This window comes from Ovis canadensis, chromosome 12 (genome assembly GCF_042477335.2).
Source record: "Ovis canadensis isolate MfBH-ARS-UI-01 breed Bighorn chromosome 12, ARS-UI_OviCan_v2, whole genome shotgun sequence".
NCBI classification, from domain to species: domain Eukaryota; kingdom Metazoa; phylum Chordata; class Mammalia; order Artiodactyla; family Bovidae; genus Ovis; species Ovis canadensis.
In genome coordinates this window covers 74,712,022-74,775,909 of record NC_091256.1, presented here as the reverse complement: position 1 = coordinate 74,775,909, position 63,888 = coordinate 74,712,022, and the positions used below count along the sequence as shown (strand labels likewise).

Below are 63,888 nucleotides of genomic sequence, written 5' to 3'. Positions count from 1 at the left end.
CGGGGAAGACCTCAGAGGCTTGTTAGGGTAGTTAAACTAGACACCATGTGAAGTGGGCTTATTGTGTGTTCCTGACACACAGTAGGTGTTCAACAGATACTGTTGTAGTGATTAAAATACTCTTAACAGGAATGTCTCCTGAGAGAAATAATCTCAATGAAGGCAGGAACTCTGCCTGGCTCACTCAGGCCACTCTCTGTGTTAACGGAGTCCAAGCGTACTCTGCCTGCTACATGGACAGGCCAATGAATCAGAGGGGCGAGCTTGAAGCAAGGAATATGACTTTATGTTCAGAGAGCTGACTGGCCAAGAAGATGGCAGACAAATGACTCCAGATTGGGGGAGGTGAAGAAAGAAAATAGAAAGGCCATTAATCTTGCAACTATCTCCTAGAAAGAGAAGCCTCAAACAGAGATGTGTTCATTTCTTCCTTCCTGCCATCTACAGATGGACCGGGGTCTGAACAAAGACACTTTAACAGGCAGAGGGGCAAGATTCTCTCAGGCAGGCCATTATGTATGATTATAATAACAAAAAACTAAAAGTCAGTCAGATAGTTCCAAAGTGGAGTCAGAACTGGTTTTTCCCTGCTACAACTGGGGTACATATCACATGCTTACTAAAATGAATAGATTAAAAACTGTAAGGTTGTTTTTGCTCAAATTGGATATCCTTTTGTCTTCAGTCTTTGAAATAATTTGTATTGTTAACTATTGTAGTAGTCACTTAAATTTTTGAACTCTAGTGCTTCCCACAGAGTCAATAGTACAGAATATTTCAAGTTGGGATTGTTCCAGAGAATCCAGACTAATCAATTATCTGACCCCATCATACCTACCATCCTTATTTTTCACCTCTTTCGCTAAGTTTTTTTCCCTAACTCTTCTAGCTCATTGTGGTTAGTCCCTTGTTTTAGTATTTCTCCTATGATTAGAATAACACAGCATTTACTCAATCTTATTTTCCTCATGGGTTTGCTGTCTTCAACTGAAAACAAAACCATTCAGGAAAACACCTTAATCTTTTTCTTTGTCCCTTTCAGGGTGTAACCGAGCAGGATGCCATGGGAGCTTCCTGGGACAGGCCTTCCCCCAAATGTTCCCCCAAAGCTCCTCTCTGAAGTACCTAGACAATACTGTTTGATGCACATTTCCTGAGTTATTTTGCAGATGTAAAGAACCTCCCCTCTCCAGCAAATGGAAGATAATATGACCATGAGTCAGTTTGAGCCTAAGGACCAATTTTTTTAAACCCTGTGACACCGCCTCACCGTCAGCCAATCAGAGAATTGTGACAAGCTGATCGCAGATCGCCCCCTCCCATCTGGTTTTTAAAAGTGCTTTGCAGAGCTCAGGGCTTTTAAGGCATAAGCTTCCTGTCTCCTTGAATGACCTTGCAATAAACCTTTCTCTGCTGCAAACTCTTTTTCAGTTTGGCCTCACTGTCAGGCACACGAACTTGCATTACAAGGGTACTTAAACCAGAGTTTTGTTTTGTTTTGTTCATTTTATGATAAGGGAAACCCAAATAGCATAAATGGATTACAGGTGTTTTCTTGTAGATAAAGAACACAGCATTTTTATTACCAATGTTTTGAACTCATAGTCTGGTAGATGGATTACATATATCTGTTTCATCATTTTCTTGGAGACTGTCTCTTGTTCTTTCAATTGAGAGTAGTTCTTGTCTTTTCATTTTACTTACATTTCTCTGTGTCTATAAATTTAGGTGAAACAGTTATCTTGTGGTGTTGAATAGGTGTTTGTGGGAGCATCCCTATATAGACTGTGTGCCCAGTGTCTTTGATGTGAGCGCTGGATTTGATATGACAGCAGCCACATCTTTTCTCAGGGCGGGCTTGCCACCATCACCTTGATAAAGGGGGTCATGGCTGGTGTTGAAGTAGCTAGAGCCTGTGCAGGGTGTGAGGTGGGACTTTCGCTCTGCACAGTGCCTGTCACCACACTGGCAGTGGTCTCCTGAGTTGCTTGAGCCAAAGCCCTGGAGGTTGGACTCAGGCTGGCTTTGTTCCCTGTAAGTTTATATCTTTGAAGTTTTTTATTGAAGTGAAGTGGAAGTCGCTCAGTCACATCCGACTCTTTGCAACCCCATGGCCTCTACAGTCCATGGAATTCTCCAGGCCAGAATACTGGAGTGGGTAGCCTTTCCCTTCTTCAGGGGATCTTCCCAACCCAGGGATCGAACCCAAGTCTCCCGTGTTGCAGGAGGATTCTTTACCAGTTGAGAAGCCCAAGAATACTAGAGTGGGTAGCCTAGCCCTTCTCCAGCAGATCTTCCCGACTCAGGAATCGAACTGGGGTCTCCTGCATTGCAGGTGGATTCTTTATCGCCCCTAAGTGTGTATATCTTTACTTCTCCCCATACTGGAGCCTTTGCCTCAAAGGAGGGGAGTGGTAAAGTAAGAAAGGCTTGTGTGCGCTGCCTGTGTAGCCATCTGTGGCTTTGCTCAGGAGCAGCCCAGAGTCATGTCTTATCCCATGTTGCAGCCACCCCATATCAATGCAAAGCTGTGGCATGGAGTGAGTGGGGCCAGAGCATTCACCAGGTCGTGACCAGGGGTCATGGTGGTTTAAGTGACCATGCTGCTGTCAGAAATCTGGTCCGGCTTCAGTGGCACCATTTGAGTGAGTGCCAACAACAGCCACTCTTGCCCCACCCAGACCACACCCCAGGCCCCCAGCTTGCCTCTGCATCTTTAGATGAAGTCTTTCCAAGGTCCCGGGGCACTAGGTTCATTGCCAAGCTGTGCTGTGGAGTATGTGGGGCTGGGGTATTCTCTTAGCTCAGACTAGTGTTAATTGCTCAGTCATGTCCAACTCTTTGCAACCCCATGAACTGTAGCCTGCCAGGTTCCTCTGTCCATGGAATTCTCTAGGCAAGAATACTGGAGTGAATTGCATCTCCTCCTCCAGGGGATCTTCCCGACCCATGGCTCAAACCCTGGTCTCTTGCATTGGCAGGTGGATTCTTTACCACCTGAAACATCAGGGAAGCCAGCTCAGATTAGGGATAGCAGCAAAGAAGCAACCACTAGGGCAGACCTCTCTCCACCCTGTCCGATGGCAGACCAGTACCTACCTGCACACTCCTCATGAATGGAATCTAGGCTTCCCCGGCTTCTTTGTCCCAGTGGTCCTCCAAGCAGCCAAAGGGGCTTGTCTCTTCCGGGCAGGACCCCAGGACTGGGGGGTCTAGTCTGCGGCTTCACCTGCTCATTCCCCAGGGCCACCTCTGTGATTCCCCTTTTCCCCTTGTCCTCTCCCAAGGTCACAGGTCTCCACTCCATGCTTTTCTTCCCAATTATATGGGAATCTTTCTTGCAGCCTTAGTTGTTTAGTTTTTCTGCCATTTTTCAGTTAGTTTTCCATAACAGTTGTTCCATGTGTAGATGTATTTTTGACTCATTTGAGTAACAGGGAAGAATAAAATCTGATTCCCTGTTCGATTTGTTTCTTTTACTCTAACCTTTGTTTTCCATCGCTTTTGTTTCTATAATCACTAAGAAGATGCTGCCTGAAGCTATAAGCGTACATCATGGCCTCGGGGAACACCTGCCCCTCTACCAGAATGTTAAAGAGCCTTTCTTTATTCAGCTCATAGGGAAACATCTTGACCCTGTCCACCTGTGGATGGCTGCAGAAAAAGAGGAATTAACACTTTCCCTAATGGAGGCTGGCCAAACCAGGAGATACTTTGCAAGACTTAGCGCCTTTTTACTTTACTTCTTACCTTCTCTCCTCTGTTCTGTAAAAGAAGCTAGCATCCAGACCCCATAAGATGTCTTGGACTCTAGTCTGCCACCTTCTTGGATGCCTGGTTTTCTGAGTAAAATCGCTACGCCTTGCTTCAGCACCTTGTCTCCTGATTATTGGCCTGTCGTGCAGGAAGCAGACTGAGCTTGGACTCGGTAACATTTGCAGAGGGAAGTAAGCTCTGTTATCTTCTTAGTTTGTCATCTTGATCCTCATCCCATGGTGAGAATATTTAGACTATTGAATTAGGCAAATGCTACAAGTCTGGGCCTCCCCGGAGCCACGAACCACCCCCCCTTACCCTCCCCGCCCCTCCCAATCTTCTGCCAGAGTCAATTGTTAACCATTTATCAGCTCACCACTGGCCTTGGCCCTGGCAAGTCCTTCAGCTGCCCTGGTTTAATCTTCCCTTCCCTTGAACCAGGGGTGAATTAGATGCTGGTCTTTCAGCTCCAGCCTCCTGCCCTGCAGCTTAGGCAGTCAATGGTGAGTTGTGCTACTTCTGAGCTGCCCTAGAGAGCCTGTGTCCTGAGCCTGGGGCTCAGTGACAAGGTGATTGGGAATGGAACCTCACGTGGTACACAGCTTCTGAGGTTCCAGGGCTTTCCACACTTGCAAGATGACTCCAGGGGTAATTGAGAGACCCTGGTCCTTTGGGGACTGGTGACATCTGCCAACTGCCAACATTCTCCTCTGAGAAAGAGACTTCTGAAGCAGATCTCTGAACATCACCACCCCTCACACTTGAGGCTTTTGGAGTTTCTCTGAGCACAGCTCTGCTCCCATGTCTCAATCCCTCCATCTCAGACTCCTATGGAGCTCCCTCTGTAAGCACACCGAATGCCAGTCATGCCCAGATTCTGTTCTCAGCACTCTGTATACACTCTGCCTGGACTATCTTACATGCTTTCAACTGCCACCTATGTGTGAATACCCTCTAAACCTCAATCTCCAATCCAAACTTTTTTTTGAACTTCAGATCATATGTAAATGTTTAGTGAAGCTCTCTCCTTAATGTCCCCCAGGCTTCTTTCTGAGTCTCTGGTCTCAATCCTGATTCTTTTATTATTGGAGTAGGCAGCCTTCAATATGGCCAACAACGATCCTTTCCTCCTGGCATATGAGCCCTGTGTAGTCCCATCCTACACTGTTACTAGGACTGGTCTTTTTGACTTTTTGCTTTAGCACATGGAATGGGATAGTAAGCCACTTCTGAGATTGCTTTAAAAGACTGTGGCTTCTGTTTTGAGTTTTGGTTCACTTGTGTGCCATCTCTATCTTTCGGATCACTCTCTCAGATCTTTCTGGAGTAAGAAAGCTGCCATAGTTTCATGAGAAACTGAAGTCTCTGGCCAATAGCCAGCAAAGAACAGAGGCCTGCCTAGCTACGTAAGTGAACCCAGAAGTGGGTTCTTCGGCTCCAGTTCAATCTTGAGAGGAATAATGCTCTAGCCAATGGTTTGACTGCAATTTTTTCAAAGACTTTGTACCAGAATCACCCAGTTAAGCTGCTCCTAGATTCCTAACCCTCAGAAACTACATGAGTTAATATTTCCAATGTTAAACTGTTACATCTAGGGGTGATTTGTTACATGAAATAAATAACAAATAAAAGTGCAATTGTCCCTTAGTATCCATAGGGGATTGGTCCCAGGACCCTCCCAGATACCAATCTATGGAGATTCACCAGTCTCTAAATAAATGGCACAGAATTTGCATAAAACCTATAGGATATACTTCTATATATTTTAATCATCTCTCGATTTCTAATAACTACAATGTATGTGCTATGTTAATAGTTGTAAATACAATGTAAATATTATGTAAATAGTTACCAGTATGTGACATATTCAAGTTTTGGTTTTTGGAACCTTCTGGAATTTTTTTTCCCAATATTTTTCTTCTGTATTTGGTTGAATCCTTGGATACAGAGATATCCCGCAGATACAGAGTGCCAGTTATATCTTCCGTATCTAGTTTCTGTTGATTCTTTTTCTAAATATCTTTTATTCCACTCCCTCCCCTCCATCACTGCTGCCACTTCCTTAGTTTGAGTCTCCACCACTGGTTACCTATTGCAATAGGCCACCCAATGGTTTCCCTGTTCCCAGTTTGTCTTTTAATCTACGCATCACACTGCTTCAAGAGTGACATTTTTAAAGCAAAAAGTCATGTCACATACCTTCCCAGCCCACAAACACATTCAATTCAGTTCAGTTCAGTTGCTCAGTCGTGTCCAACTCTTTACGACCTCAAGGACACCAGCATGCCAGGCCTCCCTGTCCACACCAACTGCCGGACTTTATTCAAACTCATGTCCATTGAGTCAGTGATACCATCCAACCATCTCATCCTCTGTCATCCCCTTCTCCTCCCGCCTTTGATTTTTCCCAGCATTAGGGTCTTTTCCAATGAATCAGTTCTTCACCTCAGGTGGCCAAAGTATTGGAGTTTCAGCTTCAACATCAGTCCTTCCAATGAATTTTCAGGACTGATTTCTTTTAGGATGGACTGGCTGGATCTCCTTGCAGTCCAAGGGACTCTCAAGAGGCTTCTCCAACACCACAGTTCAAAAGCATCAATTCTTTGGTGATCAGCTTTCTTTATAGTCCAACTCTCACATCCATACATGACCACAGGAAAAACCATAGCCTTGACTAGACGGACCTTTGTTGGCAAAGTAATGTCTCTGCTTTTTAGTATGCTGTCTAGGTTGGTCATAACTTTCCTTCCAAGCAGTAAGAGTCTTTTAATTTCATGGCTACAGTCACCATCTGCAGTGATTTTGGAGCCTCCCCGCCCCAAATAGTCTGTCACTGTTTCCCCATCTATTTGCCATGAAGTGATGGGACCAGATGCCATGATCTTCATTTTCTGAATGTTGAAAAAGCCAACTTTTTCATTCTCCTCTTTCATCGAGAGACTCTTTAATTCTTCTTTGCTTTCTGCCATAAGGGTGGTGTCATCTGCATATCTGAGGTTATTGATATTATTCCTGGCAATCTTGATTCCAGCTTGTGCTTCATCCAGCCCAGTGTTTCTCATGATGTACTCCACATATAAGGAGGCCCCATAAACACATAAATACTTCAAATCTTTCAGTGATGTTAACTTTTTAAAATCTGTGTCTCTTTGACCTGCTTGTTCCTCTAAAGTCACTTAGCAAAAGGCATTCTCTTATTGTATTTGCCACTGTTCCAAACAGTGATACATGGATCATTCAAGAGTCTGTAGATATTTTCCATTCCCCATCTGCTACTGTTAGAAGCACAGTCAAAAGTTTGCAACCTAGGAAAAAATCTGAGAGTGGAACTGTGATCTGATCTCTGATGATAATAAATGCAAATTTCTATATCACTTCTTGGGTTTTGTATCATTTTCAACTTTATTTTGCCAGCTATTGAGTTAGCGGTTTAGCAGTTGCCGGGGGCCAGCGTGAGGAATTCCGCCCATGGCAAAGGTCATGAGGAACGAGGCTTGGCATACGCAAAGGCGTGATCAAGCCTCAGGAAACCCCCTGTTCCCGAGCATCAGCCCCCAAACCAGAGTCTGTTTTACGCTCTCACCTACACCTCTGACTTTACGGGGGGCTCTCCCCCATAATCGTTTCTCTCTGAGAAGGAGTAAACGTGCAGCTCCAAGGTGATAAAAATTCTTGGGCGTGACAATAGTGTTTCAGCTTACGGACTCCTCTGAAGGTTATCTAGCCCACCTGTATAGGTTTGTCCGGCCGCATGTGATTGCTTACAGCCTCCCAACCTGAGAGGCACGAGATGTTTTAGACTTACTAAAGGCAAATTATTTTGGGGAGTTAAAATTATTAGTATAGTGTGTTGGTTAGGAATTATTTGGTGAAGGGTTCTTCATTTGTTGTGTCAATAATTGTTGCTCATTCCCTGCGCTGGGTGGGACAAGGATGTCTCAGGTCAAACCTCTCTGCTGACAGACTAGCTTGTGTGACAGGATTATCCTTACTGCCGCCACTAGGCACATGATTGTTTACTACCTCTCAACCATAAACAGCACAGAGAGTTTTGGAGTATTTTGAGAGTCTTAATTAGCATAGGACTTTTTCTTCTTGTTGAGTCAATGATCGCCGCCAGGCCTCTATATCCTTAGGTACCTGGGAATATATTAATCAATGTATTTGGAATATAGCAAAGGAAATATGGTAGTTTTTGATGTTAGCAATACTAGACTTTTTGAGTTAATGGATTTTCTCTTTTGTAATAGATCACTGTACTTTGTTATATATCACTGTGTCCTTGCTGTGTAAGAATGTAACTTTATCATATCTTAAGACTAAATAGATCTTAAGGGGAGCATTGGTGAAAGGATTTTCATTTGTTGGGCTGATGTTTGCTGCTAAATCTCCATGTTCCCTACTCTTATAATGAATATAACTAACATATAGGAGAAATAAGTATTAACCTTTAAGCATATAGGAGAAATAAGTGTTAACCTTTAAGACTAATCATGTTAACCTTGGGTGAAATAAATTCCTTTCTTGCTTGTAACTCACTACACCCTCACCCTATAGGAATGTAACTTTATTTGGAGGGTGGTGCCTGGTTTGAGAAAAAACACCCTTGGAAGAAATAAGTTTTTTTGGTTATCAGAAAGAAAGGATCATAAAATGTAAGCAGGTCTCACTCATGGCCAGAAGATGATGTAATATCCCTAAGACCTTTTTTTTATACATTTATGTGAAGCACCTGATTTTGACAAAGGTCAGGACTGCTGACCCCCACGTGACTCTGTATTCATCCCTATGTGTAACAAAAGGTATATAAGCAAACCCAAAAATAAAGGATCGGATCAGTTTCCGGAAAGACTGATTCCCCCATGTTGCTTCTTTCTTGCTCCCGTTTTTCTGGCTGAATTCCCATCTGGAGCATGGATGGTATTTCACGTAATCCAAGTTATTCAGCCTCCTTTTCTCCACTGATCTTCCTACTACACTATCCATTTCTAATCTCTCTCTATATCTGTGATTAAATATGTATTTTTCCAAAGACGCCGACTCCGTCCCCACCTTCAAATCACCCTGGATCCACCGGGGCTGGACCCCGGCAAGCAGCAATGTAATGTTTCTTTCTGATGTATAAAGAACATACACTGGGGGCTTCCCTGGTGGCTCAGTGGTAAAGAATCTGTCTGCCAATGCAGGAGACACAGGTTCAATCCCTGGTCCAGGAAGATTTCGCATGGCCTTGGAGCAACTAAGCCTGTGTGCCACAACTACTGAGCCTGGATGCCTAGAACCTGTGTCTGCAACAAGAGATACCATTGAAATGAGAAGCCCGTGCAGCACAACAAAGAGTAGCCCCTGCTCACTGCAACTAGAGAAAGCATGTGCAAAGCAGCAAAGACCCAGCACAGCCAAAAATAAGAGATAAAATAAAATAAAAATTATCTAAAAAAAAAAAACCAACAACATAACAAAGTTTAAATTCAGCCTTGGTCATTTGTTTAACCATATTTCTCTTTGTGTTCACAAGATCTCATTAATCATGTTAAAAGCTCTCCAAGTGCTAATTTCAGATGAGCAAAACAAGAAAAACAGAGCTCTTTGCTTAGTGGATATCCAGTATTTATTTTCACTGAAAAATTAATTTGGCCTTAGTTCGTTAAATAGGGTTATGACACGCTCAGAAACAAACACTAACAAAAAACCTCACTTTTCTTCTTTTAGGAAGTTAACAGCTACACAAAGAAGTTTCAGTGAGGTAGAATATAAGCTCACATAAGCAACTGTGGTTCAATTTCTAATTCAGATATCTATTCCTAAAGAAGACAGAAATATGAGGAAACAGTATGTGTTATTCCCGGGCAAGAAAGGAGTGTTGCTGTTGTTCAGTCACTATCAGTCATATCTGACTCTTTGTGACCCCATGGACTGTAGCATGCCAGGTTCCTCTGTCCTCCACTATATTCTGGAGTTTGCTCAAAGTCATATCCATTGAGTCGGTAGAAGGAACGAGGAGATATAAATATAACAACTGTTACCTACCCAACCAATTTTTAAAAGGGTTAGCAAAGATAACTAAATCCATTGTTCATTTTGAATTCTCATTTTGAACAAGTTTTCTTCTTAATTAAAAAACAGCGTAAACTGATATGAATTTCAAACACTTCTCCTCTGCAGACTAATCAGACAGGAAACAAAATAAAACCCTAGGTAGTTACTAGATTGGATAATCAAGTTTAAAATCATTAAGGATTAACCATCAATAGACTTTGTTGCTAGAAAGTACACACCTGGGTTTGTTACAGAGGAGGCTGAGCCGCCAGTTAAACATTCCAGAGAAAGAAAAAAGTAAAGAGGTTGTGTAGAGAAAGTTAAAGTGAGATCTTTGGGTCCTCCCTAAAACTTTTATCACTGAAAAGTGACTGCTTAAAAATGCAACTGGAAAATGAAAGTAAGTAGCTGCTGGGCTCACTGCAGAAGGGACTCTGGTTTTCACTTCCAATAATTCAGTGCACTGTTGGGGCACACTTTCTCCCCAGTGAGGAAAGGAGGAAGTTGCAGTGCCCAGAGCAGAGAGATCTTTGGTTCTGCAAAACTCTGAGCTTTGAGAAGTTCTCTACGGACAGAGGAGCCTGGTAGGCTACAGTCTATGGGGTTGCAAAGAGTCGGACACAACTGAGCGACTTCACTTTCACTTTCTACAGCAGCAAGTAGAGACATGAATTCATCTTTGCGTAAGGCCTCTCCTTTGTTATGTGAAAAACACCCAAAGAGCCCTTTAGTTATAGTAACTGAAGCAAGTCTTCACCTAACCCAAAGTTTTTGGGCAAAATCGTGACACTGTAATTAATTCTGAAAGCAGATATACTGAATTAGACTGAGCAGCCAAGTGAAGTGATATGTTAATAGTTGTGCATAGTTGAGTTACATTGTATTAATCTGGCATTACAATTAGAATATCTGCCTAAATGCAATCACTCAGAGTTGTCCTAGATTACAAGTGAATATTTATTAAAATGAAAGTATACTGTAGTGGTTTAAAATTAGAAAACTTTAAAATAGAATTAAGAACCAGGAATTAAGATAATGGGAGCTCCTGAAGGCAAATGGAATTAATCAAGTACATTTTTCCTCTTGATTTAATCTCATTGATATATGCAAAAATTTCTCTACAAAAATTTTGTGAAATATTGAATGATTTAGGGCTATGACTCCTTTTGAAGTTTTTGCACTTTCACAAATTAAAACTTTTAAAAGATCATAGTAGGTATTTAAATACTTGTTGACTGCTGTAGGATTTCATTTGCTAGGAAGGTTGAGTTTAAGCTCATCTAAAAAGTCTTTGAGAAATAAATGCTGTATTCAAGGTGCATTATATTTCAATGTACACACCCTCATTTGATAGACACTAACTGCAAGCGTCCGTATTTCCATCCTTTAAATCAGTACAAGAAAGGAAATCTAGGCTTTTCAGTTTAGCTTCTGCATTATCAGTGAACTCCCTGGAGGCTTTCTGTAGTGGAAGACGGGGTGGGCCCATTGGAATCCCGGAGACAAGAGTCATGATGGCTTTGGTCTGCGACACTCCAAAACCTAGGAAAAATAAACAGGAAACATGGCTGGGATGGTCCACTTTGCCACAAACATTCCAGAGAAGAAATCATATTCTTACAGTGATTCCTAGGACAGGATAAAATGGAACTAAAAGATGGGGCATTTTTGTCAATATGGCAGATTGAGCAGATGCAGGAAATCCCTGTGTGCATGCTCAGTGGCCTCAGTTGTGTCCATGTCTGTGCGACCCTGTGGACTACAGCCCACTAGGCTCCTCTGTCCATGGGATTGATTCTCCAGGCAAGAATACTGGAGTGGGGTGCCCCAGCGCCACCTGGGAAGCCCCTTAGGAAGTCCCTAGGCCTGCTCTGAACCCATACAAATGCTGAAAGCTTTTTTAACAAATTGATAAATTATAAAATAAAACAAAGTGAGACTCAAAGTCAACCTCAAAAGCAAGGAGGGACAAGAGGTATCAGGAATAAAGAGGCCAAAGTGGTAGGGAGATGCTGAAGCCAATGGTCCATGAGGATAATCTGATTCAGGGATGTACCGCTGTGGATTGAAAGATAGAGGAATTCATCACTGAGACAGAATTTAGTTCCAGCACATCTAAGAAGTCCCTGAGAAACGCACTAATTAAGGTAATAGTTTATGACTCAGTACTAGTGTTTTAGATTAGGGTTGCAATGCCAGATAAAGCCTTCAGTCTGTATACAGCAAGGAGGTGGAACTAAAACTCCCAGTGTAAAGTTGGTAGTCAGTCTTACATGAAAAGCAATAGAAAAAACAAAACCAAACTAAACAAACAAACAAAGAAAAACTCTCCTAAGAGGCAAGGGAGCCTGACTTCTGCCAGGGCTGTGGCTGGAAAGGAAAGTGAAAGTAAAGTCACTCAGTAGTGTCTGACTCTTTGCAACCCCATGGACTGTAGCCCTACCAGGCTCCTCCGTTCATGGGATTTTGCGTTCATGGGATTTTCCAGGCAAGAATACTGGAGTGGGTTGCCATTTCCTTCTCCAGGAGATCATCCCGACCCAGGGATTGAACCTGGGTCTCCCGCATTGTAGGCAGATGCTTTACCATCTGAGCCACCAGGAAGTCCATGGCTGGAAAAGGAAGTAAAAGAAATCCCAAGCCTGTGCCACATATAAATGCTGGATCTATATTATGTGCTTAGTACAGGAATCATACTAAAAAATAGACCTAAAGACTTGGTCAGAACTGATGAAACTAAAGTGTTTGAAGAGGCAGACATAAAATCACTTGATGAGACACCTCACAACCTGGAGTACAACGAATTCCCCAGGAAACAACTGTCTTTGAAGATGAATTCAGAGGTAAAAGTTACAAAGCACACAAGGAAAAAGAAGCTGCATGGGAACCAGCAAATACACAACTCACAAATTTCACATCCCGAGAAAAGACAACACAAAATTCTGAAAGAGATTTCAGAAAATATTTAAGAATAGAAGCCATAGGCCAAGAGAAGGACATATAAAGAATGGGATCATCTGGAAGAAATAACCAAAAAGAAATAATGGAAATGAAAAATATATAACCAGTGAAATGAAATTGTAGAAAATAGCTAAAGATAATATTAGTGATTTTGAAGGTAGGTCTAAGGAAATAATCCAGAATATAGCACAGGAAGATATTTGTTTTCTTAACTGGCTATTGTTCTTAGATTAAAGGTATGAGTAGTAACTTTCTTTTCCTAAAGTAACTTAGTTACAGTCAGTAACAACTGAGCATTGGGAAGGAAAATATTAGCTTGGCTAAATATATAGAATATACTTTGCTAAATGCAAATGGCCCTCCTATTCTTATCATGAATGGTGGGAGAGGGAGAACTACCTTCACGATAAGGCTATCACACTTATTAAGTCTCTCTTATATACAATGGAATGAGAGTCCCTTGGACTGCAAGGATATCCAACCAGTCCATCCTAAAGGAAATCAGTCCTGAATATTCCTTGGAAGGACTGACACTGAAGCTGAAACTCCAATACTTTGGCCACCTGATGCAAAGAGCTGACTCATTTTAAAAAACCCTGATGCTGGGAAAGATTGAGGGCAGGAGGAGAAAGGGACGACAGAGGATGAGATGGTTGGATGGCATCACCGACTCGATGGACATGGGTTTGGGTGGACTCTGGGAATTGGTGATGGACAGGGAGGCCTGGCGTGCTGCAGTTTATGGGGTCGCAAAGAGTCGGACACGACTGAGCGACTGAACTGAAACTGAAACTGAAAAAAGAACAAAAGCTTGAAGCTTATAACAGATGGACCCAGAGGGTGTTGAACTAAATGATATTGAAATAAGTCAGACAGAAAAAGGCACTATATTATTTCACTTATCTGTGGAATCTAAAATACAAAAAATAAACAAAGACAGAAACAGAGTTATACATGCTGCATGTCAAATTTATCTCAATAAAACTGGAAGAAAAATCCTTCTTTGCAGTATCACTGCTGGTATGCAAAGTGATCTTAGACATACAGCTAAATGTTTAGTTCTTTAAAAACTGGAAAAACTAGTAGTAGTTCAATATCTACTTTTATGCACCTTAGGAACATATATCAACCCATGATTTTGTGAAAAGTATTGTTTAGGACAAGGGAATAATAATAGCTAACAATATTGGGTGGGCCAAACAGTTCCTTCTAGTTATGGAAAACCCAGAACGAACTTTGTGGCCAATCCATTAGTACTGGTGGCATACAAATATGACCAAAAATCATCGAAGTGGCAAATGGGAAGCATTGTCTTTGAAGGATAAAGAGAGCTGGCTGAAAACCCGTGAGAATGAGGGACATAATACATAATAGGTGCTTAGGGCTTGGGAGGACTTGCCAGGAAGAGGCAGAAAGGCTCTGAAAGGAAGGGTCTGCCAAGAAAAAACCTAAAACTTTTCCTGGACTTGACCCAGGTTCTCAGGAAGGGCCAAGCTCTTGCAGAAGTGGAGTGAATGGTGGCATTTGTCATTTGTTATGGGATAAGACTTCGGAGACTGTGGAGAGGTTTCTCTACTCAGATTCACTGTATTTCCCTCAAACTTTACATTGTCATGTTATTCAAACCTCTATCCATTCAAGCTTACTTGTGTTAATAAACTTTTAAATTGCAGATACTCTTGGGAGAGCTGTCAGTCATTCACAGTTTAGTATGATCTATATTCAAGCTGATTTCTTCCAAATACTTAGGCTGAAATCAGCTATAGTGTGGTAGTAGAATTTCAAGGAGCAGAGGCAAGGGAAGGGAGGGAGTGTTGATGGTTTAGAAGAAAAGGGGTAAAAAATGGTGTGTGCGCAGGGTAGGAAGGTGAGTAAAGTGCTAATATGGAGAAGAGAGGTTTGCAGAAGGGTGCCAAGACCTTCCAACTGGGTTTACTTCACCATTTTATAGGACTGGCTCTGAAAGTTAGCATTAGGGATAAAACCTTGCTTACAACTGATTAAAGGTGTTCTTGTTGAACCCTTGGAGAAAGTGATGAAAGTCTCTCATCACTTTCTCTGAAACGCTCCCAGTGTTGCGTGTTCAGTTGCCCAGTCGTGTTCAACTCTTTGCGACCCCATGGAATGTAGCCTGCCAGGCTCCTCTGTCCAGGGGATTTTTTTCCAGGCAAGAATACTGGAGCGGGATTGCCATTTCCTACTCCAGGGGATCTTCCCAACCCAGGATCGAACCCAAGTCTCTTGCATCTCCTGCATTGGCAGGTGGATTCTTTATCACTGTGTCACCTGGGAAGCCCCCAAACCCTCCCGAGTAGCAGACAAAGAGGGAAACTTACCTAGTTTGACCACAAAGTTGATAAATCTCTGAATACAAAACTAGAAAGAAACAAATAAATCTACAGTCAGTATTACTGAACCGCGGTAACAATTTAAAGAATTTGGAGGTCAAATTACAGAAACCTCAAACCAAAGGTCCACACATCTTAGTTTTGTGTAGGTCTGACAGAATGGAGAAAAACAGCCAAGTGAGGATGGTTGAGATCCATCTAGGATAAGGTAGAATCTTTCCATATATATAAGCTTTATGAATCGAGCCCATGAAGAAAAGAAGCTCCAATGAAGGAACGGTTCAATACAGAGTTACGGTGGGGAAGATAACCTCTACCCATCCAGGCTACATAGACAAGCTTACCAGCTAGTGTAGTTGTTTCCAAATTGGGGTGCTCTAACTTCTGGATTACTTTCCAAGACACCTTGGGGACACTTGGCCAAGGTTGATTTATGGAAATCAATTTCTAGATACTCAAATTCCATAAGTGCTATTTCTAAAATTGATCAGAGAGAGGATTCACACATAATGGAGGTGTAGATCATCCTTTTCTATTTCCCCTTCCACAATCCTTCTCCTACTTTTGAAAAAATAAAGACATACCTCCTATATCACTGCCTTGGGACACTTCTTGGAATCAAATAAAGCAGATCAAATGTTGGTATTGGCATCCACAAAGAGAGCTGACAGAGTGATTCCTCTAATTAATGAATAACAAGTCCTCTTAAAAATCATAGGGTTTTCAATTTTTTCCTTTCAACATTGCTTTTAATGTTGTGATTCACACTGTCAGCTGAAAATCATTAAATGATCAAGCATTCTGTGATTTGTGGCATATGACTCAAAAACTGCTCAAAGGACTGAGGGACACTGCTTATACTAAAGTTTCTTCCATTCTTATCTACTAATATATATGATCATGCCTTCACAGAACTTATTTCTAAAAAAACAAAAACCAGAAGTAGTATTGATGCCGAACTGTAACTCATTCTAGCATTAAAGGATATTCACCCACAAATTCATGAAACAATCCTTAAAAAGAAGAGATCCCCATCCATCTCACTATTTTCAATAGAGATGCATTTTCAATAACATTTGCTTTTTATGTTGTTTTACTCAATTGTATGTGTGTGCATGCATGCTTAGTCATTCAGTCCTGTCTGACTCTGTGATCCCATGGACTGTAGGTTGGCAGGTGCCTCTGTCCATGGGAATTTTTCCAGGCAAGAATACTAAAGTGGGTTTCCATTTCCTACTAAATGGGATTTTCCCCACCCAGGGATTGAACCAGTGTCTCTTGCATCTCCTGCATTGCAAGGTGGATTCTTTACCACTGTGGCACCTGGGAAGCCCTTAATCAACTGTATATAAGCAATAAAAAATTCAATGCAGAATAAAATTTGAATACCAAGAACATATATGCATATGTTCTTTTTTTCCTGGCACACAAACTACGGCACATTACATTCAAAAGTCTCTACTTTGCTTCTCTTCTAAGCTTTTATTTCCTATTCAGTATCACACTATCCAACCTTGTCTTAGCTTGGTGCTCAGTGGAAATAATTTAATCAAACCATTCATTAATAATGTTGCTGCTGCTAAGTCGCTTCAGTCGTGTCCGACTCTGTGCGACCCCATAGATGGCAGCCCACTGGGCTCCGCCATCCCTGGGATTCCCCAGGCAAGAACACTGGAGTGGGTTGCCATTTCCTTCTCCAATGCATGAAAGTGAAAAGTGAAAGTGAAGTCACTCAGTCATGTCCGACTCTTAGCGACCCCATGGACTATAGCCTACCAGGCTCCTTGTCCATGAGATTTTCCAGGCAAGAGTGCTGGAGTGGGATGCCACTGCCTTAGCTACTCATAATAAAATTAAATATATATAAAAATAAAAAACCCCAAAAGTCTCTACTTTGTTGCTTTTTTTTACACTTAATATATCATAGAGATCTCTTAATGGATCTATTTACAGCCCTTTAAAAGTTATAAAGGGCTGTAAATAGATCCATTAAATAATTCAAACATAGCGGTGGGACCTTTCCCTTTAGGCTGTGCCCAGCTGTCTTTTGGGCTTCCCAGGTGGCTCAGTGGTAAAGAAGCCACCTGCCCATGCAGGAGACATGGGTTCGATCCCTGGGTCGGAAAGATCCCCTGGAGAAAGAAACGGCAACCTACTCCAGTATTCTTACCTGGAAAACCCTATGGACAGAGAAGTCCATGGGGTCATAAAAGAGCTGGACACAACCTAGTGACTAAACAACAACAATGTCTTTAACCACCTCCTTGGGTGGATATTTGAGCTGTTTTCATCTTTTGCTATTATAAACAATGTTATAAGGAATATCTTTGTATATGCATCATTTCACTTTGTAAATATAATGGATGGCATTTAAATCTACGAGAACGAGTAAGTTTAGCCCTAACTTTTTACTTGTTTGTTTCTTCACTTGACTACAAACTCCTTTAGGGCAGAGACCAGCTTTACTGAAATCATCAGTTCAGCCCTTGGTATATTAACAAATAAGTAAACGAGACCCACTCACACTGGCTTTCTGTAAGAAAAAATAGAATGTGATGAACTAAACTCCTTCCCAATAATGTTTTACGAGAGGTGATTTATTTGAGTAGGGCTAAAAGAAAAAATGGGATGGAGATGGAAGCTGAGTCAACCCATAAAAGAAACCGCTAAAAGGAAGGGTCCATCTCGCATCCATTTCACGGTTTACACAATTCTATGATCTTCCCACCATTCAGCTCAGAACAGGTTGAAATTTTCAGAAACACTTTTTTTCTGGGAAACTTAGGAAGAAGAAAATTATAAATAAAAAGAGAGGGCATGAGTCTGCACAATTCAGACTTCATGTCTTAGTTTAAAACCAACATCCTTCCAATGCTTAATCTAGGTGACATAGCCTCCTAAGTCCTTACGGTGTTCCTGCTTTCAGCCTCACCTGGTCTGAGGCTGAACAAAGATGAATATTAAATAAGCTGTTTTAAACTTTAAGTAGGAAGTAGATTTAGGCTGGCTCAATGTTCAGGGCTAAAGGCTAAGGATGTATTAAAAAATTTTTTTTAAATTTAAATTTGGCAGCGTTGGGTCTGAGTTGCAGCATGCAGGTTTTCTTTCCATCTTTGGACCTTCCCCCGTGGCATGGGCTCAGCAGTTGCAGCACAAAAGGTTTAGCTGCTCCGTGGCATGTGGGATCTTAGTTCCCCAACTAGGGATCTAACCCATGCCCCCTGTGTTGTGAGGTAGATTCCTAAGGAATGGACCACCAGGGAAGTCCCAGGAGGGCTGTATTTAATCACTCTTGGCAACTGCTTCCTCCTGTTCTCTTCTTGGTTAGAGCTGAGGTCACCCCCTCTAACCTTCAGGATGCTTTGTGGCTTCTGCTTTGTAATTCCTGATTTGCCCTGATGGTGGCCAGTTCAATTCAGTCACTCAGTCATGTCCAACTCTTTGCAACCCCATGGACTGCAGCAGGCCAGGCTTCCCTGTCCATCACCAACTCTCGGAGCTCGCTTACACTCATGTCCATCAGGTCAGTGATGCCATCCAACCATCTCATCTTCTGGCCTTCCCTTCTCCTCCTGCCTTTAATTTTGCCCAGCATCAGGGTCTTTCCCAATGAGTCCATTATTAGGACAGGATGGTGGCCTGTCCTATTCAAAAGATCCCTTATCTGAGCTTACTGGAACCAACCACCTGCTCTGATCTTGCTTATGCCTTTCACTCCCACTCTTTTTTTTTGGCTACTCCTCTTGGTCACTTTTATGATCCTGAAAGTTCCTGGACCTCTTAGGGCTTCCAGAAGTCACTCTATTGTGCTGACTCTTTCTTTCCACTTTATTCTGTTTACCTAAAGTATACACACTACCAGCTGTTGCGACTGGTTCTAGCTTTTGGCGAAGCTCTTCCTTCTCTAGACCATGAGGCTGTCCTCCCTGCAACATTGACAGCCCCCACCATTTCCCCCAGGGGTCTTCCCTGAGACACACCAGTTCCTGATGCTTTCCTCTTCCTGTTTCAAAGTTGGTGTCTTCCTTTTGGATCACCTACTCAGCTCTTGTTTCCTTCCTGGTGGATAAAGTTCTCAGCAACATTTCCAGGGCAAAGGAGACTGACCTGCTCTGATTTTGGATAAAGTCTCCTGTTTTTGGGTCACCAGCTTCATAGCTTCTTTATATACTCTGGTGACTCAAGTGTGAAATTCTCAAGAGGATGGCATGTGGTCACTTACCCAGAAACCCATCACTATTATTTCACAGTCATAAAAACACTTTGAATGTAGATTAAAAATAAGATCACTTCTAGGAGGAACAGAAAGGAGTCATTCCTGTATGGGGCCTGTCCTGATTAGACATGTAGGGAGCGTGGACAATGGGGGCAGATTTGGTTTTAAACAAAAATAAAGACAGAAAATACAGAAAGAAGCAGCTGGGCAATTTTAAAGAGGGCAGGCATGGTAGGAATGCTGATGAGAGAAAATAAGAATTCTCAAGTGGGAAAGAAAAAAGGCTGTGACTTCTAAGGAGGGAAAAAGAAAGCTAACCTGATGGTTCAGAGCTGAAGAGAAGTCTTTTCGTTCAAAAGCCTCCAACATCTGCTTTGTCTTTTTTCCCAGGTAGTTATAGGTACTAGAAAGAGAAAACAGCACACACTGTAGGATCAGTAACTCAGCAGGAAGACCCAGCTCTACAAACCCCTCTGAAGCTTAAAAGGGAAAAATATACCAAGCCTTCCAGAAATCTATTTTTGGGCCCTAATCTATTAAAGGATCAGGTGTCTTTAGTTCTGAATTTTCCAGCAATACTAAGCAGTGCAGAGAAGGCAGTGAACACTAAAGGGAACGAAGAAAAGGGAGGAAAAATACAAAAAAGGTAGAGTTGGAAAAAAGTGAAAGACAGAGGTATATTTGGCAAAGAGTGAATGAGGGCAACACCTGACCCAGGGCACACACAGAGGTGCAATGCTAGATACGAACTGTGGATAAAATGCAATGTCTAAAGTACATTCTAGAAACCTTAAGCTGAGGAACAGGGTGAATGGAGCACCACAGTAAAAGCGGAAAATCCTAGCAGATTACCTCAATTCTTTGTCAAGTTACATGCTACCTAGAGACTTGTTTCTAATTATAATATTAATACTGATTATAATAATAATATGAGAGACCTCTCATTGACTAGTATATTTCACTGCCTGACATAAACCATGTCTGATCCTCTCAAAACCCTGTGAGGGAGATGTGGTCTCCATTTTGCCGTGAAGATGCTATGCCTCAAAGAAAGGCTACAGAGTTGTCAAGAAGGTTTTCCATCCCTTTGTACCGCCTTCTATTGCATTTCAACTAAAACAGAGGTGAGAGTTATCTGATCTGATAAGATGTTCTTGCCATCTTAAAAAAGAAACTCTAACTCTACCAATAGTATCTTAGACTAATCACTAGATTCTTAGAGAAACCAGCAAGGCAGGAGTTTCTTGAAATTCAGAACAAGGATGTTTTCCCAGTTTCTTGTACAGTAACTCAGGATCAGAGAAGGGTTTTATCTTGTACCGGGAACAGCATATTGTTGGTACTTCAAATATGTAGTCCCTGGAGTCCATACAAGGGATTCCAAGAATGTGAAATTCATATTTTCTCCAAGTAATAAAATAGGGAAGAATAAAATATAATTGCTGAGCTAAGTTACTTGCAGATGTGAAACACCAGAGTTCACAATATGTTACATGAATGTCTCAGGGGTCTTGGAATGTTGATCATGATTAAGAAGAAATGAAGTGTAACCAAATGTACTTTGCCTTCAGATTATGTTGACAGAATAAAAATGCCTAGTATGAAGGTCAGAAAAAAAAAAAAAAGTCTAAAAAGAACTTCCATGGTCAGCAGATCCAGGCATTCAGGTTTCCTAAATAGAAATGGCCTGTGTGACAATGGTTGTTTCAGGCATCCTGGCTCGATGAAAGAGCCATTAAGATTATCCAACTCAACTACTCTTTATCAAAGCCATGCTCACCAAGATATGCTATGAGCTATCACTTTTCTTCCCCTGTACTTTTCCCACCAGGGGGAAAAATACACTTTCAGTATAATAAAGATAGTTCAACCTGCTTGCAGGCACATTTCTAATGAATTAGGTTAACATGTGCAGTGGACATGCTCAATCGAACGTCCCAGAGCCTTTTGCTGAATAGACACCAGGCCATATGATTCTCCCCTCCCAGTTGCAACTGATTGGGCTTTACATGGACATCTGGCTTGGCAGTGCTATCTAGTGACAGCCTGAAATCCCCCAATCAGGCACCATCACTGGCCACGTGCATGCGGAAGCAGAGAAAGCCTGTCTGGAGAGAAGGGAGGTAGAGAGATGACCAAAGACCAAAGATGGAGAACAGTCTGCAGTTGAGAGCTTTGCAGTTTGGGGTTCTCATCTTCTCTGACACCTCACTGCATTCCCTCCCCTTGGGGTGTATGAAATTTCCCAGTATTTTACAACTTATCTTCTTTCACATAAGCTAGTTGGAATAGTTTTCTGTTATTTGTAACCAAGTAATTTCTGACAAAGAAGTTCTATGCACGCTTTCAGCTTGTGTGCCTCACCTCTAACGGCAACAGCTGCTTCTTAAAACAATGGCTGAGCCACTAACAAAGTGTTAAGTGAAAGTTAGTCCTTCAGTCATGTCCGCCTCTTTAGACCCCATGGACTGTAGCCCACCAGGTTCCTCTTTCCAAGGAATTCTTCAGGCAAGAATACTGGAGTGGGTTGCCATTCCCTTCTCCAGGGGATCTTCCCAACCCAGGAATCAAATCCAAAACAATGGCTGAGCCACTAACAAAGTGTTAAGTGAAAGTTAGTCCTTCAGTCATGTCCGCCTCTTTAGACCCCATGGACTGTAGCCCACCAGGTTCCTCTTTCCAAGGAATTCTTCAGGCAAGAATACTGGAGTGGGTTGCCATTCCCTTCTCCAGGGGATCTTCCCAACCCAGGAATCAAATCCAGGTCTCCTGCATTAGAGGAGGAGGAGGTAAGAACTTGCTGTTCCCAGTACAAGATAAAAACTTCTCTGATCCTGAGTTACTGTATGAGAAACTGGGAAAACACCCTTGTTCTGAATTTCAAGAACCTCCTGCCTTGCTGGTTACTCTTAAGAATCCAGTGATTAGTCTAAGATACTGTTGGTAGAGTTAGAGCTTCTTTACCAGCTGAGCTACCAGGGAAGCCCACCAAAGTGCTAAGCCCTACTTAATTCATTTTCACTGAGAATGTGGCAAAGGAGGGCAACTTCTCTTAGAAAAGGTTTACATGCAAGAAATACAACTACTCAGGTGACGAATGGCTCTGGGGGGGATTTTACAGTTATGATCATTGGGGAAAACGAGTCCTGCTTACCTGCCCACCGCTCCAGTTGCTCCCATCACCAGAGCACTTAACAGTTGCTGATCAGAAGCAAAGATTTTCTTCCATTATGTTTTGACAGATAAAAACATATACTTTGTAAAATATAAACATCATTGAACATACTCTACATAATTACATTCAACTTCTGCTTAATGACAGGTTTTTTTTACTATATATTCTTATAACTTTTATCAATAAATTTGCGCAGTGCAGTGTGTGCAAGGAATAGTCACATAAAGCAGTTTTCTCCCCATTACCCTAGTTCCCCATGCTAGAGAGTGACATCCATATTGCTGTTAGCCAATAGTACAAATACTGTTCAGTAACCTATTGAGTTATTTCATTATAACGGACAGAATTCTAAGATGGCCTACCTGATCTCTGTTTGTTACTGTTACCCTCTGAATATGTCCCTTTCCTTGAGAGTGGGTGGGACCAATAACTTGCTTCTAACAAATTATGGCAAAAGCCTCATCATGAGGCTATGATAGACTTTTTTGAGTTTTATTGAGGTATAAATAGCAAATAAAAATTTAAAATTATAAAAAAAAACAGAAACAAAAAACATAATTACTATGATGAAAAAGGAGAAGAGTTGCTACTATATAAGCAGCTACATCAATTGTTTGGGAGGAAAACTAACCAGCTGGGACATGCCAGGAGGTGACTTACCTCATCCACCCCAAAAAGGAAAGCAAACTGTCGCTGGCGATTCTGATCCACACACTGCCCGAAGTCTAAGAGATCTGTGTCACTGAATTTCAGCCCTTGGAAGCTGGGGATCTTATCCTGAATCCCATCCAACAACTCCTCAGCACGAACTGCTCAAAACAGTAAACATCTTGTTCACCTGCACATCCCGGGAAGTATCAGATGACATCCCATCTAGCCCCATACATCTGTACAGAGCTGCCAGGAGCTGCTCTCAGCTGCAACTGGCTGCAGACTGAACATAGTCACTTGCTCTTGCCTCCTCGTTTGTCTGTACTTGTCAAATTATAGATCTAAATCTTCTGTTCCTTGAACAATAGATGGATATTTATAAAGTGCAACTTAAGTGTTTTCTTTTAAGGAAGTTAAGAGAAGCAGGATTTTAAAAATAGCTTCCTAAGAAATTTCATCTAACTGTAACAGTCTTCACGCTGCAGAAGTAAGATAATGACGACAGAAAAGCTAGAAGAAAAATGAGAAGAGATCAGAGTATCTTCCTGTGTGCCAGGCACTGAGTATGTGGCAGGGTACAAAGCCAACTGTCCTAGCGGTGTTTGCAGGCTGTATCTTCCCATATAAGAAGGAGGGGTGTGTGACACAGACCCAAGGTGTCTGCTAGAAGTGCCTAGGGGTCAACTTGTCTTTCATACTTAAAATATTCCATTATAAGGTAGTGTCGAAGACTGATAAGGACGGACATTTTTCTTCCCCCCAGCTATGCTGGGTATTGCGGCATCCAGACTCTAGTTGCCGATGGGCTTAGTTGCCTAGTGGCATGTTGGATCTTAATTCCCTAAACAGGGACCGAACCCACGTCCCCTGCTTTAGAGGGCAGATTCTCAACCACTGGACCACCAGGGCAATCCCAGGCTGACTTATTTTTGATGAGTGATTTACTTCGGAGCAGTTGGAACTATCTTAGTCAATAGTCTTATGATTTTGTGACATGGGGTGGGGTGGGATGGGATGGAGTGTGGGAGTGTGTTAGTGAAGTAGGGTACAATGTGAGGGGTAAAGGGAAAGAAACGTGGAAAGAAGCGGTACTTACTCTTCACCCCGGTCAAGGCAGGAATGTGATAGTAGTAAAATGGCAATGCAGGGGCGGCAGCAGCCACCTCTTTTAGGAAACTAATTAGGACATCTGAAAGAACAGCAGGAAAAATCATGGTGTGAACAAGTGTAAAACACTGCCTTTCCCCAGGGAAAAATGAGCCACCGAGTGACATGCAACCATCTGTTTCGGAGGCTGAAAATTCTTGACCACACTTACCATCTCTGAGATTGCTACTGCAATTCACTTCATGCAAAGTTTTGTTTCCCTCTCTCTAGAAGGGCCAAAATAAGAGGCTCACCTTCCTACTGTACTAAAATTCTAGCAAAACACTGGTGCAAATCTTCCCACGTACTAAGTCATGAAATACTCTTTTAAAAACCAGAAGCCCATCAAACAGGATCCTCTTCCTCTTACCCAGCAGGGTAAGTGTGGTCAGTGAATAGTAAAGACTTTGCATTAAGATCAGAATAAAGTTGTAATTGAGAAAATCCTACAAGGAAAAGATAAAACAACATCTGCTCAAAATGGGAAGACATGAAAGTAATGGCACATTTTAACCAGAGTTTGGTACTTTTCCCCTTTGGAGAGAAATTTATATTTTTCAGAAGAGAGTTCAGTTTGGTTTACTGAAGACCTGGGGTTTCCTACATCATCCAATTTAAACCTTAACAGGAACTTCACTGCTGTTTATATAGGTATTTATGATAAACAAATCCAGCAAGACTGCTTACATTTGGATGCCAGTGAATAGTGGAAGAAATCCAATGTACTTCATCTGAATGCTGTGGTGATGTTTTCTATCTATGATAAATATTTCTGACAAAATTATGTATTTTTTTGTCTTTTGTGTATTTATGCAAGAAAAATGAAAAACCATGTTAAAAATTTTTTTAAATATTCATGCTAAATTTCCGAATTGTAGTATTTAAATTATTTGTCTATATTAACCACTATTTTCTCGCTACCAATAAATATTTATTTAACTGCATGCAAATAACATCTTGTGCTTTTAATCCTTTTTAATTTGTATTGTATTTTTGCTAATTAAAATAATTAAAAGGACTCAGTATACTTGGAAACCACAAATAGTTTCCATAGAGAAAATAAGAACTTGATATTTTGAAAGCAATGGATATTTCTGTGAAATCTTTTTTTCAGTTCATCACTCACTCACTTGAATAGTACTACATGTAGTCTCAAAATGCCCATCACTTATATTCCTCTTTTTTTTTTGAGAAAAATGGTCTCACGCTTTGCCATGTAATCTGACACTCTACACAACTGATTGGACAAGAAGTGGACACCTGACCCAAACACAGGCACCTGTAGGTTGACCCTGGGCTTGGTGAATGACCTAATCAGATTACTTGGCAAAAGAGCCAAAGTCCTTTAATGGAGTCTTTTCTCCTATGGATCCAGGAAGTCTGAAAATTCCGGAGAATTGCTATGCCATGGCAGTCTCATGCCATGAGACTCTTCACGGCAGTTCATAGGATTTTACTTCCATGAGTTAAATACAAGCATTTGGAATGACAGCATAAAGAAATGGAACATGTGTGGCATTGTGTGTTTAGACCTATCTACCTACCTTTGTTCCATGGCTTGAGAAAGAAAGGTGCAATGACAGCGATGCCATCGGCTCCTATTTCTGCTGCATGTTGGGCCTTTAAAAGAAGAAAGACCATTGGTCACAGTTCCAATGTGGGTGAGTGTGGGGGTTGCTCCACACCAACAAGCAATTCTCAAACACCAGCTGGGTTTCCTACAATTTAAGTCAACTCTGACACTATCTATCTGGAGATGGAATCAGCTTCCACGAGTTAAGGGCTCAGTCCCAAAAGACCAGCCTCCTGTGCTGAGTTGCTCATTCAGAACCAACTCTTTGTGACCTCATGAACTGTAGCTCGCCAGCCACCTCTGTCCATGGGGATTCTCCAGGCAAGAATACTACCCTCACATCAAATGCCATGTTATCCTGTGCTCCTGACCTACGGGCTGTAGATTGGAGGTGTCAATGACCCCCTCCAAGGATCAAATAATTTGCTAAGGTGTTTCACAGAAATCAGAGAAATGACTGACTGAGGAGACCACTGTCTACTTTATCTATATCTAAAGTAGGATGTGACTCAGGAACAGCCAGATCAAGGAGATGCACAGGGCCAAGGGCGGGTAGGGCATAAAACTTCCGCATCGTCTCCTAGTGCACGTCTCCCACATCCTCCCCAAATCTCTACATGTTCACCAAACTAGACGGTCTTTGAAATCCATCCTTTGGTATGTTTAATGAGGTTTTACTACATACGCATTATTGGTTATATCATTGGCCATCGGTGACTGATTCAAACTCCAGCCCCGTTCCCTCCCTGCAGGGAGAGAGCTGAGAATGAAAATTCCAACCCCTTAATTCACTTGCTTGGTGTTCTTGGCAACCAGCTCCCAACCTTAAGTGCTTTCCAAAAATCACCTCATTAACATAACAAGAGACACTTTTATTGTTCTCATCTCTGGGAATTCCAAGGGTTTTAAGGAGCTCAGTGCCAGAAATGGGACAAAAACCAAATATATAAGATCTTATGGAAAAAAACAAATGATTTTTCAGCCAATTCAATATATTTCTTGTTATAAATCACAATATCACAACTATCCTGAGTAAGAGATTTATTATATTCACCTCTAACTTAGATACTAGAGGTTAACAACAGACTTTGTTTAATAATGTCATTACCAGGAAAATCCCAGGTTGCTAAGTAGAGACCTTTGGAGGAGGTGAGCTGTGTATTTAACTTGAACCTTCCGAGGCATTGTCACTACAAAAAAAATCTTGCTATGGAGACATGAGCAGCTTGTTTTGATAAACTGTAACTGTTAATGATAGCAAAACTTGCAAAAGTCATTGCTCTTCGAGTGTTCAGCCCGTTGGATAGTACCGACTTTCCTCTCCAAAGATACAATAGTCACAGTTCAAAATTTATATTACAGACTGGAAATGTTAGGGACAGAGTAAAGGGACAAAGCAGGTGATTAAATAGTTAATGCCACTAGTGGATTATAAGTAGACAAAAAATGGGAGACCTCTGTAAGTTAATGATTACTCCGGAAAGCAGGTTTGCTTATCCATAAAAGCAAGCATGCTTGCTTTGCAGCAGAAGCATGAGACATGACCAAAACAATAAAACAACTGCAACAGTAGAAAAGAACTGGACACGACTGAGGGACTGAATAACAATTGTAAGACCTACGCCGTGCCCAGTGAGCTCCGTTGTTAGGACACACTCTTTGCACCCATGAAAAACACTAATTTGTGTACCTAGCTTGACCATGAAAGGATAAGAAAACTCCCCTGCCCAACCTGAAGGAGGAACTGATGTTGGAAGCATGATGTCTATTCAAGAAAGACAAAGAAGGTCTTCTCCCCCTCCCCACTTCTCCTCTGATTATAAAACTATAGGCCGGTAATCTCTCGCCCACTCTCTTGTGTAAGCCTCACAAGCATCCTATTTGAATAAATCACTTCTTAGCTATCATTTTGCCTCTTGCTGAAATCTTTCTGCACTGAGACATAAAGGACTGGAGCTCTTCGGAATACCCTTCACGCCGTCCTGAAATGCCACAATGGTTTCAGCAATGCAGTTGAGAAAGTTTGAGTAGAAAGATTATACACATCACAGAAGATATGGTGCTACTCTTCTGACATTTTCTCACATTATCTCAGAAAAAATGAGCATTTCTTCCCACTGAGCCCTCATAACTTTTTTTGTATGTATTTCAAGTAGGGTACCTAAGCCTACCACATTGTAAGATAGTTGCATATGGTTACTGGTCTCCAACTAGAGTTAATTCCCTGAGGGTAGGATGTCAGATTTTATTGATTCGTGTTCAGATCAGTCATGGTGCTGAACACATTGCAAATACCCAGTGGATGTGTGAAACACGCCCCATTACCTAACAGGGGCATCACATTAACTATGGATATCTGTATCTAATAGATGTGATTAACTTTCTGCAGAAGTAAAGCAGAAGAGTCAAAAAGAGACTGGAATATAGTCTAAAGACCAGTCAAGGACACTGGGCAGAATTTTATTAATACAGGATTGAAATGGGACATATTTGAATCATTCAGTACACTGTTTAGGACAAGAGTAGTAGGGTAACCTTAGGTAAAAGGAAGGACAAAAACCACTTCATAGATAGCTGATGGCAGTGCCCATTCAGGCATCATCCAATGGAGATTTATGTCTAAGCAGATGCCAATATTACTGTCTCTTTTGCAAGATTATCCCACGGCAGGGGATTAATCTTTATGCTAGGATTATCTTTATACTATTCTAATATTGAGCCCACTCCAGTGTTCTTGCCTGGAGAATCCCAGGGACGGGGGAGCCTGGTGGGCTGCTGTTGCTGGGGTTGCACAGAGTCAGACACGACTGAAGCAACTTAGCAGCAGCAGCAGCAGCAGCAGTATTGAGCCCAATGAACAACATTGGCTCTCATGTCACGATATGACAATATTTTAAAATTTATGAGACCCAGGTTTGGTCCCTGGGTTGGGAAGATCTCCTGGAAAAGAGAACAGCTACTCACTCCAGTGTTCTTGCCTGGAGAATCTCATGGACAGAGGAGCCTGGTGGGCTACAGTCCATGGGGTCGCAAAGAGTTAGACATGACTGAGCAACTAACACCTCTTCCATCAGAGAAAATGGCAATTGAAAGGAGAAGGGGGAGAAAAAAGATTTCCTCCACTATACTACCTTACTTGAAAGACCAACTGTAGGAACAACAAATCAAAAAGAATAAATCAAGTTTTGAAGTTCTGATTCTAGGCTTACTAAGCAATCATTCAGTCATGGCTTCACTTGTGGCTTGCCTAAGAGTGTTGAATTGCAGTTTTGCAAGTATATAGTATGCATCCCATTTCTAAATTCAATTAATAGGGTTTTCTCCAACAGTGCAATGGTTAAGACTCTGGGCTTCCACTGCGAGGGGCATGGGTTCAATCTGTAGTAAGGGAACTAAGATCCCAAATACTACATCAGGGCCAAAATAAATAAATAAATAGACAAATAAAACCTAACTAATTAATTCAAATAACAGGAAATAGAATCAAACAAGGGCTTCCCAGGTGGTGCTGGTGGTAAAGAATCTGCCTGTCAATGCAGGAGATATGGGTTGGATCCCTGGGCCAGGAAGATCCCCTGAAGGAGGGCCCAGCAACCCACTCAGGTATTTTTGCCTGGACAATCCCATGGACAGGAGAGTCTGGCAGGCTACAGCCCACGGGGTCGCAAAGAGTTGGACACAACTGAAGCGATTTTGCATTCATGCTTCTGCTGCTGCTGCTGCTAAGTCGCTTCAGTCGTGTCCGACTCTGTGCGACCCCATAGATGGCAGCCCACCAGGCTCCCCTGTCCCTGGGATTCTCCAGGCAAGAACACTGGAGTGGGCTGCCATTGCCTTCTTGATCAAACAAAACCCACAAGAAGATGCTGGAGTTAGATCAGGTCATTGTGCTTCTTGGAATTAGAGCTTCAAAGTTATGTGGACAAAGAACGTCTCTGCCATTTCAGTAAACAGTGTTTCGACCAAACTGCCATCAGCTGCTGCAGCCACCAGGTCAGGGTGCCCTGAAGAGAACTCAGGATGGAGAAAAACAGGCATATCAAAGGATTGGTTTCAGTAAGCCTGCATGCATTTTCCCATACAAAGAAAAGCACGAAAATAATTAACTTGAAATGTACTTTTGTGATAAGCTATAATCTTTTGATGTTCAACTACATGGTTTATTTTTGTTTTTTTTCAGCCAGAAACTCCTACACATCCAGGTTCTTCCCTTGCCTCTTTGGAACAGTCCCTCAGAGCTAGCTGAGTGGCTGCACCCCAGGCCTGAGTCCTCAGTTAAGGACGCTGATTAAAAGATAATTCTTGCCTTTTAGGCTGCACATTTTTTTCAGTCAACAGTTGACTGACAGCAGTCCAGTCTACAGTATATCTGGGTTTTCTTTACTTACTCCACTCACAAAGGCTGCAAAATCACCACACCATTTACTTTTCTGCTAGCAACTTTTAACTCCTTCCTCCCTTGCCACAGTTTTACTCCACCTAACCTGCTCACCTCTAAACCCAGAGCAATGTAACTCTTTGCATTCTTGTTCCTATGTTCTAATTGAAGAGTGTGCCTAGAAGAAAATTCCCACAGCTGTGTTGAGTGGTGATGGGACAAACTGAAGACATACAACATTAGTTGGTTTTTAGCACCGCTGGGGCAATCCTTTTAAAAAAATTTAATTACTTTAAAATTTATTTTTCAAAATTGTGACTTAGAAAAATGCACCACTGGGAATTCACTGGTGGCCTGATGATTAGGATTCCAGGATTTCGTTGCTATGGCCTGCATTCAATCTCTGGTCGGGGAACTAAGATCATACAAGCTGCACAGTGAGGTTAACTATTTTTAAGTGTACAGTTCAGTTCTGCTAAATATATTCACATTGTTGAGAAACAGATCTATAGAACTTATTCATCCTGCAAATCTGAAACTTGTGGAAGGAGTTGTCAATAGGAACTTGAGGGCGCCATCCTGTTAAACTGTGAACTGTGCTGACCCTGCTGACAACAACAAAAAAAAGCAGCAGCAGCAGCTATCTGTTGAGAAAGGCATCTTGGGGTAATGTGCAGAAATGTGCCTTTAAGGATAATAAGTGAGACACACTTGTTTAATCGCTTAGTCGTGTCCAACTCTTTATGACCTCATGGACTGCAGCACAACAGGCTTCCCTGTCCTTCACTATCTCCTGGAGTTTGCTTAGACTTATCTCCATTTGAGTCGATGATGGCATTCAACCATCTCATCCTGTGTCATCCCTTTCTCCTCCTGTCTTCAATTTTCCCCAGCATCAGGGTCTTTTCCAATGAATTGGCTTTTTGCATCAGTGGCTAAAGAGTTGGAGCTTCAGCTTTAGCAACAGTCCTTCTAATGAACATTCAGGGTTGATTTCCTTTAGGATTGACTGGTTTGATCTCCATGCTGTCCAAGGGATTCTCAAGAGTCTTCTCTAGCACCACAGTTCGAAAGCATCAATTCTTCAGTGCTCAGCCTTCTTTATGGTCCAACTCTCTCATCCATACATGACTACTGGAAAAACCACAGCTTTGACTAGATGGACCTTTGTCTGCAAAGTGATGTCTCTGCTTTTTAATATGTTGTCTAGGTGTGTAACAGCTTTTCTTCCAAGGAGCAAGCATCTTTTAATTTCCTGGTTGCAAGTCACTGTCTGCAGTGATTTTAGAGCCCAAGAAAATACAGTCTATCACTGTCTCTATTTTTCCCCATTTATTTGCCATGAAGTAAAGGAGATCAGTCCTGGGTGTTCTTTGGAAGGACTGATCTAAAGCTGAAACTCCAATATTTTGGCTACCTCATGAGAAGAGTTGACTCATTGGAAAAGACTCTGATGCTGGGAGGGATTGGAGGCAGGAGGAGAAGGGGACGACAGAGGATGAGATGGCTGGATGGCATCACCGACTTGATGGACTTGAGTTTGAGTGAACTCCGGGAGTTGGTGATGGACAGGGAGGCCTGGCGTGCTGCAATTCATGGGGTCGCAAAGAGTCGGACACGACTGAGTGACTGAACTGATGGGACTGGATGCCATGATCCTAGTGTTTTGAATATTGAGTTTTAAGTCAGCTTTTTCACTCTCCTCTTTCACCTTCATCAAGAGGCTCTTTAGTTTCTCTTTGTTTTCTGCTCTTAGGGTGATATCATCTGCATATCTGAGACACACTTGACCAGTCAATAAGTTGTAACCGGGAAAAAAAAAGGAAGAAGATATGGACCTCCCAATCAGAGCTCTTGGAAAATAACTTATGGAAATTAAGTGTACTTCTCTGTTTTCCTTTAAAGACTCCTGACTTTTGGTTCCCAGAGGGGCACTGTTCTGGTGGCTGCTGGAATCTCTGCTCCCTGAATTGTAACTCTAAGACCCCAAGTAACCATGAATTTTTTTTCTATTGTCTGTGAGTTTGTTTCTGTTTTGTAAATAAGTTCATTTGGGTATCATTTTTTTAGATTCCACCTATAAATTTGACTTACTTCACTTAGTATGATATTCTCTAGGTCCATCCATGCTGGATTAACAGATACATACTACTTCACACAAAACAAATAAACAACAAGGAAGTGTATAGCACAGGGAACTTGTAATAATCAATCTTGTAATAATCTATAATGAAAAAGAATCTGAATATATATTCTTTATATATACATCTGATCCAATTTGCAAAAGAGAAAACACAGTTGCATCACTTGAAGTTCACAGTGACACAGACAGGCTACACTGCTGTCGTTTGCGCTTGTTTGACAGTTAGCTAATACCTAAGTAACCTCAATCTCAAGACGACTAAATTCTACCAAGGTCTATTTGAAATTAATCCAATCAGGGATTTAAGTAAATGTCCAGGGAATAAAATTTAAGGTTCAACCAAACAATAGATTTCTGAAGGTAATAACTGCTTAATCTAGGGGTGGGTGTGTGTGTGTGTGTGTGTGTATAAAACTGAATTACTTTGCTGTATACCAGAAACTACCACAACACTGTAAATCAATGATACTTCTATTTAAAACAAGATCCCAAATAAATGCATTTCTTTGTTTTATAGCCTGCTCCTTTTTCTCAGACAACAAACTCTATTCCCATTAAACGACTCTTCTTTCCCCCTCCCACTAGTCCCCAGTAACCACCATTCTAATTTCTGTTTATGTGGATTTGACTACTTTGGATACCTCATAACATAAGAGGAATAATATAGTATTTGTCCTTTAGTGACTGGCATATTTCACTTAGCACAATGTCCTCAAGGAGGTTCATCCATACTGCAGCATGTGACAAGATGGATTTGCTTCCTTTCAATATTGAATAATATTCCATTGTATGTATACTATATTCCACCTTTTCTTTATCCATTCATCTATCCATGGGCATCTAGGTTGCTTTGACCTCATGAACAGTGCTGCTATAAACATGGGTGGGGGCAAGCTTCTTCTGTCTAAACTTTCTCTTCCATTCTCCAGGCATTAATTCTCAGTTTTTACCACTTCTCATGTCTGAACACTCACTCCATCTCCTTTAGGCCCAGCAGATGGTCTTGCCTTTTACTTCCCAGAGAAAACTGAGGTTGGCTCAAGTTAAGTTCCTTACCTGCAAGCCAGATAGCTCCATACCCATCCTTACTTTGCCCAATAGAAGAGGTGCCTCTGTCTTCTATTTGACTCTCTGCTACAGCAGTTATCATCTTGGGCTGCTCTCTTCATAGCTTCATGCTGGCTTCCCTGAGGTTCTAGACCTTATATGCACCAGCATAGCATCCAATATTTAGCAAAAATGATACTGACTTTAACTCCAGCATAAAGATGGAGGTCCCTCAAGTGGTCTCTCCCAGATGGACCCACATACATACCAGTTCTTGTGACTCCTTCAAGCTCAAGGCTCCCACATGAATTACTATCTGATCCAATCTGCAAAAGAGAAACCTCTGTTGCATCACTTGAAGTTTACAAAGGGCTGTGCTATTCTGGTTTGTGCTGGTTTTACCGGTTAGCTAATATCTGGCTAATCTCACTCTTAAGACTAGTGAATTCTACTGTGGTCTACTTTAAATTAATCTGATCAGGGATTTTTTAAAAAAGTCCAGGGAATACAATTTAAGATTCAACCAAGCAATAGACTGATGCTGAAGCTGAACCTCCAATACTTTGGCCACCTGATGCGAAGAACTGACTCATCTGAAAAGACCCTGATGCTGGGAAAGATTCAAGGTGGGAGGAGAAGGAGACAACAGAGGATGAGATTGGATGGCATCACTGACTCAATGGACATGAGTTTAAGTAAACTCCGGGAGTTGGTGATGGACAGGGAGGCCTGGCGTGCTGCAGTCCATGGGGCCGCAAAGAGTCAGACGCGACCGAGTGACTGAACTGAACTGAAGCAATAGAATTTTGAAAGCAATAATGGATTAATCAATACTCGAGGGCTTGTTTTGACTACTCTTTGTTAGAGATTCTGCATTTGATGGTGACTGTATACATGAAGATAGGTGTAAAACTGAGATATTTTGGGTTGGAGATAAAAATACAGAGGTTCCTTAAGGAGTATATCCAGGAATCAGTCCTATATGAAACAAACTCACTGTGAAAAGTTTTTTCCTATCTTGAAAGTCCTCAGGATTTGGCCATGAAAGAGGTTTTCTCTGAGACGCCAATGTTCATCTTTGGATGTGTGCCACAGGCACCCTGGTCCTCTGTGGGTAGGATCAATACGACTCAGCTGTAATTCAGTCATGCTGGTGAGTCTTCCAGGGACTCTGAATGACACACGTGCCGCTCTCACAGGATGGAGACGTGTCGTCATTGAGGCCTGAGCACTGAGTCCTCCCATCATCCTTGACTTGTGCTATCTTAGGTAAAATGGGATCTCACTGGGAAGTCCTGTGATCAGGTCTGCATTTGTAAAGGATAACAGAAGATTTCTGAAAGGAGAAAAGGTGGCTGGCTTTTTACCCTCACCAGCAGCTTTACTGCATGGCTCCCTTAACCCTTTTACTACCCCATCTCCTGGCGTAGGTTAAAACAATCATGCATTGCTTCTCCTCTCCACCAGGCTGCTGATTCTGTGGCTTTGGTACAAACTTGCAGTTTCTCAATTCAGGCGGAAAAGACTCCCCAGAGTGTTCTAGCCGCCATGACTTACTTTGTTTTCCAAGTCCCTGAAGAGGCTGCTCCAAGTCTTGACTTTTCACCTCAAGCTCTAAATTCTACCCCACAACCCCTTTTTCTTGGCAGATGTCCTTGCTCCTTGCTTCCAAGACACCAAAGGTAAAGGCACTCTGCACACAGACTCCCTTTTTCCCCTCCTCATCTCTGTGCTTAGCTGTATCCCCTTTTGTGTGTTCGTCCCAGCTTCTTATCTATCTCCTAGAGCTACTCTACCTACATTTGGTTTTATTTCAAGCCCCGCCGAGATCTTCCATCAAAGGCATCGGTTCTCCACTCTCTTTATCTCTTCTCCAATGGCACTGTCCTTTCAGCATGGAAATGTGTTTAAGACTTTCCTTCTGTGAGAGAAATAAACTACCCTTCTTTTAATCTTGGTTCCTCCTCTCTAATCCATTGTTCCCTTTCTCCTTCCTTTCATCCCAGCACATTTTAAAAAATAAGTATTTTTAAAATTTATTTCTCTGTGCTGGGTCTTAGTTGCAGTCTGTGCAATCTAGTTTCCAGACTGGGGATCGAACCTGGCCCCCTGCGTTGGGAGTTCAGAATCTTAGCCACTGGACCACCAGGGAAGTCCCCACCTGCAAAGGTTTTTCTGAGTGTGAGAATAAACTACCCTTACTGGTCCCCCTTCCAGGTGTCTGCTGCATTCGACCCCTTCTGCAGCTGCTTCTGTGACAGTGTGCTCTCTCTGAGGCCACTGGTCATTTCCTGCCTTCTCAATCCTCCATTCTGCAGACTCTCACAGCATCTAACAATTATTAAATGTTATAATGGACACGGCATCTACCGCAAAAATTACAGTGAATTCTTATATAATCCTTAGTACTATGTGCCAGGCACTGCTTGGACCCTTACCACCACCTTATAGGATGGGTACTATTAACGTTCCGGCTTGATAGACAGAGCATAGGGCGTTTAAGACCAGCCTGAGCTCACAGAGCTACGGAGAAGCAGAGGCAGCAGCCGACTCAGGCAGTCTGGCCTTCAAGCCCTGCTCTTAATTCCCATGTTCTCTGGATGCTCTACAAGACCTTCCTTCCTGCAGTGACAGGACTCTCTCCTAATCTCCCTCCTGAGTGTGTTCTGTCTGTGCCCACTTCACTATCCCCCCGTTTCTGGTGCTTTTCTTTTCTGACCATGCTGGGAGGCATATGGGATCTTAGTTCCCCGACCAGGGATGGAAGCTGCACCCCCGGCAATAGAAGCACAGCTTCCTAAACTGCTGAACACTAGGGAATTCCTTCTGGTGCTTTTCTTAATGTTTACACTTAGCCATCCTCTTTTCTCACTCTGCCCATGGTCTTTAATTGTTTGGGGCCCAGGATCAGACTGAAAATTGGCCGAAAACGGACAGAAATTGCCTATGTGGACATTCAAGTTTGGCGTACAATTTCAGAGTGCCCAAAGTGCTCCAAGGGTTTCCCAAGTGGCGCTAGTGTTAAAGAACCCACCTGCCAATGCAGGAGATATAAGGGACTCAGGTTTGACCCCTGGGTCAGGAATATCCCCTGGAGGAGGGCACAGCAACCCACTCCAGTATTCTTGCCTGGAGAATCCCATGGACAGAGGAGCCTGGCGGGCCATGGTCCACAGAGCTGCAGAGTTGGACACAACTGAAGCAACTTAGCACACATGCCAGGTGCTCTAAAGCCATTTAAAGATCGGAGACTTAACCTCCAGTCTAAGGCACCGTCAATCACTCCCTTCTCTGACCCCTGTTTACACTATTTATCAGAAGGATCAGTGTTAGTTTTCATGGTCTGACATCTCCACTGGATGGTAAGCAACCTGAGGGCAGAGATCCTGTTTTACATCCCCAGCGCCAGCACAGTGCATAACACACAAAGTAGCAGACAACGAATCAAACTTGGTTCATTGCACCTATTGAATCGACGCAGTTCTATTGGTTTTCCCAGGCATGAATTGAGTATTACGACAAAAATCCATCATTGCACTGAAGTTTAAAGGATGCAGAAAGCTCCCTAAGACTATGAGAGGAAGCACCACAGAGAGCACGTGGAGTCATGTGCAGAGACAAGACGTGATGGAAGCAACAGACCCACCCTGAGATGGGAAGGATGCTGAGCGGCTCAGCAGAAGGGCCAGCAGCCAACCACCAGGACCCTCTGCCCCTCATCCAAGGACAGGGTACCCACCCCTAGCAAGGGACTGGCCTGGTAAACAGACCAGAGGCTGTTTCCAGTTACACGATGGGATCTCTGAGAGCCGGGAGTGTTTTGCTGCCCTTTCACATGGAAAGGAAGGGCGCTCCTCTCCCTACAAGCTGACCTTGGGTCAGACTTATGGCCGGAAGGCAGGGAGGCTGTGTCATCTGGGATAGAGCTGTGGTCTCTGCTGCCCTGGCAGATAAGGGAGTTTATCTCGATGGAGCCACTCACTTGTTCCTCCCCTGTGTTACCCACTCCTCCGCGACCCGGCAGCGCTCCGAGATGCTCAGGGACAGGCCTTCTCCCGTCGTGCCGTTCACTGTTCCAAACAGAGGGTCAGTCAGGGGGACCAGCTGATACCTGTCATTCCTCCAGCACCAACGCTGGCAGTGCAGGGGCAGAAACCCCTGCTCAAGAGGAAGGGACACGGAGACACACCGAGGAGAGTCTGGAGCCAGTGGTGTGATGCCATGTTTCCATTCTTCACTTCAGACCCAGTCTTTTGTTCATCTTCATCTTATCAAAAGGGCCGGGAAGGTTAGGCATGACTTGTAATTACAAATTTGTCCTTGTTTTCAGGGATAGAGAGTAAGTATTTTAAATGGAGACAGAGATGACTGCCCAGGTTTCAGACAAGTCTCCGAACATACCAGGCAAGTTCTCTATTTGGGTTTAATGGCAGGAAAACCAATACCACCCAGTACTGGGATGTCCCAGCGGTCCTAAGTGGCGTTTAGTTACGAAGACAATGGTGGGTACTGCAGATCTAAAATGACCTCTGTCTAGAGACCTGGGTCCTTGGACTCTTTAATCAATAGAAATTGGTAAGACGCCAGATGAGAATTTCAGGCAAGGCTTTATGGCGGCTTGTGATGCAGCCGGGGGGAGGGAGAACCAGAAACAAGCACCCTTGCTCGCTTCCCAAAGTGGCACGCCGGTCCTTAAAGGGGGTCACAAGAGGGCAGGTCCGTGGGTTGGGCAGGAGGCATAGGTGGTCTGCCCACTTGCTCGTTGTGCAGTCTGGAGGGATCGTGTGCAGCACCCTGCTTTTGCTCCCAGCACCTCAGAAGTGGCCGCTGGCTCGTGGCCTTTTTGTATCTTATTGCTCATAATTTGCCCCAGTTGCACGTGTGCATAGCAATTTTTAGCCCCTTATAGCCTCTTTATAGTCTATTGCTCTAGGTGCAAGTGCTCTGGTAAAGGGTCTCAGTTCCTGGCTGATTTCAAGCACACTACCAAATTAGATAATCTCTTGATCATCTTTTAGGTCTAAAATTGATGAACCTAAAAATTCACAAATTTTACACTGCTTAGCCAGGCTCAACCATAACCTTTAACACAATAACACTGTGACCTCCAGGCTAGTAATCTGCTCTCCAAGGACTGAGCTCGAGATATGTAGAGCAATCCCTAAAGATGACTTACCAAAGACATTCTTCACTCCCTGTTCCTCTACAAGATAGTCCACATACCGACCAATGACTGAAAAGTTGATTTCTCTGAAAAACACAAAAAATCAGAAAAGAATGTGCATTTATTCTTTTCTAGATTATTCAACCCATGTTATTGGTTAGTCACTAAGTGGTGCTCGACTCTTTTGCAACCCCATGGACTGTAGCCCATCAGGCTCCTCTGTCCATGGAATTTCCCAGGAATACTGCCGTGGGTTGCCATTTCCTCCTCCGGGGATCTTCCTGACACAAGGATCCAACCTGCATCTCTTGCATTGGCAGGCAGATTCTTAACAGCTGAACCAATGCTCTCTCTTGTTAATTGTTATTCAAATCCATCCAATCAGACTGTGAAATTCTTAGCCTGCTCTGAATAACGCCTGGATTTTTTTTCTTCTCTACTCAGCCACATGTGCTTCAATTATGTGAGCAAAATCTTACTAGCTATCCACAAAGGTTTTACATTTAAACTTCATTACAAGTAATAATTAAAAAATAATTACTTAATTATCTTTTGCCCTTTTGGGGAAGAGTGATAGGCTGGGGTGTGGTTAAATGAGAACTTAACATTTTCTGTGTGGCCAGAAGCAATCACTTCTTAGGAAGTAAGAAAATCCAATTCTTAGTAACTGAAGAATTTTAGCACTTAATATTTATGACAATAGAGGAAGGTGTAAAGCCATTTCTATGTGTTAGCGTTAAACTAAAGGGGATTAACCATTGGAAAGGAACTTTGCCATCAGTTTGTCTTTTAAAGTGTCATTTGTGGGACAGCGGTATCAGTGTCTGGGGATATTAGCTGGAAATGGTGAGTCCCAGGCCACACACAGTTCTCTTGGCCAGAATCTGCACTGCAACAAGACCTCCAGATGATCTGGATGTGCTTTCCAGTTTGAAAAGTACTGACCTTGTAAAGATCTGATGCTTCAGGCAATAAGGGCTCTTTTCCTTAAAATCATATTGAGTTTAAAAATCTAGAAACTGACAGATCAGATAAAGTGACCTGTTCTCAATCAAAATATAGGTGGGGAGGATAGAGAATGAAAACACAAAGGAAAACACTGGGGCAAGAATGTTGCAGAATGCATGGTTGACAAGAAAACTAAGTATTGATATGAGTCGGCTAGTACTTTTGCATTTTTGTCAGTGGGGCCAGAGAATACTAATTTAATTTTAACCTTATTAACATTCTTTTCATCTTATTAGTCCCTAAAAAAACAAAAAGAAACCAAAATATCTGAGGCATATAGAAAACATATACATCAAAGGGTATTTGTCAAAGGACACAGAACAATAGAGATGGAAACAAAGGATGCCTAGGCAACCACTGCCCACAATGTCCAAGAGACAACCAGTCCAAGCTGCCACTTGGGCAAAGGCACGCTTTAATGTAGTTGAAAGGCCTGCAAGGGGAGCAGGAGCTTTCCATAATGGCTCATGTCCCAGCATCATTAACACTGCCCCTCCCTGCCCTACTTGCTCAAATGTCAAATCCTGGCCTCTCAGTCTCACTGAGCAAGACTCTAAGATGGGTGAGTGGGCTGCCTAGACAGTTCTTCTCAGGACCCTCGTTTGGGTCAGCTGGACCTGCTCAAATTCTTGAAGTCTCTCTGCTTCAGACATTTGTGACCACTAGGAACCACACCTTTCCAACACACTTGCCACTTGCTGCTTCCGTCGGCTCTTCACCTGGAACAAGCCCTGAGAGGCAGGAATGATCAGCAGGGGCTTTGTCTGTGTGACAGTAGCTCTAGTTTTGACCACTGATGTCCACCTACTCATGCAAGCAGCCAGGAGACACCTCTGTCAGGCCCCAGGGACTTTCCAATCATGGACCGGAAGCCGGAAATAAAGTCACTGGGCAATAGCTTATGCTGGAGTCACGGATTCAGACACAGTGGCTCCTGCAGACTTTCACTGAAGTCTCAACACCTCCCCAGTTCTACCCTGGCCACATACTCACACACCGAGAGCAGGCCTGACCTTTTCACCAAGGAGGAGCCTCTAGAGCTCCAGGTGACCGAGACCTAGTAGGCACTGTACTCACTTTAATATGCATTCTTTTGGTTTAATCTAATGTTTTCCTGGGCTTCCCTGGTGGCTCAGATGGTAAAGAATCTGTCTTCAATGCAGGATACCCAGGTTTGATCCCTGGGTCCAGAAGATCCCTCGGAGAAGAGAATGGCAACCCACTCCACTATTCTTGCCTGAAGAATCCCATGAACACAGCAGCCTGTGGGCTACAGTCCATGGGGTCATGAAGAGTCAGAGTAACTAACACTTTCACCCTAACACTATTCCATGTATACTTCAGCTTTCAAAATCAGATGGAAGCTACTCATCCTTTTTGGCAAAGTAACTACTCGGTTACTTAAAAACTCCTTTGGGAGAGGAGCAGGAGCTATAATGACCCCACCCTGCCAGAGGCGGAAAGCGTCCTAGTCTGGAAATCTGGGTCGCTCGGTTTCCTGCAACAGTTGGAAAGATGACAGTCTACACAAATCCATCTCCAGTGGGCCAGGCCCTTTGACTGGCTGGGTAACAGGTGTGTTGTTACCACAGTGTGTTGTGAAAATTCTCATGAGGAAGTTCAGGGCCTTCGAGGGAGAAAACACAACTTTTTTCCAGACATTCTGGCCAATCTGAAATGGACTCTCTGTTCTAATGACTGTGAACTTGCCCATTGGAAAAAGTGACTTCTTGGAACAACTAAGGAAAACAAAAGTCCTTCACTCTGATGTAGAAAAAGAAACGAATAGGGCTGGGTAGAGATTGACCTTCCTTTCCAATTAGGCATTAGTCTATAGGATCTTGGTTTCATCAACTGCACTAGCAGAAGTAACAGCTCTGCGTTGCTACGAAGATTTAAGTGGAATATGTCCCTTGAAATGGCCCACATGAAGACTAACACATAGTGTTCAGCCAATCAATGTTAGCTTCCTCTCCCCATGAAATTACAGCTAACAAAATTTACCATATGCTGTGTGAAATGCTGAAGATTCAAAGATAAATAAGATATATGCTCAGTCCCTATGCAGTGTCTGGTAACCAATAAATAACTATACATAAGGGTAGGCAGCTCAAAGCCTGTTGGGTGACTTCCCTTGTCAGTCTAGTGGCTAAGACTCCAGGCTCCAAACGAAGGGGGTCCAAGTTTGATCCCTGGTCAGGGAACTAGATCAACACATGCTACAACCAAGTGTTCCTATGCCACGACTAAAAATCCCACATGTTGAAACAAAGACAGAAGATCCCACATGTTACAACTAAGACCTGGCTCAGCCAGATTGAAGAAAAAAAAATATCTTGGCAGAAACACACATGTAACAAAGTTATTATAGTAATCATCATAAACAAATAATTGTGATATAATATGAAAAGGTAGGCACAGGGTGCTATGAGACCACAGAGGAAGGACTCTATAACTCCTTTTAGGGAAACTGGGGAAGAATAACCAGAGGATGGTTTTGATGGATGAATCAGTTCAGTTCAGTCGCTCAGTCATGTCCAACTCTTTGTGACCCCATGAATTGCAGCACACCAGGCCTCCCTGTCCATCACCAATTCCCAGAGTTCACTCAGACTCACATCCATCGAGTCAGTGATGCCATCCAGCCATCTCATCCTCTGTTGTCCCCTTCTCCTCCTGCCCCCAACCCCTCCCAGCATCAGAGTCTTTTCCAATGAGTCAACTCTTCGCATGTGGTGGCCAAAGTACTGGAGTTTTGGCTTCAGCATCATTCCTTCCAAAGAAATCCCAGGGCTGATCTCCTTCAGAATGGACTGGTTGGATCTCCTTGCAGTCCAAGGGACTCTCAAGAGTCTTCTCCAACACCACACTTCAAAAGCATCAATTCTTCGGTGCTCAGCTTTCTTCCCAGTCCAACTCTCACATCCATACATGACCACTGGGAAAACCACAGCCTTGACTAGACAGACCTTTGTTGGCAAAGTAATGTCTCTGCTTTTCAATATGCTATCTAGGTTGGTCATAACTTTCCTTCCAAGGGGTAAGCGTCTTTTAATTTCACAGCTGCAGTTACCATCTGCAGTGATTTTTGAGCCCCCCCAAAATAAAGTCTGACACTGTTTCCACTGTTTCCCCATCTATTTGCCATGAAGTGATGGGACCAGATGCCATGATCTTCGTTTTCTGAATGTTGAGCTTTAAGCCAACTTTTTCACTCTCTTCTTTCACTTTCATCAAGAGGCTTTTTAGTTCCTCTTCACTTTCTGCCATAAGGGTGGTGTCATCTGCATATCTGAGGTTATTGATACTTCTCCCGGCAATCTTGATTCCAGCTTGTGCTTCTTCCAGCCCAGCTTTTCTTATGATGTACTCTGCATAGAAATTAAATAAGCAGGGTGACAATATACGGCCTTGACGTACTCCTTTTCCTATTTGGAACCAGTCTGTTGTTCCATGTTCAGTTCTAACTGTTGCTTCCTGACCTGCATATAGGTTTCTCAAGAGGCAAGTCGGGTGGTCTGGTATTCCCATCTCTTTCAGAATTTTCCCCAGTTTATTGTGATCCACACAGTCAAAGGCTTTGGCATAGTCAATAAAGCAGAAATAGATGTGTTTCTGGAACTCTCTTGGTTTTTTGATGATCCAGTGGATGTTGGCAATTTGATCTCTGGTTCCTCTGCCTTTTCTAAAACCAGCTTGAACATCTGGAAATTCACAGTTCACGTATTGCTGAAGCCTGGCTTGGATAATTTTGAGCATTACTTTACTAGCGTGTGAGATGAGTGCAATTGTGCGGTAGTTTGAGCATTCTTTGTCATTGCCTTTCTTTGGGACTGGAATGAAAACTGACCTTTTCCAGTCCTGCGGCCACTGCTGAGTTTTCCAAATTTGCTGGCATATTGAGTGCAGCACTTTCACAGCATCATCTTTCAGGATTTGAAACAGCTCAACTGGAATTCCATCATCTCCACTAGCTTTGTTCGTAGTGATGCTTCCTAAGGGCCACTTGACTTCACATTCCAGGATGTCTGGCTCTAGGTGAGTGATCACACCATCGTGATTATCTTGGTCATGAAGATCTTTTTTGTATAGTTCTTCTGTGTATTCTTGCCACCTCTTAATATCTTCTGCTTCTGTTAGGTCCATACCATTTCTGTCCTTTATCGAGCCCATCTTTGCATGAAATGTTCCCTTGGTATCTCTAATTTTCCTGAAGAGATCTCTAGTCTTTCCCATTCTGTTGTTTTCCTCTATTTCTTTGCATTGATCTCTGAGGAAGGCTTTCTTATCTCTTCTTGCTATTCTTTGGAACTCTGCATTCAGATGCTTGTATCTTTCCTTTTCTCCTTTGCTTTTCACAGCTATTTGTAAGGCCTCTTCAGACAGCCATTTTGCTTTTTTGCATTTCTTTTCCATGGGGATGGTCTTGATCTCTGTCTCCTGTACAATGTCACGAACCTCATTCAATAGTTCATCAGGCATTCTGTCTATCAGATCTAGTCCCTTAAATCTATTTCTCACTTCCACTGTATAATCATAAGGGATTTGATTTAGGTCATACCTGAATGGTCTAGTGGTTTTCCCTACTTTCTTCAATTTGAGTCTGAATTTGGCAAGAAGGAGTTCATGATCTGAGCCACAGTCAGCTCCTGGTCTTGTTTTTGTTGACTGTATAGAGCTTCTCCATCTTTGGCTGCAAAGAATATAATCAGTCTGATTTCGGTGTTGACCATCTGGTGATGTCCATGTGTAGAGTCTTCTCTTGTGTTGTTGGAAGCGGGTGTTTGCTATGACCAGTGCATTTTCTTGGCAAAACTCTATTAGTCTTTGCCCTGCTTCATTCCATATTCCAAGGCCAGATTTGCCTGTTACTCCAGGTGTTTCTTGACTTCCTACTTTTGCATTCCAGTCCCCTATAATGAAAAGGACATCTTTTTTGGGTGTTAGTTCTAAAAGGTCTTGTAGGTTTTCATAGAACTGTTCAACTTCAGCTTCTTCAGTGTTACTGGTTGGCGCATAGACTTGGATTAACGTGATATTGAATGATTTGCCTTGGAAATGAACAGAGATCATTCTGTCGTTTTTGAGATTTCATCCAAGTACTGAATTTCGGACTCTTTTGCTGACCATGATGGCTACTCCATTTCTTCTAAGGGATTCCTGCCCGCAGTAGTAGATATAATGGTCATCTGAGTTAAATTCACCCATTCCAGTCCATTTTAGTTTGCTGATTCCTAGAATGTTGACGTTCACTCTTGCCATCTCCTGTTTGACTACTTCCAATTTGCCTTGATTCATGGACCTGACATTCCAGGTTCCTATGCAATATTGCTCTTTACAGCATCAAACCTTGCTTCCATCACCAGTCACATCCACAGCTGGGTATTGTTTTTGCTTTGGCTCCATCCCTTCATTCTTTCTGGAGTTATTTGTCCATTGATCTTCAGTAGCATATTGGGCACCTACTGACCTGGGGAGTTCCTCTTTCAGTATCCTATCATTTTGTCTTTTCATACTGTTCATTGAGTTCTCAAGGCAAGAATACTGAAGTGGTTTGCCATTCCCTTCTCCAGTGGACCACATTGTGTCAGACCTCTCCACCATGCCCGCCCATCTTGGGTGGCCCCACAGAGCATGATTTAGTTTCATTAGCTACCCCACGTCCGAGGTCAGGGGAGGCAGCCTAGAGGAGCTACCCCGTGTCCGAGGTCAGGGGCGGCGGCCGAGAGCACCAGGCTGCGACAGTGCAGGAGCAGCCGAGAAGAGCTACCCCCGCTGGAGACCAGGGGCGGCAGCCGGGAGGAGCTGCCCCACGCCCGAGGCCAGGGGTGGTGGCCAGGAGGAGAGACCCCAAGTCCAAGGAGCGGTGGCTGCGTGGGTGCCAGAGGGCCTAGAGGAGCTATTCCACGTTCAAGGTCGGGAGGGGCAGTGGGGAGGAGATATCCCTCGTCCAAGGTAAAGAGCAGCAGCTGCGCTTTGCTGGAGCAGCCATGAAGAGATACCCCAAGCCCAAGGTAAGAGAAACCCAAGTAAGATGGTAAGTGTTGCAAGAGGGCAGACACACTGAAACCATACTCACAGAAAACTAGTCAATCTAATCACACTAGGACCACAGCCTTGTCTAACTCAATGATGGATGAATAGACAAGTTCAAATGGAGCAGGGAAAGGAGAGGATGGTGGTAGAAAAAGGCAGAGGATACAAAATGTGTAAAGGCACACAGAGAAGAAAGGGGATGAGGTGTTTTGGGGAAAAGAAATGTAGTAGGAAAGGTAGACTATAAAGGACTTCCTATGTCATCCCAGGTTCTGGGCTTCAACCAGTTGATGCCGGGCTTCAATGTGCTAAAGAATCATTCAGGGACACTGCTAAAATACAGGTTCTAGTTCAGTGGTGTGTAGCAGCACCCAAGATACTGCATTTCTACCAAGTTCCTATGTGATGTTGGAGCTAACGGTCCATGGACCTTGTGAGTATCAAGGCTTAGACAAAACTGACTTCGGAGAGAGTCTTAGAGAGTAAATCTAATTTGTTGTTGTTCAGTTACCAAGTCATGTCCGACCGTGTGACCTCATGGACTGCAGCAAACCAGGCCTCCCTGTCCCCCACCATCTCCTGGAATTTGCCCAAGTTCATGTTCATCAAATGATTATATTCATTTATTAGGAAACTCATTGGACTACAGTGCGGAGGATGGACTGGAGTTGCAGGTACTCAGAAATTCTTACTTAATGGAGACCACCACACTATCCCTAATAACCTAACACTAGAGAACTCTGGACTCTCAGCATTTGAATGGCCTTAGAGATTATGTGGTTGAATTCTGTCTCCTTACAAAATATGAGAGAACTTTCACAAGGTGAATAGAGCTCCCCAGGTCAGATAGCTAGTTGTGTCAGAGCTGGGGGTTAGGAACCCAGATATTCTAACTAAAATGTATTTAACCATGTTTTTTTCCTGCCAACTTCCTCACTTTAGGACATCAACTTATGTTCAGAGTTGAATCACTGGAATTCAGCCATTCTGAATTATGGAGGTCGTGGTTTAAGAGCCAGGTTAGGAAGCCTCCTATGTTGGTAGGTCACTGGGCAGAATTTCTAGGTGTTAGATTCCATGTGGCTCTTCTTTCTGTCCTGTCTCTTAGAAAACATGTCAGAAAAACAGATTCTCTTGTGGGCAAGTAGGTTAATATCTACCTGCTCTTGGTGGGTGCTCCAAACCTGCTTCATAGCTATAGGAATGTTTAGATGGAGCAGAAAGATGGAGAGAAAAGGGAACTGACAAAACTTACATGCCTACTATGTACCATGTACTTACACACATTTTGATTTAATTCAAATTCTTACAAGGCCCTTATAAAAACACATTTTTATTTCACACTTCAGGAAAGAGAGGGTCCTAGAAGAGAAAAGAATTCATGAAAAAAAAGGGGAAATAGTGAATGGAGGCAACAGGGCTAGAAGTATCTGGGAAACACAGAAGGATCCAGAAAAGCAGAGTCATTTTAGTTATCTCTAATATGTGTGGGTCCTGGTATCCCAGGGAAACAGCAGGATAGAGTGAAAACACAGACGCTGCGAGGGTTCCAGATGAACAAGCAGGACTTTGAAGAAAACCACTTCTAGGCTAAGAGGGATCTGATTAAAAAGGTTAAAGTAGCACCAACCAGATGCAGTGTTCTGAGCTTGCAAACAGGATCTTACTCCATAACAGGAAGTAAATCCTGTCTGCTCATGCAATCACATGACTGCTGTTTTATCGGCCCAACAAGTAGCTGACACATTGAGAAAGAGCTGACTTCAGTCTTTCTTAGAGCTTGTGGAAATGGAGAGGCAACAGAAAAAAAAAAAAATGCTATTAACCATGCCATCTCAGCAAGAATTTTACTTAGACCTAGTAAAGATGTGATTTTTTGAGAATCTTAGAAGTGAAAATGTTTGAACTCCAATGGCCTAAGGGAAAACTGATACAGCCAACTCTGAATTAAGAACAGTAAAAGTCATAAGAAATGTCATCCACTTTAAAGGGATAGGGTTAAGGTTTGTAAAAATTCAGTAACAGAAGACCAAAAACAAGTCTCATTTAAAGGCTTATAGAATACGTCATCTTTCATTTATCCCTTATGCCACAATAGCAATTCAAACTAATTAACCTAAGCACATGCTGACCCTGTGCTAAACACTATTAATGGATTATCTCATTTTAATACTCATAACTCCATAATGTAGGTATGGCTGCAATTAAATGGAGGAAGAAAGGAGAAGCTTTTCTTCTAACATGTCAAAAACAGATCCAGAAGGTGGACAAATCCCCACTGTGTTAATGGTAACATTCAGGGAGGATTTATATACTGCTCATGGATGCCCGGGGCACATGACCACTCTCTGCTAGTACCACCATACTATTCATCTGGAAAACGCTTGCTTGGGTAACAATTTCTCAGCAATCATCTGTTATTACCTCCCTTTTGCAAGCTCCCCATCATTTAACCAATGTTGAAATGAGTCTGTAAAACATGCCTTAAGGGGGCCATCTGGCAGAAACCTTCCCCACTTTCTTCAGGGTAGGACATTTCATCACGTCCATGAACAGTCTAGACACAGCTTCTAGAGGCCAGAGCTTGATATCAAATCCTGCTAAAATGAGATTTTCCTCACCCAACTCCACTGGTCTTATTTGGAATGGGCAGGGCTCTGATAAAATGCAAGCAGAATTTTGCTTTGTGGGGCTACGGACACTGGGAGGAAGGGGAGCTGCCATATATTATCTTATCTCCCTCGGCACTGCCTGGGATATAGAGACCTCTTCTCTGACCTGGGCTCAGAGACACTGTAGGGGTGGAAGATGCAGAAGCCAAGCCACCGCTACTATGGAGACCTTTGGATCATTATGGTGGAGAGAGATCCCTTTAGTCCCAAATCATAGTTACCCATGCTCAGTCATCGGTGTGATGGTCGCAGCAACAAGACCTTGCAGCTTCTTCTTTGGGGAGGCCATCGAGTTGCTGAAATGTCTGGAAAACATATAATGTCCTTCCTGTCTTCGAGAAATGTCAATTAATGATAAACTCTGGCGCAAAGTCCATTCCCACACAGTTTAGAACTGTGAAAAATGCTTACAAGTTTACAAACACAGAGCAAACGAGAGGAATGTAAAATGTGAGAGCTTTACACTATAAAGGAGGAAACTATATTTTAAAGACAGCAGAGATGGAGACAAGAGGGTAATGTTTTAGGAAAATACCACTGGAAAGGACTCCCAGGTTATCTATACAGATGCCCAAGGCAGTTTGAAACCTCAGAGAGCAGGGATGAAAACCAGCAGAAGAAAGAATATGAACCAAATTCAGCAAGGTCAAATACATCACTCAGGTTGAAATCTGGTCAGGAGAAAAGGGACAGTCTTATGTCTTTTCATAACTTCATATGGTTGAGCAAGAATCTCCCCTAAGACCAGTATTTAAGCCTTAAAAGGCTTCAGTGTGAGCTACATGATTATCATTAGATTTACCTAACTATCCTTTCATATTCTACTTTTAATCAGTTTTTCCCTGTTTCCCTGGCTTTAGTAAATCACATCACAAATACGACATTCACCTCTTCCCCACTAGACCAAGCTCCCCCATGACGGGAAATAGATTTCATTTGTCTTTGCTTTCCCTGAACTGAGTGCTCTGTTGGACACCTTGTGTTCAATTAAAAAGTGATGGATATGTGAGTGATTGGGCTTCCCTGGTGGTTCAGATGGTAAAGAGTCTGCCTGCAGTGCGGGAGACCCAGGTTCAATCCCTGGGTCAGGAAGATCCCCTGGAGAAGGAAATGGCAACCCACTCCAGTATTCTTGCCTGGAAAATCCCATGGATGGAGGAGCCTGGCAGGCTACAGTCCATGGGGTTGCAAAGAGTTGGACACAACTGAGTGACTTCACTTTCTTCTTTCTATGTGAGTGATTGAATGAGGTGTCCAGATTGTAGCTGGATGATTACTTCCACAGAGATCTCTGCTGAGACAATGAACCTCGCAAACACTCATTTGGGGTAAAAGGATCCCTCACCACCCGGCTGAGAATGTACCTGCTCATAACCAGCATAAGAAAGCCAAGAAGTTGCCCAAAACAGGCAAAGAGAGGCATCAAGCATCCTGGTTAATAGCCTAGATTCCACAGGAGGCTACCTGGTTCATCTCCCACCTCTGCCATTTAACTACTTCCAGAAGCACTATTAATTTTTGAGCTGGAGGACATGAAAATTTGAAGGCACACATGCAAAGTCTAACAATTGAAGAAGAAAATAAAACATAATCAGACAGTATTTGGTGACAATTATACAAAAGATGTTTGGCTTCGTGAAAAGTTAGTGATGTCTATAATTAACAAGAGAGAGTATATTATAGTTCTGAAGTGAAAGTGAAGTCGTTCAGTCGTGTCCGACTCTTTGAGACCCCGTGGACTGTAGCCTACCAGGCTTCTCTGTCCATGGGATTCTCCAGGCTAGAATACTGGAGGGGGTTACCATTTCCTTCTCCAGAGGATCTTCCCGACTCAGGGATCGAACCCGGGTCTCACGCATTGGTGGCAGACGCTTTAACCTCTGAGCCACAGGGATGCCCCATTATAGTTCTGAGGTCACTTTTAAAAACCAAATGCCAGACTCCCTGGTGGTGCAACAGGTAAGAATCCACCTGCCAACACAGAGGACATAGGTTCGATCCCTGGTCCACGAAGATTCCATGTGCTTTAAAACTAAGCCTGTGCACATCCACTGAGCCTGAGCTCTAGAGCCCCAAAGCTACAACTCGAGCCTGTGCTTCGCAACAAGAGAAGCCACTGCAATGAGAAGCCGGCACGCCCGCAAGGAAGAGGAGCCTCCCCATGCTCGCCACAACTAGAGAAAGTCCACGCATAGCAACAAAGACCTAGAGCACCAAAAAAAAGAAAACAAAAAAACACCAATGCCCACTATGCTTACATTTGACCCACATAATGTAATATTATGGACTATCCTATTGTGTTCATTTTTTATAACTGTTAATCTCATCTCCCCAGATAGGAGCATAAACTTCCAGAGTACAGAGATCACTTCTACTTTTTCTGTATCCCCTAAGATCCTGGCTCAAGTGAGCTCTTGAAGCTAGAAACAGGGCAGAACAAGGACAAAAACATGAAAGGGTACAGGTGGCAAAACATATTGTTTTTGCGGCTGGCCAATGGTGATACCTCCCCTTACAAAGAGATACATCCCTGGTGAGCTCTGCTCCTGAAATTAAGCCCAAAGCCTTCGAGTAGTTTTGCTCTGTACTGAAGGGCAACAAAGGGAACCTTACCAGATATAAAGGATACTAGGATTTCTCTGACTTCTCCTAGTTTGAAGATGCCACTAAATCCTGTTGGAAGTTTTGAAAGAGAAATGTAATCACCTGGCCCATGGGGAAAATGCAAGGTCAAGAACACAGGACCCTGTCTACCCCAGAGGAAGGTCTGAGCACCAAATGAGGCTGACGCTGTGTCCACTGCACACCGTCAACTGCACGCATCCTCCTCCTGCACGCATCTCAACTCAGGACAGCCTAAAGCAAACCTGCCATCTGATCATCTAAACACTGTCTTCGTTTGCTCCTTACAGTAGCAGGGTTAGAGCTCTAGGTCTGGATTCAGACTTCCGGCATCCACATCCTGGCTCCACCACTTACCAGCTGGGTGACCTCAGGACTACTATTTAACCTCTCTGTGCTTCAGGTTCCCCTTCAGTAAACGGGGATAACAGTAATCACTTTTCATAGGGGTGCTGAGAGAATTACATGAATAGTCTTGCCTGGTGACTATAGGAGAGAATAGGCAGCTTTCCTTTATCAGCACCGTTTCCTGTCATCTCAGCTCCGTCCGCACCACCTCCCCAACCCTGGCTACTCTTTTCTATTCAGGGACTAAGTCATTTCCTTTCCATCTGTTATCTTCTTTCCCTGCAACCCTTCCCGCTCCCCTTACTGTCCCTCTCATAACTTACACATCGTTAATCACCTCTTATCTAGACCAATGGGCACAACTCCATATTAAAGGGGCTCTAGAAGGTTCAAGAGATAAAAGTTCAGAGAGCTAGGTTCCATATCAAGTCTCCTAGAGGCCGTACACTCTAGATTTCCATATTCTTGTGCTTTCAGCTGCATTTATTTCATATTTAGGGCAGTTACAAGGATATTCTTAGGATGGTCAAAAGCCTGGACTGGCAAGATAGAAAGACTTATCTATCTATCAATGTCTCAGATTAAGCACACTTAAATACAGCTTGCTTTGTTAAAAGATATGAGGCTTGGGATAAGAGTTGGGAATCACTGTCCTAACCCCAACTCTCTTCTCCAACATAGGCAGGCTACCAGATTAACCTAGTAGCTCAGACATTTCTGATCTTGATTTGGCCCTGCTCAGAAAACACTAACTTCTTCTTGGCTTCCACGGGACAAATACCCAATTTCCTGGTCTATTGTCTCTGCAGAGATCTCCCCACACCTGAAGTGCCCCAGTCCAACTGGTCCCTGGTGCTCTGTTGCAACCGACCTTGTCCTGGCTCGCCTGTTCTCCCACCCAGAATGGCAGTATCTCCCATTTCAGCCCCTTCAGTATAACCAACTTTTGGAACTTACCTTAAATATGAGAGGACATTCTCTGATCCCCTAAATGAAAATAATTTCTTACCCTTTAGAATTCCCTCAAACATTTGCTTTTCATTAAAAACTACATCAGAGATAGGTAGTTCTGGCTCTTCTTTTCCAGTGTAAGCCATCAGGGGGCAAGAAGGGTTCAAAAAATCTATCTTTGTGCGGAGCAATACACTAAATAAATGAGCAATTTGCTGGCTTTAGAAACCGTGAAAGTGCTTCAGGAAGTGAAGTGAAGTAAAAGTCGCTCAGTCTTGTCTGACTCTTTGCGACCCCATGGTCCATGGGGTTCTCCAGGCCAGAATACTGGAGTGGGTAGCCTTTCCCTCCTCCAGGGGACCTTCCCAACCCAGCGATCGAACCCAGGTCTCCTGCATTGCAGGCGGATTCTTTACCAGCTGAGTCACAAGGGAAAATAAATGAGCAAAGTTTACTGGCTTTGCAAACTGTGAAACTGCTTCAGGAAGAGATGGAGTTAAAAAAAAAAAATCACAACCCTGGTAACTGAGAATGATCCGTATTTTGTAAATAGGAGTATTAAGAATATCATTACTTAAACACTTATTACTCTCAAAATCTTAACACCTCTTTCCACAGACAAGAATCCTTAGTGCAAAGAATTCAAGCTGCCTAAGTCAAGCTCTCTTAAAGGAACAAAGTTAAAAAAAATCGCTGGGGGAGGAAGAGGAAGATGCAGTCCTAGGCGTGGAGAGTCACTCGAAAGACAGAAATAGAGAAACTAAACACACAAAAATGCAGAAATACAGCGTCCCATCAAATGAAGGGACTGTATCACACTTAATTCCTAAACTCTCTTCTCCCCAGTGGCTGACTCTGATCATTTTAAAAAAAGGATCCTTGAGGCCCGGCTCTGCGGTCTGGACAGAACCTAGCGGAGTGGGTCCCCCTTCCCGTCTGTCCGTCCGTCCGGACTACCCCCGGGCCGGGAGGGTGTCGCGTTCACGCTCCCCCAGACTCCATTTCCCAGCTCCCCAGCCTTGACCTTTGCGTCCGGCCGTCACGGTCTCACGCACCCCCGAGTCCGCTCCCCGCCGCCCCTCTGCGCTCATTCCCTGTCTGTCGGTCTCCATGCGTCCGTCCGTCGGTGCGTCCGTCCACGCCGCCCGGCCGCGCTCACCCAGCCGCCGCGAGGCCGCCTGCGCCGCCGCGCTCCGGCTCCCAGGGGCGTTCCTTATCGCGGCAGCCGCGCACCACGTGCCCGCCCCGCCCGGCCCGGGAGCTGCAGTTCCTCCCGCGCCGCCCGCGGGGCAAGGCCGGGCGCACAGGTGGAGTTCCCTCTTCCCGGGGTGCCCCCGCCAACGCCGGGGTCTGGCTGCGCAGAGGCGCGCAGCTCCGGTTCCCCAACAGTTGTGAGCAGCTGGGTTCTCCGAGCGCGCGCTCATCCCGTCCATCCTGCACCTCCCCTCAGGTGCAGCCACACCTATCTTTTCTTTTTCATCTGCTGGGCTGGTTCTTCACCTTCTGGGCTCCTTTCTGTGTTAACCTGCCTTCTGCCTGAGGCCCTGCAACAAAGGATTTGGAAATTCTGGCTGCTGTTCTAGAAGCCTGCTGAGAACACTGCCTGCCCCTTGGGGATTCCCTGATCTTCCAGCTCCAGCTGCTGCCCCAACCCCGCAGGTTCTCCTGTTAAAAAGAGATACACCTAGAGATTGTTGTCATACTGAGTGAAGTGAGTCAGAAAGACAAATATCACATGATGTTGCGTATAAGTGGAATCTAAAAAAATGGTAAAATGAACTAATTTGTGAAACAGAGATAGAGTCAGTTAGAGAACACAAACTTGCGGGTTACAAGGAGGGAAAGGGAGGAGTGATAAATGGGGAGATTGGGACTAACATACACATACACACTACTATATATAAAATAAATAACTAATAAGGACCTACTGTATAACACAGGGAACTCTATTCAGTACTCTGTAATGACCTAAATGGGAAAGGAATCTTAAAAAAAAAAAAAAAGATATATGTATAGGTATAAATGATTCACTGAAACTAACGCAACGTTATGAATCAGTATATTCCAGTTTTTAAAAAGAGATGAACGGATATTAAAAGCAGATTTGTTACTAATACGACAGCTTTTCTGGCTTATTCTGGAGAACAATTGAAAGAATTTGGAAAGAAAAAGTATTTTTAACCAAAATACCTCTACTTATAGAAATGTCAAAGAGTTTATTTTCTAATATTAAGTGCTGCCGCGGCCAGCACAAGCAAGTGTCGCACCTGCACAGGGAGAGAATGGAGCGTCCCCGCTAAGAAAAATAAGAGAGAGACAAAAGATGGGGTTGAGAGGATCAGCCCAAAATGGCTGATACCTTGCTTTATTGTGCTGCAGTATATATAGGGTAAAGTACATGACTTATGACATTCACAAGGTTGTTTTTAATCTCAAGATACAATCACCAGACCCTTACCATTGTATACAGAACACAATCAGATAATCTATCTTCTATGAAGTATACATAATAAGATAATCTATCTTCTATGAAATGTTGCCGAAACCAAACATCTTGGAGCCTTAAGGGCTATAAAAATTCTTGAGGGGGGACAGGGAGCTTAGGAACATGTCCTAGGGCTCTGCATACCTGCTGAGCAGCTCCCAAGACTTAGCCCTTCACGGGTCATCCCCCGCAAAGTGCTGTGTTAATAAATCAGAAACACAACCATAAGCAAGTCCCTCAGCTTTCTCTTGCTGATGTGAATTAACCTCAGTTTTCCATAAAAGGCAATGGGCAATGCTAAATACGCATTTAGAAAAAATGAATTTCCTGAAGTGCTTTCTAGTTTGCAAAGTGCTTTTAAATCCATTAGGATAGGTCTTTTGTTGCACGTTGCACCAGAAATTAATTCGTTCAGTTCAGTTCAGTTGCTCAATCTTGTCCGACTCTTTGTGACCCCATGAACTGCAGCACGCCAGGCCTCCCTGTCCATCACCAACTCCCAGAGTTCACTCAAACTCACGTCCATCAAGTTGGTGATGCCATCCAGCCATCTCATCTTCCATCGTCCCCTTCTCCTCCTGCCCCCAACCCCTCCCAGCATCAGAGTCTTTTCCCATGAGTCAACTCTTCGCATGTGGTGGCCAAAGTACTGGAGTTTCAGCTTTAGCATCATTCCTTCCAAAGAAATCCCAGGGTTGATCTCCTTCAGAATGGACTGGTTGGATCTCCTTGCAGTCCAAGGGACTCTCAAGAGTCTTCTCCAACACCACACTTCAAAAGCATCAGTTCTTCGGCGCTCAGCTTTCTTCCCAGTCCAACTCTCACATCCATACATGACTACAGGAAAAACCATAGCCTTGACTAGACGGACCTTTGTTGGCAAACTAATGTCTCTGCGTTTGAATATGCTGTCCAGGTTGGTCATAACTTTCATTCCAAGGAGCAAGCCTCTTTTAATTTCATGGCTGCAGTCACCATCTGCAATGATTTTGGGGCCCAGAAAAATAAAGTCAGCCACTGTTTCCCCATCTATTTGCCATGAAGTGATGGGACCAGATGCCATGATCTTCGTTTTCTGAATGTTGAGCTTTAAGCCAACATTTTTCACTCTCCTCTTTCACTTTCATCAAGAGGCTTTTTAGCTCCTCTTCACTTTCTGCCATAAGGGTGGTGTCATCTGCATATCTGAGGTGACTGATATTTCTCCTGGCAATCTTGATTCCAGCTTGTGCTTCTTCCAGCCCAGCTTTTCTCATGATGTGCTCTGCATATAAGTTAAATAAGCAGGGTGACAATATACAGCCTTGATGTACTCCTTTTCCTATTTGGAACCAGTCTGTTGTTCCATGTCCAGTTCTAACTGTTGCTTCCTGACCTGCATATAGGTTTCTCAAGAGGCAGGTCAGGTGGTCTGGTATTCCCATCTCTTGGAGAATTTTCCACAGTTTATTGTGATCCACACAGTCAAAGGCTTTGGCATAGTCAATAAAGCAGAAATAGATGTTTCTCTGGAACTCTCTTGCTTTTTCAACGATCCATCGGGTGTTGGCAATTTGATCTCTGGTTCCTCTGTCTTTCCTAAAACCATCTTGAACATCTGAAAGTTCATGGTTCACATATTGCTGAAGTCTGGCTTGGAGAATTTTGAGCATTACTTATACAGCATGTGAGGTGAGTGCAATTGTGTGGTAGTTTGAGCATTCTTTGGCATTACCTTTCTTTGGGATTAGAATGAAAACTGACCTTTTCCAGTCCTGTGGCCACTGCTGAGTTTTCCAAATTTGCTGGCATATTGAGTGCAGCATTTTCACAGCATCATCTTTTGGGATTTGAAATAGCTCAACTGGAATTCCATCGCCTTCATTAGCTTTGCTCGCAGTGATGCTTCCTAAGGGCCACTTGACTTCACATTCCAGGATGTCCAGCTCTAGGTGAGTATGAGTGATCACACCTTTGTGATCATCTGGGTCATGAAGATCTTTTTTGTATAGTTCTTCTGTGTATTCTTGCCACCTCTTCTTATTAATGAATTCATAAAATAATCCTATATGGTGGGTACCATTTTTTTTAAGTCATACATTACAGATGAGGATGCATTCTCCCATTTTATAGATCAGAAACAGGAGTTTAAAAGGCTTAAGTGATTTGCCAAAGGCTATAGAACCAGTGAGCAGTTGAGTTGTGATTTGATCTCCAGTTATCTGGGAGCTGATACTATTAATTGCTACTGTGTTATCCTGCAAAAAAGGAAGGAAGGAAGAGTCCTAGTTACATCTGTTTGTTTCATTATGTTAAAAAGAATATTATATACCAATGGGACAATGTTAGTATTTTTTTTTCAAGGTCACGCTTGAAGACATTTTTTAAATTTTATTTCTTTTCATTTTTGGCTGTGCTGGGTCTGTTGCTGCTCGGGGTTTTCTCCAGCGGCACCACTCTAGCGGTGCGTGGGCTTCTCATTGCGGTGGCTTCTCTTGTTGCGGAAAGTGGGCTTTAGGTATATGGGCTTCAGTAGTTGTGGCTGCTAGGCTCTAGAGCACAGGCTCAGTAGTTGTGGCTCTCGGGCTTAGTTGTTCCTCAGCGTGTGGCAACTTCCCAGTGCAGGGGTTGAATCCAGGTCTCCTGCCTTGGCAGAAAGATTCTTCACCACTACCAAGGAAGCGCTCAAGTCACACTTTAATAGATGAAAAATTAAGTACCCAAAATATGTCGATCAGTAGGATTAATATTGCCAGCCATAAGCCAATATTCTGAATCTATTTGATATAAATATTTTATAAATAACTATGTTTATTTATTGGAGAAGGAAATGGCAACTCACTCCAGTATTCTTGCGGGGGGAATCCCATGGACAAAAGAGCCTGGAGGGCTACAGTCCACAGGGTCACGGAGAGTTGGACACAACTGGGGTGACTTAGCATATGTTTATTTATATAAATATATAAGTGTTTATATAAATTTGGTGCATGCATGCCAAGTCACTTATGTGCTAAGTCACCCTAGTCATTTCTGACTCTGTGTGACCCTATAGACTGCAGCCTGCCAAACTCCTCTGTCCGTGGGATTCCCCAGGCAAGAATACTGGAGCAGGTTGCAATGCCCTCCTCCAGGGGATCTTCTCAACCCAGGGGTCGAACCCACATCTCCTGCATTGGCAGATGGGTTCTTTACCACTAGGGCCACCTGGCAATTCCTTATTAGAATGTGTTAGGGTTTGCTAAGAAGCAGATGCTAACATGGAATTTGATGTGCAGGAGATTTTCAGAGGGAGGTAGCAAGGGAAGACAGGAAGAGCCTTTAGGTTGTCATGGAGCTCTGATACCTCTGGAAGGAGAAGGAAAGAAAGCGGGTTGGGTGGGAAGAGTCTCATTAGAATGAGGGAGAGGTGTGCATATCCCAATATCCACCAACTGCTCTGAAGAAACTCACAGCCTCAACTATGAACTGTGGGAAAGGCATTTATATATATATATATATATATATATATATATATATATATATATATATATATATATATCTGTGTAAAGATATTAAGAAGCGCTGAGAAGAGACTCCATGTGGATTGGTTGAGTATGTGTGTGTGTTAGTAAGTGTGTGTATGATGAGGGAAGAGAGTCTCAGGGAGGTCTCCCTAGGGGAAGGTGACACCTAAGTTCAGTCTTAGACACTTGAGTAGGCCTTAGAAGAAGGGAGAGGCAAAAAAAAACCAAAAAACAAAAAACACCCCACTACGGGCTTCAAGTCCTCTGACACTTTTCTTTTTTAAAAACTTTTTTATTTTGTATTGGGATATAATTATCACAATTAACAATGTGATAGTTTCGGGTGAACAGCAAAGGGACTCAGCTATACATATGCATGTATCCACTCTCCCCCAAACACCCCTCCCATCCAGGCTGCCACATGACATTGGGCAGAGTTCCCTGTGTTATACAATAGGTCCTTGTTGGTTATCCATTTTAAATATGGCAATGTGTACACATCCATCCCAAACTCCCTAACTATCACTGCCCACCCTGACACTTTTCTGATGAGTGGCAAGGACTCTGTGACATTTCATCTCTTGTTATCCAGTGTTATCTAATTACCTTCATTAACTTTTTGTGCTTTTATTTTCTGCCCTGTACGAACAAAACTAGTGGAGGTGGTAGAATTCCAGTTGAGCTGTTTCAAATCCTGAAAGGTGATGTTGTGAAAATGCTGCACGCAATATGCCAGCAAATTTGGAAAACTCAGCAGTGGCCACAGGACTGGAAAAGGTCAGTTTTCATTCCAATTCCAAAGAAAGGCAGTGCCAAAGAATGCTCAAACTACCGCATAATTACACTCATCTCACATGCTAGTAAAGTAATGCTCAAAATTCTCCAAGCCAGACTTCAGCAATATGTGAACCGTGAACTTCCTGATGTTCAAGCTGGTTTTAGAAAAGGCAGAGGAACCAGAGATCAAATTGCCAACATCCGCTGGATCATGGAAAAAGCAAGAGAGTTCCAGAAACACATCTATTTCTGCTTTATTGACTATGCCAAAGCCTTTGACTGTGTGGATCACAATAAACTGTGGAAAATTCTCCAAGAGATGGGAATACCAGACCACCTGACCTGCCTCTTGAGAAACCTATATGCAGGTCAGGAAGCAACAGTTAGAACTGGACATGGAACAACAGATTGGTTCCAAATAGGAAAAGGAGTACATCAAGGCTGTATATTGTCACCCTGCTTATTTAACTTATATGCAGAGTACATCAGGAGAAAAGCTGGGCTGGAAGAAGCACAAGCTGGAATCAAGATTGCCGGGAGAAATATCAATAACCTTAGATATGCAGATGACACCACCCTTATGGCAGAAAGTGAAGAGGAGCTAAAAAGCCTCTTGATGAAAGTGAAAGAGGAGAGTGAAAAATGTTGGCTTAAAGCTCAACATTCAGAAAACGAAGATCATGGCATCTGGTCCCATCACTTCATGGCAAATAGATGGGGAAACAGTAGAAACAGTGTCAGACTTTATTTTGGGGGGCTCCAAAATCACTGCAGACGGTGATTGCAGCCATGAAATTAAAAGACACTTACTCCTTGGAAGGAAAGTTATGACCAACCTAGATAGTATATTCAAAAGCAGAGATATTACTTTACCGACTAAGGTCCGTCTAGTCAAGGCTATGGTTTTTCCAGTGGTCATGTATGGATGTGAGAGTTGGACTGGGAAGAAGGCTGAGCCCCGAAGAATTGATGCCTTTGAAGTGTGGTGTTGGAGAAGACTCTTGAGAGTCCCTTGGACTGCAAGGAGATCCAACCAGTCCATTCTGAAGGAGATCAGCCCTGGGATTTCTTTGGAAGGAATGATGCTAAAGCTGAAACTCCAGTACTTTGGCCACCTCATGCAAAGAGTTGACTCATGGGAAAAGACTCTGATGCTGGGAGGGATTGGGGGCAGGAGGAGAAGGGGACGACAGAGGATGAGATGGCTGGATGGCATCACCGACTCGATGGACGTGAGTTTGAGTGAACTCCGGGAGATGGTGATGGACAGGGAGGCCTGGCGTGCTGCAGTTCATGGGGTCACAAAGAGTCGGACATGATTGAGTGACTGAACTTAACTGACTGAGCACCACTGTGAGGTGCTCGAAGCAGGCATCGGGGCCCATTTCTTTGTTTTCATGCGGTGCAGAGAGCACAGTGTCTGTCCACGTGGAGGCCAGAAACTTGGTGATTCAGAGAAAAGAGCCCGAGACTCTGGAGCACTGTAATTGATCAGAATGGCCACAGGCTCCATCTTTGGAGCAGGAGGTGGAGTCATATTACAAGCTCCTGAACTGCCGACTGTGGGTAAATGGTAATTTCCCCCAAAGGTGGCCCTTTTCTTCTTGTGAGGTTGTTGAAAGGTGCTAGTGCCAATTTCAACATATTTGTGCCAGTAGGGCTTTGATTACTTTGCTAGAATGGCTCACAGAACTCAAAGAAACATACAACTCAGGCATAGCCAGATGGAAGAGATGTTACGGCAAGGCATGGAAAGAGGGTAAGGAGATTTTTTTCATTCCCTCACCACGCTGACCACTCTCCAAGTAAAACCGAATGGGGCCCTGTGGGGCCCCAGGGCATGGAGGCCTCTGTTTTGTCCCCCATTTCTCAAAAGAAATTGGGCTTCCCTGGTGGCTGAGATGGTAAAGAATCCACCTGCATTGTGGGGACCTGGGTTAGATCCCTGGGTTAGGAAGAGTCCCCTGGAGGAGGGCATGGAAACCCACTCCAGTATTCTTGCCTGGAGAATCCCATGGACAGAGGAGTCTGGCAGGCTGCAGTCCATGGGGTCGAAAAGAGTCGGACACGACTGAGTGACTAAGCACGTAGCGCAAGACTCCAGCCTCCATGACCTTCCTTGAGTTACAAAGGGCAGATATGAACAGTTGCTAATCAAGGGAGAAGCAGCCAAGGAATCACCTGAGGCAAGATCAATGAGAAGTTTGTGGAGATTAGGAGACCCATCGCCTGAGGCCCTGCACACACCCTCAGCTTGTCAGAGACCTCGCCCTTGGGAGTTACAAGACTCCAAGTTAGATCCTCCTGGGTAGGGACATAGTTTTGCAAGGCAGGATCCCACTGTGTCCTCCTTTACCTGGCGAAGTAATAAAGCTCTTCTTTTCTACCCCTTCAGATTCTGTCTTCTCGTTTCTATTCAGCACTCGTGAACAGAGACCAGTTCAGTTCAGTTGCTCAGTCATGTCTGACTCTTTGTAACCCCAAGGATTGCAGCACCCCAGGCTTCCCTGTTCATCACCAACTCCTGGAGCTTGCTCAGACTCATGTCTATCGAGTCGGTGATGCCATCCAACCATCTCATCCTCTGGCATCCCCTTTTCCTCCTGCCTTCAATCTTTCCCAGCATCAGGGTCTTCCAATGAGTCAGTTCTTCACATCAGGTGGCCAAAATATTGGAGTTTCAGCTTCAGGATCAGTCCTTCCAATGAATATTCTGGACTGATTTCCTTTAGGATTGACTGGTTGCAGTCCAAGAGACTCTCAAGAGGCTTCTCTTGCCGGGGTCCAGCCCCGGTGGATCCAGGGTGATTCGAAGGTGGGGGAACGGAGTCGGCGTCTTTGGAAAAATACATATTTAATCACAGATATAGAGAGATTAGAAATGGATAGTGTAGCAGGAAGATTAGTGGAGAAAAGGAGGCTGAATAACTTGGATTACGTGGAATAGCATCCATGCTCCAGATGGGAATTCAGCCAGAAAAACGGGAGCAAGAAAGAAGCGACATGGGGGAATCAGTCTTTCCGGAAACTGATCTGATCCTTTATTTTTGGGTTTGCTTATATACCTTTTGTTACACATAGGGATGAACACAGAGTCACGTGGGGGTCAGCAGTCCTGACCTTTGTCAAAATCAGGTGCTTCACATAAATGTATTAAAAAAAAAGGTCTTAGGGATATTACATCATCTTCTGGCCATGAGTGAGACCTGCTTACATTTTATGATCCTTTCTTTCTGATAACCAAAAAAACATTTCTTCCAAGGGTGTTTTTTCTTAAACCAGGCACCACCCTCCAAATAAAGTTACATTCCTATAGGGTGAGGGTGTAGTGAGTTACAAGCAAGAAAGGAATTTATTTCACCCAAGGTTAACATGATTAGTCTTAAAGGTTAACACTTATTTCTCCTATATGCTTAAAGGTTAATACTTATTTCTCCTATATGTTAGTTATATTCATTATAAGAGTAGGGAACATGGAGATTTAGCAGCAAACATCAGCCCAACAAATGAAAATCCTTTCACCAATGCTCCCCTTAAGATCTATTTAGTCTTAAGATATGATAAAGTTACATTCTTACACAGCAAGGACACAGTGATATATAACAAAGTACAGTGATCTATTACAAAAGAGAAAATCCATTAACTCAAAAAGTCTAGTATTGCTAACATCAAAAACTACCATATTTCCTTTGCTATATTCCAAATACATTGATTAATATATTCCCAGGTACCTAAGGATATAGAGGCCTGGCGGCGATCATTGACTCAACAAGAAGAAAAAGTCCTATGCTAATTAAGACTCTCAAAATACTCCAAAACTCTCTGTGCTGTTTATGGTTGAGAGGTAGTAAACAATCATGTGCCTAGTGGCGGCAGTAAGGATAATCCTGTCACACAAGCTAGTCTGTCAGCAGAGAGGTTTGACCTGAGACATCCTTGTCCCACCCAGAGCAGGGAATCAGCAGCAATTATTGACACAACAAATGAAGAGACCCTTCACCAATATAATTCCTAACCAACTATACTAATAATTTCTAACTCCCCAAAAGAATTTGCCTTTAGTAAGTCTAAAACATCTCGTGCCTCTCAGGTTGGGAGGCTGTAAGCAATCACATGTGGCCGGACAAACCTATACAAGTGGGCTAGATAACCTTCAGAGGAGTCCGTAAGCTGAAACACTCTTGTCACGCCCAAGAATTTTTATCACCTTGGAGCTGCACGTTTACTCCTTCTCCAAGAGAAACGGTTATGGGGGAGAGCCCCCCGTAAAGTCAGAGGTGTAGGTGAGAGCATAAAACAGACTCTGGTTTTGGGGTTAGATGCTCGGGAACAGGGGGTTTCCTGAGGCTTGATCACGTTTGTGTATGCCAAGCCTCCTTCCTCATGACCTTTGCCATGGGCGGAATTCCTCACGCTGGCCCCCGGCATTCTCTAACAACACAGTTCAAAAGCATCAATTCTTCAGTGATCAGCTTTCTTTATAGTCCAACTCTTACATCCATACATGACCACTGGAAAACCATAGCCTTGACTAGATGGACCTTTGTTGGCAAAGTAATGTCTCTGCTTTAAAAAAAAAATTATTTAATTGGAGTCTAATTACTTTACAGTATTGTATTGGTTTTGCCATACATCAACATGAATCTGCCATGGGTGTATACGTGTTCCCCATCCTGAACCCCCCTCCACTTCCCTCCCCGTACCATCCCTCTGGATCATCCCAGTGCACCAGCCCCAAGCATCCTGTATCCTGCCTCAAACCTGGACTGGCAATTTGCTTCTTGTATGATATGTTTCAATGCCATTCTCCCAAATCATCCCACCCTTGCCCTCTCCCACAGAGTCCAAAAGACTTTTCTATACATCGGTGTCTCTTTTGCTGTCTCTCATACAGGGTTATCATTACCATC

General features: G+C 43.2%; 1 protein-coding gene across 25 annotated transcripts; it reads right to left on the bottom strand.

The window, feature by feature from the left end:
- Positions 1-9,349: 9,349 nt before the first annotated feature.
- On the bottom strand, positions 9,350-53,664 carry NPL (N-acetylneuraminate pyruvate lyase). Of its 25 annotated transcripts, none has more exons than XM_069546227.1 (13): positions 53,394-53,470; positions 48,535-48,618; positions 38,610-38,683; positions 37,416-37,503; positions 34,431-34,541; positions 33,702-33,759; positions 25,837-25,912; positions 24,243-24,335; positions 23,156-23,304; positions 22,475-22,542; positions 19,639-19,723; positions 15,093-15,132; positions 9,350-11,337 (listed from the first exon to the last, which is right to left on the bottom strand). In XM_069546227.1, the coding sequence occupies exons 2-13, from the start codon at positions 48,600-48,602 to the stop codon at positions 11,153-11,155; spliced, it is 1,095 nt and encodes a 364-aa protein (XP_069402328.1). In that variant the 5' UTR covers positions 48,603-48,618; positions 53,394-53,470; the 3' UTR covers positions 9,350-11,152. The 25 variants fall into 25 exon arrangements, 24 of the variants coding, with proteins under 24 accessions (XP_069402328.1, XP_069402331.1, XP_069402329.1 ...); XM_069546230.1 differs by having other exon boundaries at positions 22,475-22,521; XM_069546228.1 differs by having other exon boundaries at positions 53,290-53,424.
- Positions 53,665-63,888: the final 10,224 nt, after the last annotated feature.

Excerpts from the sequence above, each read along its gene's own strand:
- NPL (XM_069546225.1), bottom strand. The coding sequence starts at position 48,629 with ATGTTTTCCAGACATTTCAGCAACTCGATGGCCTCCCCAAAGAAGAAG. Across the intron at positions 37,504-38,609 it reads GGGAGTGAAGAATGTCTTTG|TGAACGGCACGACGGGAGAA; the intron begins GTAAGTCATCTT and ends TGTTTGGAACAG. Across the intron at positions 25,913-33,701 it reads TGAAGGAGTCACAAGAACTG|GCCCAACATGCAGCAGAAAT; the intron begins GTATGTATGTGG and ends CTTCTTTTAAAG.